Genomic DNA, 72,089 nt, shown 5'->3' on the forward strand with positions numbered 1-72,089 from the left:
TGTTAGAGAATCAGCACTATTTGAATTAAATTTCATTGTAAGCCAACATTTTGCTATATATTAAGCATTGTACCAATGCAAAATATTTTTTCATATCTATTACTATCTTTACAAATATTTCTCTAATGCGACAAGAATGTATTTCACAGGGGCACCTGGATGGCTCAGTGGGTTAAACCTCTGCCTTCGGCTCAGGTCATGATCTCAGGGTCCTGGGATCAAGCCCCGCATCGGGCTCTCTGCTCAGTGGGGAACCTGCTTCCTCCCCCCCTCTCTCTCTCTGCCTGCCTCTCCACCTACTTGAGATTGAAATAAATAATATCTTTAAAAAAAAAAAGAAAAGAATGTATTTCACAGATACAAGTTTCTGAAAGAATGCATTCAGAAGCAGTAAGTTTCTGTATGGCAATTTTCAAATTTCATTATTTCTCTCTACTATGTCTGGGGTCTTCCAACATAGTTTCCACCTTGTAGCATCCAAATTTCTGATTATGCTTGCAGGATAATAAGCAAATTGAATCTCACTTGGGAAAGTGCAGTTAGCCCAACTCACCTGGCAGCATTTTATCATATCAGCCTGTAATGATGCTTAAGATAACTGGGCTGTGGTTCCATGAGTTCAAGCAGTGTATCCTTACAGGATCAAAGTCTGGGAGTCTATTATTATTGCCATTATTTATGATAGGGAAAAGAATTACAATCAGTATTTATTTATTTATTTATTTATTTATTTGACAGCGAGAGATCACAAGTAGGCAGAGAGGCAGGCAGAGAGAGAGGAAGGGAAGCAGGCTCCCTGCTGAGCAGAGAGCCCAATGCGGGACTCGATCCCAGGACCCTGAGATCATGACCTGAGCCGAAGGCAGCGGCTTAACCCACTGAGCCACCCAGGCACCCTACAATCAGTATTTAAAAAGCACTCTATATTTTGCAAATATTTTCAAATGCAACATGTACCACAATGAACCATGGTATGAGGCATTATTATTATATATTTATAAAATTAAATGTTGGTGGAAACATTTGGATCTGAAATTCAGATGTAAATAATTTTGTATATCTATCCAATTTATTGAACTAGAGTTAATTAAAAAATTATTTTCTATTTTAGTAAGATGGAGTCACACCAAAATTCACTAAATTTGGCATTTTATAAACAGAAAGAAAATACATATTTGCAAGTCAAGGAGTAAATACCTATATATTGTTAAATTTCTTTTCTATAAGTGAACAAATATCCCTTGTTCCAACTCCTCAAATAAGAAAAACAATCTTTGCCAGAGTCTGGGATAGAATTTTAATTGCTTATTACTAAGCTGAGTTGATCCAAATAATCTCAATATTTTCTTGTTGACAACATATAGATTTTTTAAATTAAAGGATATTTCTTTTGGATAACGGTGGGTCAAAATGAAACCTGGAATAGTAAATCCTAACATAATATCTATAGCAAAGCTGAATGGAAAGCCAGTACAACAAAAGACAAATTAGAGAGGATTCCAGAAACTACAAAACCAATATATTAAAGTGAAATATAGAATAATATAGAATAAAACTTATCAAGGACTAGATTCGTCTATCTACTGCATACTTTAGACATCATCTTTTTAGGTGGTTTTTGAATCAGAAAGAATGAGTGGGACTTGCCCTTTGGACTTAGCATTAGGATTGTGATGGAACAAAATTTATTCTAGCTTCACTCCATGTTATTAATAGTACTGAGATACTTCCTTGCCATTACAAGATCATGTTTGCCAGAATAACTCTGCTTTCACTCTTCTTCAAAAACCTTAACAATTATCATTAGCTTCTATCAATACACTGATTTAATGATGTCATGGTGCAAACATTCAAAAATTGGCCATTATAAGCTTATACTCTTTCTATTTTCCTAGTAAAATTTTAAGAAAGAATTTGAGGAAACATGGTAATTTTGAAGAAATACATTGTTCCATGTAGTACTGTATAACCTTGTAAAATCATATAATCATATCACTGTATGTTTATTTGTTTTGATATATTTTAACATTAAAAGTGATATTTCTTCACCCTATCTGCACATTCGAGATATGCCCAAAACTGGGCCTGTGGTTCTTATTATACACTCTATATCACCAGTATTATTTTAAAATTATGTAATTGTAACATGCAAACCATGTTTCAAACTTTCTCTTGTTTTTTCTAAGATAGTGTTGTTTGACCAATGTAACAAAATGTCAGAAATAAAATAACAAATAATGAATTGTACCTCTTTTAATTAGTTTTCAGATAGTGTCTCAACATTCATCTGCATAACATGGTTATTTCTGATAGCTACTTTCTTTTTTTTTAACATTTCTTTTTTAAAAAAAAATTTTTAAGATTTTATTTATTTATTTGACAGAGAGAGATCACACGTAGTCAGAGAAGCAGGCAGAGAGAGAGGAAGGGAAGCAGGCTCCTCACTGAGAAGAGAGCCCCATGAGGGGCTCAATCCCAGGACCCTGGGATCACGACCTGAGCCTAAGGCAGAGGCTTTAACCCACTGAGCCACCCAGGCGCCCCGATAGCTACTTTCTATTATGACTTTTTTTTTTTTTGGTCATTAGTTTCTTGAGAAGAGAAACTGTCTTTGATATTATCCATAGTTAACACGCTAATATTTTAAAACATGATTAACTTGAGTTCTTTTAGAGCTTTTTTAAGATATAGATTATCCATGCATAATTTATATACAATAAAATCAGTCTATTTTAAATGCACAGTTAAAGGAGTTTTGGTAAGTATATGTAAGCATTTAATTATGGTAAGTATATATAAGCATTTAATTATGTCTAAAATCTAGTTTTGGAACAATTCCTTCACCTCCAAATGTTTTTTATGCCCCTTTTCAGTCTTTCTCTGACCCTGCCCCACTTCAGGCAATGACTGATCTACTTTTGACATAATAAACTTGTCTATCCCAGAATTTCATGTAAATGAAATCATATAGTAGGTAGGCTTCTGTGGTTGATTTCCCTTATGTAGCATGGAAGTTTTGAGATTCATTCATGTTGTTGCATGCGTAAGATGTTAGTTCATTTTATTGTTGAGTAGTAGCCTATTATATGGATAGGCCAAATTTTGTTTATCCATTTACAAATTATTGGCCATCTGGGTTACTGTCTGTTGGCTAAGACAAATAAGGCTTCTATGAAGATTTGAATACAAGCTTTTGTGTATGTCTTTGTTCTTTTGGAAAGATGTCTATTAGACCCTCTCTTTCCTGCCAGACTCTGAAACAACTGAGTAGTAGCCAGAATTAGCAATAAAAATCAAAATGTCTTCTTCGTTACTGAAAAAAAATGAATAATGTGGCCCCAGGTTGTTAAAAAATAAACACTTCAGTATTACACTCCAGAATTATGAAGACTTGTCCATTTTGCCACAGGTAGCACTGGATTACTGAGGTTGTCCTAATCTGCAGTCTGTTTATAGTACAGAGGAGCAGGGCACAAAGGAGTACTATGATAAAAGGTGTTTGTTCAAATGGAAACTGATATATAAAAGTCAGTTCCTCAATATTTATAGCTATTTGTTTTTTAACCCATTGTATTAAACCAGTAAACCTGAGGTGATGAGGATTAAGCACCAGGTATTGTGATGAGCCCCAGGATTGTATGTCAATGTTGAATCACTAAACTGCACACCTGAAACTAACGTTACACTATATGTTAACTAACTGCAATTGAAATAAAAACTTAGCAAAAAAAAAAAAAAATAACCTACAATCCAGTAATTGCACAGGATATCTACTTAAAGAATACAGGGATATTAATTAAAAGGGATACATGCACCCTGATGTTTATAGAAGCATTATACATAATAGCCAAATTATAGAAATACTGATGAATGGATAAAAAAAGAGGTGAGTATATATATATATATATATATATATATATATATATATATATATATATGGGATATTACTCAGCCATCAAAAGAATGAAATCTTGCTGTTTGCAATGATGCAGATGGAGCTAGAGTGTATTATGCTAAGTGAAATAAGTCAGAGAAAGACAAATACCTGTGATTTCACTCATTTGTGGAATTTAAGAAACAAAACAGATGAGCATGGGGGAAAAGGAAGGAAAAATAAAATAAGATAAAAACAGAGAGGGAGACAGAACATAAGAGACTCTTAAATATAGAGAACAAACAGGGCTTCTGGAAGGGAGGTTGGTGAGAATGTACTAAATGGGTGATAGGCATTAAAGAGGACCCTTGTATTGAGCACTGGGTGGTAAATGTAAGTGATGAATCACTGAATTCTACCCCTGAAACTAATACAACACTATATGTTAACTAACTCGATTTTAAATAAAATCTTAAGAAAAACATGGTTAAAAATAAAACTGTATATAATATAAAATATTTTAAAAATACTGTCACATGTAAACTCTGCTAAAAAAAATCTAGAATGCCACAACCTGCCCTTAGAATGAGAAAAGTCATTGTGAGTGAGTGATATTAAGATTATACATGATATATAAACTACAAGTCACTGGAAAATTTTAGCCAGATTCATATAATTCAGAGTGAAAAATTGGGGATTCATGGACAATTCAGACTTTTTAAAAATATTTTACTCCAGATATGATTTTAAATCAGTGGATTTGTAATTCTTTACATGGGGTACATTCTCTAGCTCATCACTAACATTTAACTCCCTATTTCCTCCTTTTAGCTTGCCTCACACATTAACAGATCACTTGCTTTTGAAAACGTGTTTTGCCACCATTCCCTTACTTAATCTTTTTTGTGATAATATCCCAGAAATATTGAAAAGTTTAAATGCATATTTAAATCTTTGGGAATCAACATCAAATTAAAAATAGAAGCAATTAAATTTTTTTTGAGTGACATAAGCAAAACTAATGGGGTAGGGAACTCTAAAATGCCATCCCTCCATAAAAGTAGTGAAGAGTATGGTGACAGATGGTGACCACACTTACCACAGTGAGTGCTGGGTAAGGTATAGAATTGTCAAATCACTATATTGCACACCTAAAACTAATATAACATTGTATTCCATTTTAGGCATATACAAAATAGTCTCCAAAGACCAAAAAAGCCCTAAGACTGAAGAGAAAGGCCAGCAAGTTTAGCTTGATAAGATTATTTATTAAGGGGACTTAGGGATGTAAGTGTGTCTTGGAAGCCACAAGACAAGTAGATCTCTGGAACCCCACTGCCTGTAGGACCTGCTTTTGTAGTCGAGAGGCTGAGAAGTACTTTTCGGGGGACTGTCTGGGAGGAAAATTTTGAGATTCTAGAGCAGATTCAGGATGTTATGCCTCAATGGTGTGGTTACACAAAGAGAAAGAATGTTGGAGGGGCAGCTATGCTCAAGAAGGCTAACTAATTTTTAAAAATGGAATATATAATCTGGCAAAATCTGTCAGAATCAATTTATCAGTCATAAAAATAATGTACTGATATATTCTACAACATGATGGCCCTTCAGAGATCTTCCAGACAGATCAAAAGAAAAATCACACTTCTCTGAGAGTATGATCCGTTCTGCTTCCTGTGTTACTAGAAACCTATATTGGGAATGTGAGTTGTTGTCTTCAAGATCAGTGCAGAGCCAGGACACAGGGTGTTGGACCAGGTCAAATTAACACATCACAGACCTCTTACTGACTTTCAGGTCTTTTTCTCTTGATTAGCACTTACCTTAGTAAACTTCTATTAGCTTTTGCAAAAAACCCTACATACGTGAAATTACATTTATGTTAAATGTCCAAAACAGGCAATTCCACAGAGACAGAAAGCAGATGAGAGGTTGCTAGGGGGAGGAGGATGAGGAATGACTTCTTGCTGGTTCAGGGTTTCTGTTAGGAGTTCTGGAATTAGATAGTGGTGATGGTTGCATAACAGTGTGAATGTACTAAAGGCCAGTGACTTGTACACTTTAAAGTGGTTAAAAGGACAATTTTATGTTATGTGAGTTTCATCTCAATAAAAGAATGTGCTTTTTCTAATCTTGCCAAATATAACTGCTACACTCTTTTCTCTAGCAATTATATATCATTTGTACTCCTACTTACCTAAAACTACATTTTAATATAGATTACCCTTTATTCATAAATTTCAGTAACTAAGCAAATACTTATAATATATCTATTATTTTGCAGGTACCGTTCTTTTCATTGGGTCTACAGCAGTGATATAACAGACCAAGTCCCCTCTTTGTGGAGCTTGAGTCCTAATAGGAGAAGAGAGTCAAAAAAAGTCATTACAATTAAATAAAGTTCTCAAGTGATATTTTATTTTCCCTCTTCACACAAATGAGTTTTTCTTATTCTATCTTTCTTTTGCACATACACAAATGCATACACACAAACACGCATATGAACATAGATACATACACATACAAGCATACATGTATGTACTCACAGAGTTTGATGTAAATATCACATTCTCATTGATGGACCTCAGAAAAATAATGATATCTAGGGATACAACCTCTGCTACTCTATACCATGGATAATTTCCTTCTAAATGGCTTATTTTTCCTGGAGATTCTTTGGAGTGCTTTGCTTCTTGGAAAAACAAACATTGTTTAATGGAGGAGAAAGAAAAGAGGGCCATATGAATTATGAAAATGACTGGGTAAACCATTTTCTATGATTTGTCCCAAATTTGAAAGTATAAATCACAATGTATACAGTCATAAGCAAGAATATTCTTTCTATAAAATATTAATATTATGATTCCATCAAATTACACATTGTTCTTGAAGGAATAAACTTTAAACTCTTCGTCACTTGTGGAAATATGAATCCAAACTTCCACACTAAGAACATCAATAAATATTTAATTCCGCAGGAATTCAAAGTATTATAATGCTAAGTTCAATAATTTATCTTGTTCTTTACTTTTTGGGTCTTTTGAAATGAATTAATAGTTTGGAGACCAGAGCAAGATTCCATCATGAGACATGTCAGAAATCTTGAGAAACAATTGGAGCAGACCTACAAGAAGAAGTTAGCCCAATTATGGTGATAACTGTGTCTTTTTGTAGCTGACTGGTGGGGTTTTAAACCCGAGCCAGGAGAAGGCTGTTGGCCCCAGTAAGGAAGATGGTGATGTAGGGAGCCAAGATACATTATTTCCTCTCCACCTTCCTCTCCAATAACACACAGTACTCACAAGCTGAGTACTGCCATTTCTAGTTTGGAGTGACCTAGCTGAGTTGAGCTAATTACCATGATGCCCATGCCCCACCCCACTTTTCTACCAGAAGAGAACAACTCTTAAGTGCCAAACTCACTTTTCTGAAGGATTAGGGCCAAGGGTCAATCATTTACCTCTTTTTAACCAAAGTTAAATTGACCCATAAACAAACCAGAGAAAGTTCATAAATATGAATTAACGAGCTCTCTTAATTCCAACTTTATTTCTGTCTTTTTCCCAAGTCTCTGTTTACTCTCCATTCCCATGCTCATCCTATTTATGTTTTTAAATTATTTTCAGAATAAAATGGTAATGTCGATAAATCCTACCATTTCTGGTAAAACAAAAGTTACAATATGTTACCTGTTTTCTTTTGACCCCTCCCACAAAAAAATGAGAACATGGTATCATATGAATAAATATAGAAATATTGCCAGCATATTTTTTAATGACAAAATTACTAATTTTACAAGTCAGGTAGAAGCATTACTAGAAAATAGGATGGATAGAGTGATACTTCATCTTCACGCAAGTGTCCATGGATTGTCCCTGTCCGCTAGCACGTTCTTCCTAATCAACAGCAATGATTGCTAGCTGCAGTTTGGAATCAAGGAAATCAATTTTTCTAAAAAGAAGGGCCCTGAATGATTTAAAAATACAGTCAACTCGTTTAACATTTTTCTCTTTCACTTAGCTGAGAAAGCAGCTGGAAAACCATTTGGCTGTTCCTCAAAGCACCAAATAAGTCAGTATGTTCTGTGGAGAACAGAAGTAAATTTCCTGATTCAAACATCTAAACATTTCCTTGTCCTGTAAAAGCAGATGAGGATTGATTGTTGTATTAGTTTCCTAGGGAAGTCTTTAAAAATTACCACAAACTGGGTGATATAAAACAACTGTTTATTCTAGAACAGGTCTGGAAGCTTGAGTTTGAAATCAAAGAACCATCAGGGTGATCTTCCCTTTGAAGGCTGTCAGGAAGAATCATCCCTTACCTCTTCCTAGCTTCTGGTCACATCTGGCAAATCTTAGCTTGTAGATGCACCAATTTACTCTGCCTCTGTCTTTCCAAGGTCTTCTTCCTGCGTGACTCCTTATTCATCTTTCCTTCTTGTAAGGACACCAGTCACTGGAGTTAGCATCCACACTAATTTAGTATTACCTGACTTTAACTTATATAATTACATTAACAAAGATTATTTTCAAGTCGGTTGCATTCTAAGGTTCAGGGTGGACATAAATTTTGGAGGGACTCTATTCAACCAACTACAATTCTCAAGGTAAATTCAAGAAAAGGTAAGTCTAGTTGCCAAGGAACTAAGAATAATAAAGCAAACTTCCTGTGTTCTATGTGAGAAAAAGTGCCCACCTTTTGAGAGTAATTTTAGTTTAAAGGGAAAACAAGCTTCTGCATAAAAGCCTTGTAAAGTGTTTGCTTGTGCCTGAAAACATAACAGAATAATTATTCTGTTAGCATTTCAAAAAGGTTTTATAGTACAATATATTGCATTAACTTATTAATGTAGTAAAAAGAGCTTCAATATCTACATATACCTTTTCACCTCTGGAAGCCATAATAATTTGGATGCACATTATCTGCATTCAGATTTCCTTTTAATCTTTCAGTTTGTTAAACTAATCTTTTTAGGCATAGCCCCCTTGCTAATAATTTTATGGTCATTTCAGTCTCTACAAAGGCATTCAAAGGAAAGCACACAGTAAATAGAAACATTTACTCTTTCTAGAATGTAAAAAAATATATATTCACTTGGAATCATCAAAAATGAGAAATCAAATCTTAGCTCCCCAAATCCTCTAGCTATTTTGTCAAAGTGATCTGATCTGGACTATTTACTCCAGATAATGTAAAGGAAATCTGATTCTTGAAATGATGTAAATCTAAAATTTCTTCCTGTAGTCTATCAGTGAGAAAAGATTTTGTGACATCTACTGGCAGGTGTGAATTTTACTGATGCTTCCAGAAGGTAATAGCAGTTTAAACTGTGATAACAAAATGCTAGCTTGGCTTTATTTTTCTCAAATTAATTAAAATCAGGTTCTTAGTTCTTGCCATTTGGCATATGTTGAAAAATCCAGTTTCTCTCCTTACATTTCTCCGCACCCAAAATGTGTGGACTGGACCTAGAATCTTCACAGAGTCCAGAAGGTACTTGGCCATTTCTTTTGCTGGTTGGCACCAGCAATACTTCCTAACATGCTCACGTTCATTGTCCGATCAAGCTCAGCTCTTGAGAAGCTTCTGGCTGTTCCTCTCTGCTTCTTCCTTAATCCCAGTACCTTAAACTGAGTTTCCCCATGGGGATTTGGACAGCATTCCTGTCTGAAGTCCTGTCTCCTCCATTGAGGGAAGGGTCATCAAGTCTGGAAACTTCTGTTATCTTTTAATAGTGCATCCCTTTCCTCATTTGCAATGATCCCTTCTTCTGCTCCTCAAGAACCACTCTTTCTGTACCCTCTCCTTCAATTCTTGTCGTCATCTTTCCTTCTTGAGCCACTCCATGTTATTTTCTACATAATGCGAATGACACTTGTTCAAGGGAGATGTTCTGGTAAGAAATATCCAGACCAGTAAGTCATCTCTTAATTTTTGATTAACCTTTTTATTTTCAGTTCATTGTAGATGTGCATAAGAAATGGTACAGAGTGATCCCATATCCTTTTCCCAGCTTCTCCCAATGGCAACATCTTGCAGAACCACAGTACTGTATCAGAACTATGATTGATGTAGAGGACGTACAGAACATTATTGTCACCACAAATATCTCTTATGTTGCCCCTTGTAGGCACATCTGTATCTTCCACCCCCATCTCTTTGTTATTCCCTGGCAATCAGTAGCCTGATCCTCATGTGTATAACTTTTTACTGCAAAGATGTTATAAAAAATGTGATAATATCTTATGTAATCTTTTGTGATTGACTTTTTTCCACCGAGCATGAATCCTTGGAAATTCATCCAGGTCCTTGCATGTATTAACATCCAAGGTTTGGTATTTTGTGTGTTTGGTGTTTTTTGTTTTTTAATTGCTGTTATTGTTGCTATTTACTATTCTGTGGTATCGAAGATCCACAAACTTTTTAACCATTTACCTACTGAAGAATATCCAGGTTGTTTCCATGTTTTCACTATTGTGACTAAAGCTTCTATAGACATTTATGTGCTGGCTTTTGCATGCATATAAGTGTTCATCCCTTTGTGATAAAATCCTAGGTGTGCAATTTCTGGGTCATATGTAATTGCATGTTTAGTTTTTAAGAAACTGCCAAACTGACTTCCAGAATGGTTGTACCATTTTACATTCCTACCAGTGATGTATGTGGATCCACTTGATCCACATCCTTGCCCATACTGGATATTGTAACTATATTTTATTTTAGCCAGTTTAGTAGATACACTGTGATTTCACTTTGTGCTTTTAATTTTCATCTCTATAATGACTAATGATTTTGAATGTCTTTTCCTATATATGTTTTTTATTTGTTTATCTTTTCTAAAGAAATAGCCATTAGTGTATTTTGCCTATTTTCTAATCAGATTGTTTGTTTATTTACGTCCTAGGAGATGTAAATAGGAGACGTCCTAGGAGAATTATTCTCAAGCTTAAAATCCAATGAAATTTGCCCTGATAGGTTTCAGACCCTGCCTGGGACCTGGGACCCCTTTCTTCCTTCTGATTTCTCCCTTTTAGAATGGGAATATCTATCCTATGCATATCCTATTATTGTGTTTTGGACGTGGGTAATTTGTCTGGTTTCACACGTTCACAGCTAAAGAAGAGCTTTGTCTCAGGAGGAATCACTCTTGAGTATTATTCATGTCTGATTTAGATGATAGTAGATGAGATTTTGGACTAAAGGTTGATGCTGGAATGTGTTAAGGTACTTGGGATCTTAGGATAGAATGAATATACTCTCAATTTTTAAGGACCAAAGGCTGGAATGTTATAGGTTGAATTGTGTCCCTTCTCAAATTCATATGTTGAAGTTCTAACTCTCAGTACCTCAGAACGAGACCTTATTTAGAGATAGGACCTTTCCACAGGTAATCAGTTATAATAAGGTCATTAGGGTGAGCTCTAATCTAATATGACGGTTGTCCTTTTGGGAAGAGGAAATTTGAACACAGAGACCTGCACAGAGGGAAGATGACATGATGTCACAGGAAGAAGATGGCCACCTACATGCCAAGGAGAGGGACGGGAACAGCTCCTTTCCCCATAGCCACTGGAAGAAAAGCTCTGCCAACACCTTGATTTCAGACTTCTGGCCTCCAGTGAGAGAATGAATTTTAGTTGTTTAGGCTGCCCCATTTGTGGGTCACCCACTAGCAAACTAATACAGTTAAGTCATCTGATGCTGCAGGGTTTTTAGGGAAATTTATTTTTTTTTAAATTTTCGTTTATTTATTTGACAGAGAGAGATCACAAGTAGGCAGAGAGGCAGGCAGAGAGAGAAAAGAAAGCAGGCTCCCCGCTGAGCAGAGAGCCTCATGAGGTGCTCCATCCCAGGACCCTGAGATCATGACCTGAGCCAAAGGCAGAGGCTTTAACCCACTGAACCACCCAGGCACCCTTTAGGGAAATATTTTTAACCTAATAACTCAATTTGACAAAATGAGATATGGAAGCATTGTAATTTTCTACTATTTTAGTGGGCTTTGATAGTTTGTACCTTTGAGGACTTTTTCATTTTTATCCAAGCTGTCAAATTTATTGCCATAATGCTTTTTTATATTACTGCTTTGCTATTATTTTAGTATCTCTAAAATATGTAGGATGCCTGATAATGGTAATTTGTTTCTTCTATCCTTTTTTCCAGATCAGTCTTGCCAGAAGTTTATCAATTTTATTATTCTTCTCAAAGAACCAGTTCTTGGTTTTATTAATTCCTTGGTTTTCTTTCTGCTTTCTATTTCATCAATTTTTCATCTGAGCCTCATTATTTCCTTTTTACTTGTGCCATCATTTGCTCTTTTTCTTCTTGAATTTCTTAAGGTAGATAATGAGTTAATTGATTTTTTTTTGCTTTTTTGTTTGTTCTAATGTAGGTATTTAGCGCTATATATTTTCTTGGAAGTAATGGTTTAGCATCCCACAATTTTTGATATGTGGTGTTTTCACTTTCGTTCAGTTCCCCATGTGTTCTGATTTTCATTTTGTGTCTTTCTAGAACCATGGGTTATTTAGAAATTTACTTTTGTTTTTGTTTTGGTGATTATTTGTTTTTTTTTTTTCCTTTTCCAAATAACTGAAGACATTCCAAATATCTATTTATTATTGATTTCTAATTTATTCTGTGGTGATCAGGGAACTCACTTTGTATGACAGAAATCTTTTTCTTTTGATGAGGCTTGTTCTGTGGGCCACAATATTGTCAGTCTTAGAGCGTGTTCTATGTGCACTTGAATAGAATATAATCTGGTGTTGTTGACTGTTATGTTTTATATACTTATGGAAATTAGTTAATAGTTTTGTTCAAGTAGTTTATATTTTACTGATTTTATATCTAATTACTACTATTAGATGGCATAGAAATGCAGGTTAATAGTATTTATGTTTGTTTTGTTTTTAAATTATAATACTTTAAGATTTTTTCTCCACTGGTAAGAATATCTTCTGGTGTGCACTGTTCCCATCCAAAAGTATGCTGTCATTATTGTATTTTTTTCTACGAACTATTTCTTTCTTTCTTTTTTTTTTTTTCTATCTATGAACGGTTTCATTTTCTCCTGGATGCTTTTAAGATGTTCTCTTTATCATTTGTTTTAAGCACTTTGATTATAATTTGCCTTGATGTGTTTTTCTTTATGTTTGTCTTTGGTCTGGAGTTTATTAAGTTGCTTGGATCTGTAGGTATACAGTATTCATCAAATTTGGGTAATTTTCAGCCATTATTTATTCAAATATATTTTCTATTATTTCTCCCCCTTGATAACTCCAGTTACATATTTTTGAGGCACTTTTCTTTGCCCCACACCTCACTGCTGCTGTGATCTTATTCCCTCCTCACACTTCATTTTAGACAGTTCTGTTACCCTCCCTTTTAGTCTGCTAATCTTTTCCTCTGCAGCACTATGTCTGCTTTTAATAATTTTTCTCTTATATCGTTGTGTATTTTATATTCTCCATATCTCTCCTGAATCTTTCTCCTGGCTCTTAAATATATGGAGTATAGTTATAACTTTAAAATATTGTTTATAATTCTGTCATCAGTGCCATTTCTGGGCCTTTTCCTATTGATAAATTTTCCTTGTAATGGATTTATTTGAATGTTTGGTTACCTCTGATTGATAATAGACTCTGTGGCTGGTTATATTTTGTGTTCTCATAAATATTCTTAGAGTTTTGTTTTGGAATGCAATTACATCATATAAAAGACACAATTCATGATTTTGAGAAACTTGTAAAAATAAGTCCCTTGGGTGTTTTTTTGTTTGTTTGTTTTGCAACCAAGTTCCTCTCATAAAGGAATATAAGGGTTGCTGTTTCAGGTGGAAAGGGACAGGGATTCTGACATCTGGAGATCATATTTTGTGTTCAACACTAAGCACATATTCTAGTACTTAAAAATAAATCTAGGTATTGTGCTTAGTGAAATAAGTCAATCAGAGAAAGACAACTATCTTATGATCTCCCTGATATGAGGAAGTGGGGATGCAATGTTGGGGGTATGGGGGGTAGGAAAAGAATTAATGAAACAAGATGGGATCAGGAGGGAGACAAACCATAAGAGACTCTTAATCTCACAAAACAAACTGAGGGTTGACGTTTGAGCGGGGAGAGGGTAGTTGGGTTATGGACATTGGGGAGGGTATGTGCTATGGTGAGTGCTGTGAAATGTGTAAACCTGGGGATTCACAGACCTGTACCCCTGGGACTAATAATACATTATATGTTAATTAAAAAATTGTAGAAAATATATATATAAACCTATGGACGGATGGTTCCCTTTACCTACTCTGCAAATTACCCTCTGAGGAATCCATGGCTCCTGAGTGAATTTTGCAGTGTGGACTTCAGGCTCCCTCCTGTGGTCTTTTGATAGTACTTCATTGCAAAAAGAGACTTTTTAGATTTCATCTAGAGATTCCTTCTACTTCCTGTCCAGTTGAACTGAGGCAACTTGCAGAGCTAAAGAGAACACATGCTTTCAGAAAAACAAGCCAAATATTGTCTAAATATTAAAACAACACATTTTAATTTAAATCCTAGGTTTTCTGGAAGTGATAGGTATCAGTATTACTTTTGTGGTGATGGTAACGTGGATGTATACATATATTCCAACTCACCAAATTTATAATTATGTGCAGTTTTGGTATACCAATTATGCCCCAATAAATCTGGAAAAATAATCCTAAATTTTCTGATGAGAAAAGTGATAAAAGTTAAAAACCCTGCACTTGTGTAATTTTCATTGCTGATGCTTAAAATATACAAATTCACTTTAAATGAAATATCAACAAAATTAATGACAACAGTCTACTTTCTTCTTAGCTGGAATAGACTGAATTATCATTCACATTAAAACTGAATCTTTGTTCTAAGTCTCAAATTCCTGATATCAATATTTAAAGCAAAGTGCTACTTTTCAGTTCATCTGGCATTAAGTGACATTTGCTTATTTCATTTCATTTTTCATGGGACATGAAAAGTACTTTGGGAACAAATGAGAAAACAAGCAAAAAATTTACTTAGATAACTTTAAAAAGTAACTTAAGGGACTCCTGTGTGGTTCAGTTGGTTAAGCGCTCACTCTTGATTTCAGCTCAGATCATGATCTCAGTGTAGTGAAATGGAGCCTCACATCGTGATCTATGTGGGGTATGGAGCTTGCTTAATATCCTTTCTTTCGGGGCGCCTGGGTGGCTCAGTGGGTTAAAGCCTCTGCCTTCAGCTCAGGTCATCATCTCAGGGTCCAGGGATCTAGCCCTGAGGTGGGCTCTCTGCTCAGCGGGGAGCCTGCTTCCTCCTCTCTCTGCCTGCCTCTCTGCCTACTTGTGATCTCTGTCTGTCAAATAAATAAATAAAATCTTAAAAAAAAAAAGATCCTTTCTTTCCCTCTCCCTCTGCCCTCACGTCCCACCACATTCTCATTCTTTCTCTCAAAAATAAAATACAGTAAAATAATTTAAAACCATACTTGAAGTTGATAGTTTATCTCTGTGTAGGAAAAGCCCCATCATATCTCCAGATTTGACATTTGACTTCATCAGCAGCTCATTGAAATTATTTTCTGGCTTTGAAGAAGCATTCTGGAGTCAGTAAGGCAGATATGAGGATCGGTGGTCCAGAAGGTAGACTTTCTGCCTCTTCCAAATTTCTTTTCCAGTTTAGAATCTGCAGAATCTTCTGTGATCATGTTCTGTAGAGACTTAAAAGTACCAGATCTTTCTGGGTGACTCATAGGCTAGTCTGGATCCCAAGCAGTGGAGTTGCTTGTAATCCAAACTCCCCAACCTATAGGGATGTGGTCTAATGAACTCCGCTAACTCTCTTGCGTAATCTTCACACTGCTCTGCAAGCTAGGAAACATAGCCAGACTGAGTTGTGTCCTCAGTGTGATTCTTGCAGGAAAGTTCAAGATCTCAGTCTAGTTGCAAACATGCTCTAGACTGCAGGATGCATCAGCAATGTGGTCACTGCTCATGTTCCAGTCTAAGAGTACTTACAGAGCTAGCCCTCCCTTTCTGTCACCAGAAACAAATGACTGTTTTGCATGGACTTTGAACCACTAGCTAAAGGCAGCATGTTTGTGTTCAGGCAACTCCTGCCCTCTAAATCAGCAGTTGTATACAGAAGATATTGATGTGTGGAATTGTCGTTTATTTTATCTTTAGTTAAGATGATCACTCGCACAAAAAGACAATCTATTATTTCCATGTGTCATTAATACTTTGTAAGGAGTAAAGTCTTATTAATTTTTATGCCCCCAGGTGCTAAAAGTATGTTACATATTTGATAAATTAATGAACTGATTTAGTGAGCATGACAGTATAAAGTAGGGCTTTACATTTAAGTATTAATAACCCTGGTAATATCTGCCTAGCACTTCAGAGATCATCAACGGCTCTGTAGATTTCTTTTTTTTTTCTTATCCTTTCCTTTCTTTTCTTTTCTTTTTTCTTTTATTTTTTCCTTTCTTTTCCTTCCCTTCCCTTTCTTTTCTGTTCTTTTCTTTACAGAGAGAGAGAATATGAACCTTAAGCAGACTGCACACCCAGGGCAGAACCTGATGGAGAGCTCTATCTCACAATCCTAAGATCATAACCTGAGCCGAAATCAAGAGTCTGATGTTTAACCAACTAAGCTCCCTAGGCAATCCTCTAATGTAGATTTCTTGAGTTGGTATTTACAGAAAACCTGAAAGGTAGTTATTATCAACTCTAGAGTCAGGAAAACTAGTTCTACCACTTACTTGCACAGTAATCTCGAATAAGCCACAGCCTAGATCCTCACATTTCTTGACTGTCTAAATAGTTAGAAATGTACTCTTGGGCCCAATTTCAGCTGTAAATTGGAAATAATTGTAGTCTCTGTACCATAGCATGAAATTCAGAATTACTTTACAATTATAGTGACAGCCACATGGAAAACAATTATAAATATTAGTTAATGAGAAATAGTCAAATGAAACACAAATGCAAATTATTAAAAATACATTATTATTAATAATCTCCAGAAATGAATTCTAACATGACAATGCATGTTAAGAAGGATCAGATATTACATTATTTTCATATTAACCCTTATTGTTAAATTTTTACATGAAAATACCAATTTCATAGCAGTAAGTGTAAACTTTAGAAAAAAAAAAGTTTCAGGAGGAAGAAATGGACAATAGCAGGTTCAAGGTCTGATCTATAGGACCATCACAGGAAGTCCCCAAAGAAAGAGACATGGTTGCATAAACTCTGGTGTCCCGTTCCTATATATACAAGGAAACCTCAAAGTGTAGGGCTCACAGTAATAACCTGAGGCATTATTTGTTGATTGAAATTAACTGAATATCAAAGGCAAGGACTGACTTTCTCTTTTAGAGAAACCAGCTAAATTCAAGAATAGGAATAAGGCTACCTAAACAAACATGCTTTATAATCTCACAGGGTTTTGAAAAGGAACACATCTTTGGATCACTGAATGTTATGGGCATCAAACAAAACTTTGAAAGACAAAGAAAAAAATAAGTAAGATCAGAGATGAAGCTCAGGCTATTTACTGAGTAGGTGATTGCGTGTGTACTCTGGATAAAACCCTTGTTTTCTGCCTGCAAGGTAGTATATGGTTACTTTTCTTTGATTTCTAGACAAACCCTGCCCTCTAGTGGCAACACCACTCTTTAGCTTTGCAAATAATTATGAAATTGGTTATAACTGATTCCACCTCCTACCTTTAACCCCAACCCCCTACCATAACCTCACAAAATGTATTTTAATTCTTCCTGAAGTGGAAAAATCCATGTATATTTTGCAGATACCTGTGAGTATGTATGTATAATTGTCTATTGGGCATAAGATATTTTATTCCACTTCTGTAATATTGGGAAAATTTTAAGAGTGAAGACTGACACTTATCAGAAAGTATAACAAAGGATTTCTACTAATTTTCAAGTACTTTGATACCAAATATATTTTTTATTTAAAAAATTTTAATTTAGTTCATCTTAGGAGATTTATGTAGTTTAGTTATTCTTCCTCCCAATACAGACTTGATCAGAGACAGATTTATATTTATTACTTTTCTTATTTTAAGATTTTATTTTTTTATTTATTAGAGAGAGAGATTGAGAATGCAAACAGGGGGAGAGCAGAGGGAGAGGGGGAAGTAGGCTCCCTGCTGAGCACAGAGTCAGAGTCATTATTACATCATGACCTGAGCCAAAATCAAGAATGAGACACTTAACTGACTGAGCCACCCAGACTAGCCCTCGACCCCAGTATTCTTATTTTAATCAACATTTTAACATCTCTTTAGCATGAGGAGGAAAAAGAATTGAAATTTTTTTTTTTTCTTCATAAGGATGTGAAACTTTATGTAGCTCCAGAAGAAAGCTTGAGTTGATCAAGTTTCCCCAAGTTTCAACCAGCTCTTGAGAAAAGCTTGCAACAAGCAGATAGTTTTGGGGAAAAGGTTTTTCTAGCTCTGTCACTCAACAACCTCCAGACTCAAACAAGAGTGTCCTTGTTATAAGCATACTGTCTCGTCTCGTCAGTCTTACTTCAAATTAATATTTCTTGTTGTTAGAAAAAGGGGAAGTACCCCAAATGTCTGAAAGTTAAATTACAATGAAAGAATGAAAGGAGAGGGAAAAGAGAAGGAGAAAATGCTGACAAACAGGGAAAGATAAAACACTTCAGAGAAAAATAACTTCCATTCCAAAAACTCAAAGAAATTTGGTATTATCGTGTTTAAAAATATATACTTATAAGTAAAGAGGTCCATTAAGGTAAAATATGTTAAAACCAAACCAAACCAAACAAAACACAAAGAAACCATGATTGGTTAGATAGGAAGTTCGTGGTGATGGTGGTGTTATTTTCTCAAAAATTTTCCTAGTATTTTCCAGGAGTTAGAATACATTGAAATGAGGGGCACCTGGGTGGCTCGGTCAGTTGGCGAGAGAAAATAATTAAAATTTTAAAAAAATTTGTATGACTTCTTCAGTGAATGAGGATTTAAAAAATCCAAAGACAGACTCCTGATTTCTTTTCTGATTGGATTCATTGGGAAGATTTAAAAATTCAGAACTCTAGAATTGTAATCAAGTGTGGATGGAGACACAAAAAAGAGTGATGATTTAGAAAAGAGATACAAAGCAAATCTAATAGGAAGGAGGTGAGCAATAAATCCTGTATGTGCCTGTTTGCAAGTCCCGGGCTGAGAGAAATGAGCTTGCTATGATGCCACAGGGAGAGATCCCTAACTCAAGAGAGTGTTACAAAAACAAAATAGGGTAGATTATTAACCAGAGTATAGACAAACAAGAGGAAGAATATTTGAAGGGGGTAGGAGATGTTTTGAGGTTGAGTTGCCTAGGATATATTTAAGTATCCAATTTGCAGCTTCCTTTATAGGCAGTATTTGTGGAGAACGTATACAATGTAGATAAAGACTTGAAAGTAAGTTGGTGAGTTGTGCAGCTGGCCCTGTGGATTGGGGACAGCCATGGACCTCCTGAGTTTTATTTTCAGTTTGTTTATAGCTTCCTCACCAAACCCTTCTGTATCTCTACTTCACATCATCTAATTTAGTCTTTCTGATCTACCCTCTAAACATCTATCAAATTAACCCCTTTATGACTGGCTCTACTAAGACGGTTCTAGTTTAGATTTTTTTTTTTTAAGATTTTTTTTTTTTTTTTTTTTAGTGCTGGCTCTGTCGCTTAGCTGGTTAAAGCGCCTGTCTAATAAAGATTTTATTTATTTATTTGAGTGAGAGACAGTCAGTGCATGAGGGGGGAGGAGCAGAAAGAGAAGAACAAGCAGACTCCCCACTGAGCGGGGAGCAGGCTTGATCCCAGGACTCTGAGGCCATGACCCCGAGCTGAAGTCTGATGTTTAACCAACTAAGCCACCCAGGTTCCCTGCCCTTGTTTAGATACTTAAAATATCTATCTACCATTTATAAGCACCTGATTAGGGTGGTTCATCCTCCTTAAGGTTTCATGCCCCAGTTTATTGCCCATAGTATCTACTGATCACATGATCTGTTTAAAGTGCAAATAAAATAACATTCGCACCTTTAAAATCTTCTGTGTCATACACACCGCTCAAAAGTCGAGTCTCCTGAAAGACTGGCCTCTCTACACTTCACACTTTCTATCAGAATGCTTGGACTCCTACACCTTACTGTTTCGTGCTTTCATGCCTTCACACCTGCTGTGTGTTCTGGCTCAAAACACTTCCACACTCTCCATGTCACTCTGCTTCTACTACCCACAGACAAAGTACTATTACTTTTAAAAACAGCCTCCACATACTTCTATCATAATGCTCAGTTGCCTACTTCCCTTAACAGACCTTAGCTCCTATTCCATGCAGCCATATCTTATAATTTACTAGAATGCTACTACCAATAAATGTTTACTGAACTGATTTCCTATAGACAGGAATATTTATGAGATAGGCTGAGCAGCAAAGAAGTGGAGAATTTTATAAAGGAGACAGGATAAGTCAGAAATGTGTGAAACTGTCTCCCAAAACAGCAAAAAGTGAGAGTAATAATAACTGTTCTACATGTATCATGAAGGTTAGAATTAGAAAATGCACGCATTTTATGAGGGCACAAAATACATTCTATGAAAAAGTCATTATTGTCACACTTGCAAACTGAATAGCATGAACTATTAACTCTCCTGGGCATGGAAGTTAGTCTGACTTTCCACCTTGATTCAGAAGCCCTCTCCAATGAGGATTTCACATCACCAGAGGGCTAATGGCGCAGACCTGTCATCTAGAGCACTGGCGTTCTGTCCTGGAGGAATCTAAGCCAGTCCCTAGCCCCTAGGGCACTGTCCAGAGCACTAACTTCCTTGACTTCAGTCATAGTGGATCAAAGTGACTTTAACTGGGTTAAGATTTAGCATATCAAAAAATGCACATAAATTGCATTTTGTATGTTTACATATACACACGGACATACTTATTTAATCATACCCACATTAGCAATTTTAGTATTCTATAAGGCACTACTGTTGCCATAATCCTGTAGCTAATCACTATACTGTCTATGAAACAAGGGGAAAAAAGCATTTTCAAAGTCAAAAGGAAAATTAAGTCCATTATATTTTGTTAGGTTAAAACTCTTGTTTATAGTAGAAATGACGATATTTTAATCCAGATTTTCAATGATTTTCTCAAAACAGCTTTATATTTTTGTTAGTTTAGCTAAAGAAAGCAAAGATGATTTCATTCTAAAAGTTTTAATGAAATTCAAAATTTTAATGTTAATAACATGATATTCTCCAAAAGTTAATAATTATCCTGCAAAGCAATATTGTATCTTAAGAAGATAATCAACCCTGTCTTTGAAAATTCACTACTTTGAAATATAAATAAAAATATAGACAAAGTATGTACATGAATGTGAATATACATGATGTTAATCCATATCTCTACTCTGAGGAAAAAGATCCCAATGTTTAAAAATATTTCTTGTGCATTATATTTATTTATATCATAGTAAGATATAGAAACAATTGAAATGTTCATCATTGGGAATGGTCAAGGTGATTATTTCGTGGAATGGAATACTAATAGTCATTCAAAGTGATGAATCAAATCTATTCTTACTGTGATGAAAAATGTTTGTAACTCTTACTATTGTGTGTGTTATTTATTTATTTAAAGATTTTATTCATTTATTTGACAGGCAGAGAGGCAGGCAGAGAGAGAGGAGGAAGCAGGCTCCCTGCTGAGCAGAGAGCTTGCCTCCGGGCTAGATCCCAGGACCCTGGGATCATAACCTGAGCTGAAGGCAGAGGCTTTACCCACTGAGCCACCCAGGTGCCCGGTGTGTGTGTGTGTGTGTGTGTGTGTGTGTGTGTGTGTTTTAAAGATTTTATTTATTTATTTATTTGACAGAGAGAGACATAGCGAGAAAGTGAACACAAGCAGCGGGAGTGGGAGAGGGAAAAGCAGGCTTCCTACTGAGCAGGGAGCCTGATACGGGGCTTGATCCCAGGACTCTGGGGTCATGACCCGAGCCAAAGGCAGACCCTTAACCGACTGCACCACCCGTTAACTGACTGCCCCTTATTATGTGTTTTATCCCACCCAGATCCCCCTACCTGTGGTACAACCATTCTCACAATGGTCACTTGAAAACATGAGGAAAATTGTAATTGCAAGACAATCTAGAATACCCTGATGTAGCAGATAAGAGAAGCTGTACTTCTATTTATTCTTGTATATTTGTCTTCAGATAAACATGTATCTCTGATTATCTGAGTAGGATAAGGATGGCTTATCCATCCAGCCCTTCTTATTTAGTTATTTGCTGGTAGTCATTCTAGCTTGGACTCCTTAGAGATTCAGGCGTTTATAGTGTCTAATGAGGATGGGGAGGCCCAAGCCATCTGGTCATCTATTCTCATGAGTGCATTCACTGGAGAGCTAGGGCTTGCTGAAGACACACCTGCATTGTGTACCTGTAATCTATAAAAATCTATAGAACAAACCCATAAATTCATGGCCTTTATCCTCTACCCAGTTCCAGTGACTAGCCTTGAGCCCTGCAGAGAAAAGCGCTATGCCAGTTTCACGGTTGGAGATGAAAGTGGCAAGGAGGGAAGCCCAGACTTCAAGTGACAAGTTTTGTTTCAGTATGTAGGTGACAGTAGGGGACCAAGTCAAGGAAGAGAGAATTCTCCTCACTTCCATGCAATGACGAATGCCATTTCATTTGGCACCTCACACACCTGCAGTTTTGGGGACCACTTGGAAAGAACACCTGGGCAAATAATTTATACTCTTACTCGGGATGTTGGTACCAGGTGGCCGAACAGAACATGGGATGAGTGGTGGAAAAAATCATGTGATGCACTGAATTTCCTGAAAGAATCCAAGAGAAACTTAGAGGTCTGACAGAACACAAAAGAAGAATGAATGAGAGGGACTGATATATTGTAGTCAATGATATACCGTCACCATGGATAGAAGGCTTAGGGAATGTCAGTTGATGTTTCTCTGTCTTCCTTTATTTTACTGAGAAGTATCTCGGGTCTTTTTTTAAAGCCTCAAGACCTAGCACCCTTTCAATCATGTGACATATGTGCTACAATTGTTCATTGAATTAGATTGTGAGTTTTGGCACATTGAAGGTCAAGATTACCTTGGAACTCCGGAAACAAAAGGGTCTCTTTTTCCTCCATGGTTATTCGTTGTCATTTTTTTTTTTTTAATCCTTTCTGTTATCTTTTATTCTCTTCTTCTTTCTTCTCTTCCTTTTCTCTGGCTGTAAACTGTTTACCTTCTCTAGACTTCCTACCTATTGCCTACATTATCTTCTCTTTATTACTGACTGAAGACTTGTCCCTGACTAGATTAGGAGGTCTCTGGTAAAATGAAAGACCCAGAGAATCAGAGGAGAAGCTGACGTAATGACTTCATTTGAAACAACAAATTTTTGGTTTGTATAATCTTTGCCAATTCTAGGTTCGCTGTACCCGTCAGGTGGGCCAGTAGGTGAAGAACCATTGAAGACTTCCTTTCAGGACAGCAGCATTGTTTCGTAGGTGTCTCCCAAACAGAAAGTTGTTCCAAAGTTTGATCAAATGAGGTTTCAGTGTTGTTGTGAAATAGCAGAATGTAGACTCCAAATTTTGTCAACTATTGTTGACTAAAATATTCAGGAGAGAAGGATCTTATCAATAGTCACAATCTTGAATCCCTCATGCCCAATTCCTTAATGGTTAAAGTTTTTTAGGTTTTCTTTTTACACAGATGTAAGCAAAGGATCTTGTTGAGAATTATCTTGGTATCAGCAAGGAAAGAGGAGCCTGTGGTGTACAGGTAGGTGAGAGGAAACTTCGTGATACTTTGTGAAGGGGTTGGGGCAGGGGCCCTCTTGGATATGTGAGCTGACAAACTTCAGAAAGCTGTTTGCAAAGGGTAACAGTAATAGATATTTGAAAAAGATCAAAGATCAAAACTATTAATGTGCTACACCTTTCAGTTCTTCAGTTTATGAAACATGGCTTTCTCTTATTATAGAAAGATGGATTCATTCATCACTACTCAAATTTTACTTAAATAATGTACTTATTTTTTTTAAAGATTTATTTATTTATTTGACAGACAGAGATCACGAGTAGGCAGAGAGGCAAGCAGAGAGGGAAGAAGGGAAGCAGGCTCCACACTGAGCAGTAAGCCTGATGCAGAGCTCAATGTGGAGCTTGATCCCAGGACCTTGGGATCATGACCTGAGCCAAAAGCAGAGGCTCTAACCCACCGAGCCACCCAGATGCCCCAATAATGTTGTACTTAAATAAAGCTTTTAAACTCAGAGTCTCCTATGGTCCTTAATATGTTTGCTCACTTAGAAAGGTCTAGAACATAGAGGGTTTCTCAATTTTATGATAACATTGGATGCTCTTATGAAGAATATCAACAAACATATTCTAGAATTAACTGGTTTTGCAGAACATGGTTAAGGAAATGTACATCGAAGCAGATTTTAATTATGAAAGTTATTTTCCTTGAATGTATGCTAATGGAAATAATTTTCCAGGTTCATAAATCATTGATATGTGAAATTTGTATTGAGGGTAGATATCAATGAGGGTTGGCAAAGAAAGTATTATTATAGAAGTCTGTTATAGATTGAACACGTAATACTGTGGTAACAAACACCCCCCAAATCTGACTCAATTAGCATAGTAAGCTTTTATTTGTTTCTCCCCATAGCATGTGTATCTCAGGTCAAGAGGGCTCTGGTCATCATAGCTACTTAGGGGCCCAGGCTGAGGGAGCTGCTCTCAACTGAAATGTAGTTGCTAACTATGTCAGAGGGAAATGAGTAGTTCTTGAAGGTCTCAACGTGCTAATAAACATTCAGACCAGAAGTACCAGCATCCCTTCCACTTCCAGTTTGTAGATTAGACTTAGATTTAGAACTTCACTCAATTGCTAGGAGCCAGGAAGTGCAATCATTTTATTGTGTCTGGGGAATAAATAAGAATATTTGTTCTGTTGGAACTAATGGTCACTGCAGTCAGTGATAGTTAATTCTAATGAAATGGAAATGTAAAGGCCCTAAAGGAGGGAAAGGAATCTTGAAATAGAACAAATTTGGAGAATTCACACTATCAGAATTCAATGTTGGCCATAATAATACAATAATCAAACCAGTATAGTCTTGGCCTAAGGATAGACATATAGGGGTCAGAAATAGACCCAACTCTAAATGGACCATTGATTTTTAACAAAGATATGCTGGAGATTCAATGGGGTTTTGAAAGTCTTTCCAAAATTAACTGTACAAATGAAGAGAAGAAATACTAACCTCATAATCTATTTCATACTATACATGAAATCAAATCAAGATATGCCCTATGCTTACACATAAGAGTAGAAACTATAATGCTTAATAGGATAATATCTTGGGACCATGGGGATAAGCGAAGAAATTTACAATCAATCCATAAAAGACATAACCATAAAAAAGGACAAAGTAGAATTTAGAACTAAGTTCAGAACAAAAACTAAAAACTGCTCATCAAAGACACCACTAAAAAACTTGAAAAGGAGAAATATTTATAATAGCTACCTCTGACAAAGGCCTTGTATTCAGAATGTGCATAAGACTTCTGTGAATCAATTTTGCAAAGATAAACAATTCCATTAAGAAGGGGCAAAAGCTTGAGCAGACACTTTAGTGAAAATGATGAATGGCTAAAAAAATGTGAAAAGATGATGAGCATTATTAATCATCAGAGAAATGCAAATTAATACCATAATGACATATATGTCCATACCGATAAAAATGACTAAAATGAAAAAGAATGACAAAACCAAATACTGGTATCCCTCGCCTTTTGAAAGTTTGCATTATGCCACTTTGCTTTTAGGAAAGGCTATATTAGTACCTTGTTTTCCCTATGCAAAAGAAATCCAAAGAGGATTGTTGCTCCCATAAGAAAGGTGAAAAGCAAAAACAGGGTTCAGAGTTTGTTTTGCAGCGAGCCATTTAGGAGGCCGAGTGCGTCTGATTAAGGACTGGCCCTGCCAAGCTTTTTCTCCAGGAACCACACTCAGCATCTCAGTTATCAAGTCACCATCACTTTGAACGGGTCTGTGAGTATCTAGGCTTTATCCTGGTTATTTTTGTGCATCTTTTAGTGAAATGGATCCTAATGTATCACCAAAGCCAAAAAGAGGTCATTTTCTGGATTAGGGAATGCTAAAAAAAATTTTTCCATATGAGTTGATGGTAATTATTTCTTTGTTCCATTATACCATTTTGACTTATGAAAGCAAGGAAAAATCTATGTTGGCAAGGATTTGGAGCACCTGGAACTCTTACATGTTGATGACAGGAGTGTGAAGTGGCATCAGCTATTTGGAAAACTGTTCTGCGGTTTCTTACAAAGTTAGACCTGTATCTAATGCAGCAGTTCTACTCCCAGGTATTTATTCAAGAAATTGTGAAAGTATCTATTCACAAAATCACCCATAAAAAGGCATTTACAGCAGTTTTCTCATAATCCCCAATCTAGGAATAACCCAAATGACTATAAATAGTGAATGGATAATGTACACAGCATATTCATGAATAGAACCCTGTTGAGCAATAAAAATGGACTACCAGCATACACAACATTATAGATGACTTTCAAATTATTATGATGAACAAAAAGATACCTGGATATAAAAGAGCATAGACTTTATGTTTCCATTTATATGACATTCTGGAATTAGAAAACTTAATCTATGATGAAACAATGATTTTTGGAGTTCTGCTTCAGAGGGCACAGATTGTTTGGAAAGAGGTAGGGAGAAACTTTCTGTGGTAATGGAAATATTTTATATTTTGATTAGGGTGTTTATTACTCAGGCGTGTGTGTGTATATGTGTGTGTGTATGTGTGTGTGTATACTCATAGAATTATATATTAAGAACATTGTATTTCCTTAAATATTAATTTTACATCAGTGAACGTATACAGGCGTGCACACACACACACACACACACACACACACTGTGATGCCATTATATTCACCTGAAGAGCTAACATGGAAATAATTTAGGGGGCGCCTGGGTGACTCAGTGGGTTAAAGCTTCTGCCTTCTGCTCAGGTCATGATCCTGGGGTCATGGGATCAAGTCTCACATTGGGCTCTCTGCTTACCAGGGAGCCTGCTTCCTCCTCTCTCTCTTCCTGCCTCTCTCCCTACTTGTGATTTCTGCCTGTCAAATAAATAAATAAAATCTTATAAAAAATTTAGGCTGCATGAAATGTTGGTGAGAATGTGGCATAATTGGAACTCACTGATTTCTGAGGTGCTGTTTACTGCAACAACTTTGGATAACTTTCTCACGCTGCTTGTTGAACCTGAATATTTGTATACTTAACGATCAAAGTTATATTTCTAGGTATAATGAAACTTTAAAAAATCCATATTAATGCAAAGGTATGTATAAGAACATTCCTGCTGGCATTATTCATGGTAGCGAAAAACTGGGAAAATCTAAATTTCTATTAAAAATGGAATGGATTAAAAAAATGGAATGGATAAATACATTGCAGTTATATGTGTATCCTGTAATGTGAGTGAATAAGCCATAACTCTGTGTAAATAAGTGGATGCACCCTACAACATAATGTGGAATGAATGAAGCCAAATGTTAAAAATGCATACTATTCCCTTATATTTTTATTAAATTTGAAAACAGGCAAATCAACTCATGATGATAAAAGTCTAAACAGGGGCTATTTGGGGTGATGTAATATTAGCCTAAGATATGAAAAAGTTATATTTGTAAGATATTAGTCTGTATCTTGATTTGTGTGCTAGTTTTGCATTAATTTTCTGAAAATCCATTGAGTTATATTTTTACTAGTTATGCAATTTTATGAATGTACATTATTCTCAAAAATTTTACATTAAAACCCCTCATAAATTATAGCATTTTCAAAGTTAAGTGTCTTTTTCTACCCATCCCTTGCTGTTTATAGAACCTTGTCCCAAAGTTCCTGGAGTTGGCTCCAGAAATATGCAACGTTATTAGCACACAGGTAAGAAGAAAATAAAACCATTGCTTATATGGATTGAAATAGCACACTTGTTTGAAACTTTGGTAGCCATTTCTTCCACAAGGTTATTGAAATACTGGATATATTATGTTTTGAAAGTATGAAACAAAACATTACAGCAAGCCTCAAATATAAAATAAAAACATCTCTATGAACCAGAAACTATACAGAAACAGAAGTATGTGTGAGATCTAATGCTACAGGCCAGCAAATGTCTGTGTTCAGAAGCAAATAATGAGCTGCCACTGTTTGGCTATTGTGAGTTAAAATGAATCAATTTTTTTTCATGTGAATTTGGGAAATAGGGCCTTGTTTAATGTTTTAATCAAAAGGCCAGGGGGCAGTTCTCTCAATACATGCAAAGAATCTGTGAGAATAGATTTGACCATCAGTGAGAGTTCTAGCTTTATCAAAAACTGTGATCTTAGAGAGACACCAGGATACCAGGAAATGAGTCAATCACTGACTGGTTCTATAATTGGATCTGCCATATGCCCGTGGGATGGAAACACCCAGGTGTGATTAATAGAGCTGATTCCGACTTGGGAAACTAGGACCTGGAGGGAGGTAATTGCAAAAACATTTGGGCAGTTAAAAGTTGAACACAAAGGGAGGAAAAAATATTTTGCTCAAAATATGCAATAGAAGGGCACCTGGGTGGCTCGGTCAGTTAGGCGTCTGCCTTCAGCTTAGGTCATGGTCCCAGGGTCCTGGGATGGAGCCCCATGTCGGGCTTCCTGCTCTGTGGGAAGCCTGCTTCTCCCTTTCCCACTCCCCCTGCTTGTGTTCCCTCTTTTGCTGTGTCTCTCTCTGTCAAATAAATAAAAAAAATAAAAAACAAAAAACAAAAATGAGCAATAGAAATTTCCATGAAAATGCAATCCCACTTCTTAAAACAGCCAATCAAATCAATAGTCTGACTAATTATTTATTATGTATGGTTCATTTTATGTATCGTGAACAAAGTAACTTGAACATATTAAGAGTTTTGAGAATGCTTCAAAAGATAAATGAAAGTAAAATTTCCTTTAAGAAGGATTATGAAACAAAATCAGGCACGAATGAGGAAAGATTAGATGTCTATCAAGTTAATCAATTAGAAATCTTGGATACAAAAACAAATCTTGGATATATAAACTGGGAAACGTGGTTTAAGTGAAAACACTTTATCATAAATGCAGTCAGAGGGCAGATTAATAAACCAAGAATATACAATGAAGCAATTCCCACAGAATACAGAATAGAGAAAGAGAAAATAAAGAATAATTAAGAGACATGGATAGATTGAGAGATTGCAAAATCCATTCAAAACATTGCCAAAAAAAGAGGATATACAAACAATACTTGAGATAATTTTCTAGGTTTGAAGATAGTCGTGACTTTTTAGGTTGAAAATGTGTTCTGTGAAGTTGATTTAATTAATAAAGTACAAATGAAAGTTCACTCAGAATGGTGTAGTGAAATGGTAAATCATCAAAGATAAGGAAACTATTATATAGTCTATAAAAAATTAGAATGCCTTTCAATAAAATACATATGACAGATGGAAAGCAACTTCTCATTAATAATAACAGACACCAGCAAACAATGGTACAATATTTTAAAATTCAAAGGTGAGGTAGGACTGAAACTCAAATAATTTTGTGTTCAGCTTCTGTGTTTTTAGGAATGAAAGCAAAATGAAGACTTTTTTTAAAAATTTCTTTTTAGCGTAACAGAATTCATTGTTTTTGCACCACATCCAGTGCTCCATGCAATACATGCCTTCCTTAATACCCACCACCTGGCTCCCCCAACCTCTCACCCTCTGCCCTTTCAAAACCCTGAGATTGTTTTTCAGGGTTCATAGTCTCTCATTGTTCACCTCCCCTTCCAATTTCCCTCAACTCCCTTCTCCTCTCCATCTCCGTATGTCCTCCATGTTATTTGTTATGCTCCACAAATAAGTGAAACCATATGATAATTGACTCTCTCTGCTTGACTTATTCCACTCAGCATAATCTCTTCCAGTCCCGTCCATGTTGCTACAAAAGCCATGATGAAGGCATAATACTCCATAGTGTATATGGACCACATATATGGACCACATCTTCCTTATCCATTCGTCCGTTGAAGGGCCTCTTGGTTCTTTCCACAGTTTGGCGACCATGGCCATTGCTGCTATTAACATTGGGGTACAGATGGCCCTTCTTTTCACTACATCTGTATCTTTGGGGTAAAAAAAAAAGACATTTTTTTAAAACGATTTTATTTATTTATTTGACAGAGATCACAAGTAGGCAGAGAGGCAGGCAGAGGAGGGGGGAAGCAGGCTCCCTGATGAGCTGAGAGCTCCATGCAGGGCTCAATGCAGGGCTCGATGCAGGGCTCGATCCCAACGCCCTGGGTTCATGGTCCCAAGCCAAAGGCAGAGGCTTTAACCTACTGAACCACCCAGGTGCCCCACAAAATGAAGACATTTTCAAATGTGTAAAGACCATATATTTATAACACAGAGACCTTCAGTAAATATTAAAGGAAAAATAATGACTATACAGATAATTAATTGAATACAAAAATGGTATACACAGAACTGATAAAATTTTTTGGTAAATGGGATTTGATTTGATTAAAACAATATTAATATTTTTATGTATTCTTTCTTACAAGTTAAAATGGGGAAGTGATACTTTTATTTATCATTGTAGTTAAAATTATAAACAAAGCAGTAGTACAAGAAGAATAGATTCATATGCAGAAATTGGAAAAAGAATGAGACAAAATTCTTTTTTATTAACAGAAAAGATTATTGTCTATATCAAAAATATAAAAGAAACAGAAACTTCAAATCACTAAAATTATCTATTGACATATTTCAAAATCAAGAGCATTCTAGATCACCAGTAAAACAATCTAGTGGATATAATAAAAAAAAAAAAAATTGAAGTCACAGTAGAAGTTAACACTGGGATGTACTAAGATAATAACAAAGAAATAAAGAAACTAATTCATAAACAAATGTAACAGAAAATATTAGGTCTATTGGCATATATTAATGACTTCACTGTTTTGCAACTCTCTGATTCAAATTCTTTGCCAGGTGACTTTTTATTTCCTTCCCTTAAAGTGTTTCATGCTTGCTTGGTCCTCAACTTGGCCATGTGACTTGCTTTGTTCAATGAGATAAGACAGAAATCATAGCATGTTTTGTTGGCCAGCATATAGTACAAGAACTTGTGATGTAGTATATGCTGGCTAATGGAACATTAAAAAAAAAAATTTCCTATAAAGAAGAAAATTTTAAAAATAACATTAAAAAAAAAGAAAAAAAACAAAGAAAAGAAGTAACAGTATGTTGGTTTCAAACCTAGGCTTCAAAAAGATTTGCATATTTCTGTTTCTTTCTGGAATATCTGCTTTTGTCATTAGAAAAATATGTCTAGCTTATCTTGCAGATGTTCCAACTTAGTCCCCTGCTGTGTAGTATGCATTATATAAATAGACATCAATTTGTTTATCCCTTATTCCTTGGTAGGTCTTTGGCTATGTTAACTCCTGCTCCCATTCTGGGCCCTGTTTTTGGCTATTAGAAGTTAGCCTTCTATGAGCTTCTGTGTCCAAGTTTTTGTGTAGATATATCTTTCCAAAGTATCTCACTTGGATTTTAATTATCATTTCTCTGATGGCTTAGGTAGTTGAATACATTTTTGTGTAGCTTTTTTGTGAAGTGTGTACATAACCATTTTCTCATTTTTACTGGGTTGTTTGGCTTCTTATTAGATAGTTGTAAGCTTTCTTTTAACCTGTGTGAGATAAATGAAAGCCTGTAAGAATATATTCAGCATTCATTTAGCATTCATTCAGCATTCATTTGCATTTAACTTTTTAATTTTTTTCCAAAGTGTAAAAGAATGCTAATTTTCATGAAATATAATATACAAATTATTTTGTTTTATGGTTTTTGCTTTTTGTGTTCTCCTAAGAAAATTTTGTTTCTTCAAAAGTCATGGTTTTTTAATATATGTTCTTCCAGAAATTTTATAATTTTCTTGCTACATTTAGGTCTATGATACGTATCAACTGAATTTTTATGCATGATCTTAAGTAAAGGGTTGAGGTTTATTCTCTTCCTAAAGAACACCCAGTTGTTCTACTAAACTTTATTGGGATGTCTTTGTCAAAAATCCAACCATTTGTTATGAAGGTCTATTTCTGGATAATTAGTTCTACTTTGCTTATCTACATATCTATCTTTAGGACAACATCACACTCTGTTACTGTAGCTTTATATTAAATACCTAAATCTGTAAGTTTAAGTCCTTCAATTTTATTTTCTTTCAAAATTGTCAAATTTAAATATAATATTTAAAATTAGTTAAACAACATTTATGGAAAATCTTGCTTTACTTGATTTTTTTCGTATGCACTTGTAAAGTATTTGTATTCTGTTATTGTTGAATGGAATTTTCTGAATAAATAAAGTCATAATGGGTGACAGTGTTAACCCAGTCCTTCACATAAGTCCTGATTTTCTATATATTTTTTACTATCCATATTAGAGAAGGAATGTTGAAATAATAACTGTAATTCTGAGTTTTTCTATTTCCCTTTCAATGTGTTGGTTTTCTTCATGCATTTGAAACTCTGTTATTGTTTGCATACACATTTAGGCTAGTTGTATATACTTGATAAATTGACCTTTTGTCATTGCCAGTTGTCCCTTTTCATCACTGGTAATATTCCTTTTACTGAAGGATACTTTGTCTGATGTTAATATGCAGCCATTCCAGTTTTCTTGTCGTGGTACTTGCACAGTACATATTTTCCATCCTCTTACTTTTTCCTGATCAATATCTTTATCTTTAAAGTGGAAATCTTATAGAAAGAAGGAAATTAGGCCTTGTTTTTCATTCAGTAGGGCAGTCTCTGCATTTTAACTGGTTTAGAGCACTTGCATTTCCCATTTTTATCAGTATGGTTGTATTTAAATCTCCCAACTCGGTATCACCACCTGTTTTTCATTTTCTTCCTTTCTTATTTTCTTTTCTTGTTTTAGACTATTTTTTTTCTACTCCATTTTGTATTCGCTAGTTATTTATCAACGATACTCTTTCTTATGTACATTTAAAAATTTTATTCAATTTTTAATTTTAATTCCAGTATAGTTAACATACAGTGTTATATTACTTTCAGATGGACAATATGGTGATTGAGCACTCCCATACATGACTCAGTGCTTATCACCACGATAAGGTAAGTGTGCTCTTAATCGCCTTCACCAATCTCACCCATCCCCCCACCTACCTCCCCTCTGGTAACCAACAGTTTGTTCTCTGTAGTTGAGTCTGTGTTCTGATTTGCCTTCCCCCGTCCCATTTCATCTGTCTTGTTTCTTAAATTCCATCAATGAGTGAAACCATATGGTATTTGTCTTTTTCTGATTGGCTTATTTCACTTAGCACTATACCCTCTAGTTTCTTCCATGTTGCAAATGGTAAGATTTCATTCTTTTTTAAAGGCTGAATAAAATCCACTGTGTATGTGTGTGTATACACACACACACACACAATGTGGTATGTGTATATACTACATCTCTAGTCATTTATCTGTGGATGGACACTTAGGTGGCTTCCATAATTTTCCTATTGTAAATAATGCTGTAATAAACATAGGAGTGTATATATCCTTTCAAATTAGTGTTTTTTTAAATTTTATTTTTTTATTCTTTGGGTAAATACTTAATAGTACAATTACTGGATCGCAGGGTAGTTCTATTTTTAACTTTTTCAGGAGCCTCCATACTGTTTTCCAGGGTGGCTGCACCAGTTTGCATTCCCACCAACAGTGCAAGAGGGTTCCCCTTTCTCTGCATCCTTGTCAGTAACTGTTGTTTCCTTGTTGTTGATTTTAGCCATTCTGACAGGTCTGAGGTGTTATATCTCTGTAGTTTTAATTTGCATTTCTCTGATCATGAGTGATGTTGAGCATCTCTTCATGGATCTGTTGGCCATATGTATGTTCTCTTTGGGGAAGTTTTGTTCATATCTTCTGAGTACTCTTATATTTTAAGTGGTTGTTCTAGTATTTACAATATGCATTTTTTTACTTATCATAGTGTGCTTTCAGGTAGTAGCATACTGTTTCACTTATGGTAAGAATTTAAAAACAGTATACTTCCACTTTTCCTTCCCATGTTTTTTTCTATTTTTTTGTCATCTTTTTTTTTTTTAAGATTTTATTTATTTATTTGACAGACAGAGATCACAAGCAGGCAGAGAGAGAGGAGAAAGCAGGCTCCCCACAGAGCAGAGAGCCCGATGGGGGGCTCCATCCCAGGACCCTGGCATCATGACCTGAGCTGAAGGCAGAGGCTTGTAACCCACTGAGCCACCCAGGCACCCCTATCATCTATTTTTATCTCTATATACATTATAAATCTTGTAATACAGTATTATTAATTTACCTAAAGCATTTAATTTTCTCTTAAACACATTAAAAATGAGAAAGGTTTTCTACTTTTACTTTTCCCCACACAATGACCATTCCTGGCACCCATCATTCCTTTATGTAGAGCCAGCCTTCTATCTTTTATCATTTATCTTCTGCCTGAGGAAATTTGTTTATCATTTTCTTTAATGCAGGTCTGCTAGTGTGCCTGCCTGCTAGTTCAGTCATCTGTAACCCAAATATTGCCTAAGTTTTTTTCTGTTTATTGATTGCATTTTTTCCTGCTTGCTATGAACTGAATATTTATGAACCTCTAAAATTCATGTGTTGAAATCTAATCCCCCTGTGGTGGTATTTGCAGATTGGGGCGTTTGGGAGGTATTTAGGTAATGAGGGTAAAATCTTCATGAGTGGGATTAATGCTCTTATAAGACGCCAGAGAGCAGGCCAGCTCTCTTTCTGCCATGTGAACCTGGAGGAGGGCTCTTGTTGTGGGTTCAGCCTACAATACTGTGAGAAATCAATTTATAATTCATAAGGCACTCATTGTTTGGTAGTTTGTTATAGCCATCTGAACTAACACTGCTTCTTGGCATAGCAAGCAATTTTTTTCTCTAAATGTTGCATATTGTAAATGTTATTTCATTAAGTATCTTGATTTTGCTATTATCTTTAATGGTAACTGGGCTTTTCTCAGCAAGCATATATTTGACCTAGAGAATATTTGATTTCCCTACCCTATGTGAGCTCTTTGAATTGTTCAATATACAATATTCTGGTCCCTATTTTCCTGACCTCTTGGAATTCCTGTGTATGTGTAGCCTAGTACTCCGTGAAAATTCAAAGGAACCGTGATGCATATTTCTGGACAATTTTTGAAATTTCCAGAATAATGTTCTGGAAATTCCAAACCACTCTGCATCCCTAACTCTTATCTCATTCTCCTCAACTCAGCAGATCCAAGCAAGTTCTGTTTGGATTTTCTCTCCCTGTGCTTACGCTCAGGAGTTTTATCCAGACAAATAACTGAGACAATTGTGGGGCTCATGTTATTTCATTTTTCTCAAAAGTCACAGACCTGTGCTGGTTACTGTATAATGTCTATAAACACATTTGTCAAGTATTCTCATCTTTTTGAGACTGATTAAGTCTGTATCTCATTATCCATCATGGTTGGAAATGGGAGTCTATATATGTTTCTAAGTGTATCTTTCTCAATTCTCTCTGCTTAAAAATTATCTAGGTCTTTTTAAAATTAAATTTCCTGAAAAGGTTTCATATGTCAGTTAAATGGACCCATAAGCAACTTTTCTGTAACTCAACTTGATCTAAATCTTTAAAACCTCATCCAGAAACTTGTTAACTCACTTTTTGGGTGTCCACTTTTCTTTATCCCATGAATACAGCCTCATTATTAAAAAAGTGAGGTACTTTGAATAAATGTGTTGGATGAGTGACTTTATTAACAAATGAATATATGAATGGAAAAATATAGGGTACTGATCCAAACACCTTTACCTTGGTGTATTCTATTTGGGACAGGGGCGGGGAAGAAATGTTAAAAAGATAATAATACTTAGTGATCATCTAGCATAGTTTCAGAATCTATGATTTTTATCTATGCTCAATTCTCTCTGTTTAATCATGATCCAGTTCTTGGGGTGCCTGGGTGACTCAGTCAGTTAAGCGTCTGCTTTGGCTCAGGTCATGGTCTCAGGGTCCTGGGATGGAGTCCCAGTGTTGGGCTCTCTGGTCAGCAGGGAGTCTTATTCTCCTTGTCACTCACCCTTCGTGGTCTCTCTCTCTCTCTCTCTCAAACAAAAAAGTAAAATCTTTAAAATATTAATAATAATTACCCATTTCTTTTAATACTCCCTTTCCCCATTGTGAAATACCATAAGAATTATTTATTCTTAGATAACAAGATAGTCCACTCAATTGTGTTCTCATTAGTCTTTTACGGCATTAAATGATACATCGAATAAAAATAATAAAATCAATGTTTCTTGGGTCAAATTTATGAATGAGTAAGAGTACATATTGATAGCCCATGGAGCAAAGTAGATCTGAAGTCCTTATATAACTTAGTTGCATTAACCTCTCCAATTTTTTGTCAACCCATTGTAAGTAACCAGTTGCCACGGGGATGGGTTCTCATTAGTTCCATTCCCGTAATAATATTAGCTCAAATGATTTCTGTCTTTGGCTTTAAACTGGATGAAATCATAACACTATACTACATTTTTATTCAACTGTAAGTCATCCTTATTTATTCCAGGTTACATAGCATTTTAGTTGTTCTTACATATGATGCTTAAATTAAACCACACCAAAAAATTCTGTACGGTGCATAATAATGACTCAATTCTACAAATGAAGACACAGCTTTTAGAGGTTAAGTAACTTGCTCAATTTTATACAGTTAGTTAATAATCAAGGTAGGATTTACAAATGATTCAAATTCCAAGTCTGACCCTTAATGATAATTTTAAAAGGGCTTTCATGTTAGACAGATTTAATTTAAAAGCTTCTTCTCTCACTCATTAGATATATGACCCTGAACCAAATAGATAATGTATTTGTCGCAGTTTTCACTTCTGCAAAAAAGCTGATAACATTATTAGCCTCCAGAGGTTGTTTTAAGAGTTAAGTAACATAACATGAATGAAAGTATCCAGTAATGTTTCTGGCATACTCAAGGCACTTGATAAACAACATTGTGCTGGATATCGTCCATTTGTTTCTTGAGGTCTACTTTTTGCTCTTCTGCTCTCAACTCTGGAGACTGATGTATATTTTAAAAAAAAAGGACAAACACCAGAGCTTGAGTGAAGTTTGTGTTGATACTTTAAGAAGATCAGAGGGAGACAAGAAAGAATCAGAATATTCATTCCATTCCCTTATTGCTTTAACTGGAGCCTCATTATGTTCCCTTAAAGTAGCTTCTTGTAAAGATTCTGGCTCTTCTCTGGTAACCTTTTAGATATTCCTGATGCCCAGATTTCCTGCACTATCCCTCGGGGTTTCCATTTGTATTATCCACTCATTTGTAATTAGATCCTTCGTAAATAAACCTCTTTGAATTGTTCTGATTTGATGGTTCCATCTGTTTCCTTGGGTACGTAGCTGGCATATTCTTCTTATTTCCATAATAGTACATTTCTTTCATTTTTCAGAGTTTTGACTACCTTATGTCATGACAATTAATGCTCAGATTACTTGCAAAATTAGGGGCGGATTAAAATCCTAGTTGCAAGAATTATGAAAACCAAGAGATCATGTATGAGAAATCCTTTTTCTTCGTGGAAAAAACTGAATAATTTTATCTTCTTATTGAACCTAACACATTATGTCTTAGTAATGTTTTATAATTTTACATATTTCTGGATGTATATAACTGTATGCATATAAATCCTATACACATGTGTATATATATATATATACACGCACATGCATTTACTTATATGTATGCACCTATCTACTCATATGTATTTATCTACCTCTCTACCTAGAGGGAGTGAGTAAGAGAATAGAGGAAAGAGAGAGAGAGAAAGGAGAGAGGGAGTAAAAGACAGAGAGAATTCGTTGAGGGATGTCCTAAAAATTATTTTTAGTCAAACTGTTTACTGTGATAGTTAATTCTTGAAATTAGTCACACTTTTTCTTTTGTTTTTAATCAGATGAGAAAAACAAATACAGGGAAACTTTATCATTCCTATATCCTTATTTCAATATGAAGTCATAGAAAAGGATGGTAGTATTTAAAAAATATTTAGCTTAATGTCTTGAGCTAGCACTAAAGTAATACAAGTGCAATTGTACATTTTTGGGTTTTATTTAACATTATAAAATATTAAGTGCATAATTTATCATTAAAATATGTCTCATAACTCTTTTATGATAATACATTAGACACGAGTCTCTTGTTTTCATTTATTTGAAGAAACATCCAATGAATTGTCATTTCGGGCTGAAGTGTGCTATCATTTGTAGGAGATGAGTGCCCTCTTCTGGTTCTGTGATGCAACTGCTGATCAGATAATGCGACCTCTAGCTGATTCATTTTCCCTTTATATTCTAGTTTTTCTTTGCAAAGGTATTTGATAAAATCATCTGCATTTTTCCCTGTTTCATCCTCTGCTACAGAAACATAACAGATAGCCATTACTTCTAATCAATTGCCACTTCTTGCTCTTAATCTTGTTAATATTTCCTAAGGCATAATATAAAAGATTTCTGATGTTTGATGTTTTTATTCCTTGGGTTAGGGAAACAGGTCTTAAGTATCAGTTTTTGAGCAAGAATGTAATATTTTCTTTTAACTAGTTTGAAGGAAACAAAAAAAGAAAGAGGGACAATGGAGGGAAGGGTCTCCACTTAGCAACTCAAGGCAGTTTAAATTACTTGGATGATGAAATGGGAGAGTACTAAGAATGTCTTCTCTCTGACACATACACATGCAAACCCACATATGAGATACCTAAAAAGTATTTAATGATCATTTTAAAAATTATTTTTTACTATTAATTTGTTCACTTATTTTACTCTATATGCTCTTTCTCTGAGGTAACCCTAAAGTGCCTTTTCCTCAGCTGGCACTTAAAGAAAGAAGAAGAAAAAAAACCACAGACAAAAGCAAACAAGCAAAAAAAAAAAAAAAAATGTGGGCGAACAATATTTTTAAAATTAATGTGTTTTGCATCTCTTGTCATCTTTCGAATAGCCATGGATTCCTCTGTCTTCTGCAGCTGATCAACAGTCAGGATCTCAGACAGTTTGAACATGATCAGAATATGCTGTCAAAACGTTTAGTCAGAGTCAAGAATTACATCTTCAGCAAGCTATCTTTTGATCAAATGTATTCTACATGGGAGTCTCACCTTGTTTGGATATTTAATTAGTAGGTCAAGCCAGAAAGTAAATGGAATTTCCACATTTTGCTCTTAGAACCTAGAATTTAGATTTTTACATCAATGATCTGTGTCTATGCAAGGAAAATTCTTACAATTTAGAATAGAAAATATTCTCACACTAAGGTAGGGTGGAGTTTCTTGCCCAACAGAATAACCTCCTACAACAACCAAAAGCATCAGATGGTTGTTCACTTCTACTTTTCTCTTTGTTTATATAAGCTAAATACTGGTCCTAGCAGAACTGGAATAGTTAAGAAGGGAGAGAAGAATTTATTGGCAACAAAGTTTTAGGTAATATTGGATAAAAATTCAGTTTTTAATGGAAAAATAAGAAAGTACAATTTCCATGTTTTATCGTATGAATATTCATAGATACTTGAGAAGAGCCAATATTGATGAAATCATTTTCAATTTTATGGGTTGATTCAGATTAGAAAATTGAGATAATTATTTTGATAACTCCGATCTAAAGGGAGGGCTTTTCAGAAACAAAACAGAACTGGGATTAGCTTGTCTTAGTTCCACTATAGACCGAGGCTGTGAAAGAATATTGTTCTCCTCATTTTATTTAGCGGAAGAGTATTGCTGAAAATCACTCCGTATGAAATGAGAATTCACCTGGCTCTGTGCTCTTTAATATTTTCATTAATCATTTAAGACAAAAAATCCTAAATTGCTCAGGCTTTTAAAAAATGGCTGTGAATGTCAGAAATCAGAGCAGCGATAGATGGCACCAGAAGATCAAAAGTCTCAGAGGCAAATCCGACTTTTCATTTCCCCATCAGTCCCCTTCTGGCGGTGACGGAGGAGTTGGGGGAGGGGCGAGGCGGGAAAGAGAATCACAGCTGCAGCGTAGGGTTCCTGATTCCCTCGCCTGCTTTTCCTGGATGGAATCCTGGAATGTGTTGAGGAAAAGCAAATGGCCAATTTACTACTAAGATTCTGCTTAAGGCACAACACGAACTGTCCCATGTAATTTGAATAAAAAATAAAGGCATTTCCACACTGACTTTTACCAGGGGCTTCTGCTGTTTCACTTATTACTACTGATAATGGAAGACTTGCTGTTGAGAGAAAGCTTGATGAATGCATTTGTCATTAAGGAAAGTATTAGTTTTTTTTCATAGACAACCTGCAATCACTTAAAAATGAACATTTTTCCATTTTTTTCTCAACAAAGCAGACACAAAGCCCTTAAAGCATTTTCTTCTTTAAACCTGAAATTGAGTCCATTTTGTAGCAACGGATTTATTTAATTTGTTTTATATTTTTGTAAACCCTTCAAGGCTGAACCCTGTTTGCACAAAACTCGCCTTGCCTCAGCTTGATTAACCCACAGCCATGACTCATCTTTAACAGAGGCAGCTTTTGAAGCACATTCCAGCCCTGCTTTTTCCCACAGATCTCCTAATCCTCTTTCACATGACCATGAAGACAGTCTTTAAATCCAACAGAAGATGCTTCTGACATTTTTTCAAGGCTATAAAAACTATTTCCAGGTCCAGGAGTGGGGAATGATATGTGGATGTTTGGAGAAAGTCAGTGATTATCGTTTCTCCCTCCAGCTAGTTACTAAGAAGGGTCTTAAAAATTTCAGCGTTCTATAAAAATATATCCAAAAAAGAACTGCATTTCTCATACAGTATTTTCAATGATTAAAAAAAAGAAAATATTAGTTTCTGAAGATAAATTTTTATGGAATCTGGATTTAGAGAATATATTTTTAAAATGTTGAACGGCTCAGAGTAGAATATTTCAGCTTTATTTTTTCACTAATAAGGATTTTTTTCCTCTTGTTTTGTTCTTCTTCATTTATTGGTGACCAAGAGCAGAACTGACCTATCTAAATGTAAAATTTCATCACACATGTGATGTTTTTTCCATTTTATTTTATTTCTTTTCAGTGTTCCAAAATTCATTATTTATGCACCACACCCAATACTCCATGCAATACGTGCCCTCCAGGTGCCCTTCACCACCAGGCTCACCCAAACCCCCACCCCTGCCCTCCAAAACCCTCAGTTTGTTTCTCAGAGTCCACAGTCTCTCATGGTTTGTCTCCCACTCTGGTTTCCCCCAACTCATGTCTCCTCTCCATATACATGTGAAGTTAAAGAACTTCTGTTGTTGGGTCCATAATCAAAGGAGTGAGACTGATACAAAGTGAAGGTCAAGCAAAGCTTTATTTCACGCCAAGCATCGAGAATCAAACTGACCAGCCAGGGCCATCTCTTGCAAAGCGGCAAACTCTCTCTGCCTTACAGACTAGCTTTTAAGGGCAAAGGCCATGTGGTTGGGCCTGGCCACGCACAGGTGGCCAATGAGATTGTAACACACAGAGAAAGCTACACAGTCATGCTAGGTCACACATACGTGACCAATTGAATTACAACTTACCCTATAGTAGATATTTGAACTAGCCTATCACCTTGGTCAGAATTGGCACCCAAAAGGCTCCCAAAGGGCGGGGCCCATACTTCTTGGGAGCAAGGGAGACAGTATGCGCCCCCACTGATTGGATGTCTCCACCTGGCCTGACCCACCCTTGTATTTGGGCTTTGTTACCTGGGACTGGTTTCCACGACTTGTTTTTAAGTAAGTTCCCTTGGGGGGGGGCAGGGTCAGTTTAAGTTTTACTGCATAAACATCAAAATCACTTTAACTGGATGGAGCTGCTCTGGCTAAATAGGCCCTTACACTATTATCAGGGATCATCGTGGATCATTATCACATAAACCATAGATGTAAAGGGGAAACATCTCTCTTCCTTCTTCTCTTCCTCCTCCCTCTCCCTCCCAATCCCTCTTTTCTTTTTCTTTTTCTTTTTTTTCTCTCTTCTTTTCTCCTTCCCTCTTCCTTAAGAAGTCTTTTTCATATTCAGTCCATAAGCATCTTTGAATTCTTATTCTGTTATTGAAGAATAACCACACATTGTTCTTCTAAATTTCCTAATTGTTTCTATCCATTGATTTTAACAATAAATAATTATCTTGGTATAGAGAAAGTATTCTGTGTTTGCGACAAGCAGGGAAATTAGTATGTTTTCTACCCATTTTCCAAGTTGGCGTATTCAAAGAAAAATGTATAAGGACAGTATTATATAAAACACCAGACCTGAGATGTATTCTCCTTTGCATATAGAATGAAATTAATTATTCATCAATCTTAAGGAATTGAGTGAAACTAAAGAATTGACTTGAGTCATTATTCTTATATTAATTATAAGTAGTCTGTCTTTGGAATTTCATTGTGCACAGCCACATTACCTGAGATATTTTTCCACAGAAAGATATAGGGACCAGATCTCCTGTTGGGGATTTTTCTAGTCTCCTGACTATGGCATTAAAGGTATTAAACCTCAATATTTCATGCAATAAAATTATGTGGAAAGAAGAGTAGGTAAGATTTGAACTGGTATCTGTAGGAAAACTGAGCTGTTTAAAAAAGATGTAGAGACAGTAGGTGACTCCTCAAGGAATGGAGAAAGAAAAAAATAATAATCCATCTCCTTGTCTATAATAAAATTCTGACATTTTCTCTTCCAGGTTACTCCAGGAAAATCATAGTTTTTTATAGCAGTTGCTAGAGGCTTCTTATTATAACTTAGAAAATTCTGAAAACAACTTTTTCTTATATTTAATGCTATCACAGATTTCTCTTAAAATTATCTTATATATTAGAAGAGGTTTTTTTTTATTTAAATCTTGGCCCATCTATTAAAAGAATTAAGATTCCCAACAAGATTTATAGGCTCAGATCCAGAAAATTTTAAGGACACTATAATAAAAACGTATCCCAGGAGAGATTTCGTGGTGTACATCATTGATAGTCAAGTTTTTTCCTCCTCACAATGCTTTTTTTTAAGGGAGTCCAGTGTGCCATAACTTACTCATCCTAGTAAACATATGAGAGGCTAGTGTAATTGTTGGCATCTTCCTGTCACTAAGAATAATTATCATATCATGAAGACAAAATTTCAAACCTTAATTCTAATTCTGCCCTTCTCTATCTATGAAACTTATCCTTATCATATCTTGCTTTAAAAAAATAAAAAAAAATCATCTAGTTCTTGTATTGTAAAGGAATGAGCACGGATATTGGAAGTGGACAGGAGGAGCAATAATTAGATGCCGTGTTTTACAACTACACACATGAAACAGGGTGTTGCCTTGTAGCCAGTAGGGAGAATGTGTGCAAAGATACGATGGGAGGGAAGAGTGATCTGAGATGTGGATGGATTGGAAGGCAAGAGATGGACTATGCAGGTCCTCATGGAGCATGCTTAGTACTTTTGTGGAAACTGATGAGCCTCTACTTGTTAGATGATTTGAAGCATGAATTGGAATGAATAGACTGAGTTTTAAATAATTTTTTATTGGAATATGGAATGGCAGTCAGAAAGGGAAAGGTAATTTCATGGAGGGCAATTAAGAGGACATCTCAGAAATCCAGGCGAAAAGTATTGGAATTGGACTAGGTAGATGCAAAGATTGAAACAGTGAAGTCGTGTAAAAGATAAAATCAATGAGACGTGGGAATTGAAGAGGATTATCTGGAATATGTTATGATAATGGTATATGTTGAGTGCTGAGCTGAGTTTAAGGAATCTAGGTAAAGAAATTGAGTGAGTTACTGGATATCTGCTCCTATACATTAAGCACAGAAGATAGGTCTGGAGACTTAAATTTAGAAGACAGTATGATCCTGGGATTAATTTATGCCTTCAGCATTTATGAGGGTATGACTGGGATGATTAGGATCAAGGCCATGTGGTAAGAAAAGGGAGTGATAATTTTGATGTTCAGTTTGTAAGAGTTGAATGAGGCCAGAGTAGCGGAGTGGAGGTTCAAATGAGAATCCAACAGGAAGCAGGTGACATGAGAATTTGCTCTTACAGAGACACCCTTGCAGCAGCTTTACATGAAAAGAGTTCTATGTTGGTGAGATGAAACACATGCTTTTCTCAATAACTGTAACTTTAGATGCCCAGGCCAGTGTTGGCATTTATTTCATGTGGATGTGCATTACCCTGAAGGAGAAGGATCCTCTCTGTGTTCTATGGAACCTGGGGTATCATCACGTTAGGCTCAGAAGCAGTACAAGCTGCTCTTCCAATGTTGGAACTGTATTTTGGGTACGTCAGCAACTGTGGCAAATGGGACTTTCTGAGTACTTCTTGGATTGTTCTACCTAGACATCAAGGCAAGAGTAAAGAAAATCTTTTGGGCTGGGTAAATATTCATGGGTGTATTAACCAAGACTTTTTCAGCTGCAAGTTACTGACTGAACCCAAGTTAATCAGGGGTGCCTGGGTGGCTCAGTTGGTTAAGGACTCTGGATTTCAGAGTCATGAGTTTAAGCCCCATGTTGGGGGAAAAAAAAAATCAACTTAATACACAGCTGCTTGTGGCTATCTGATATACAGCAAAGTTGGTCTGTAAGTATTGAATATTATCAGAGCCCATCTTCTCTTTTTATGTCATAGACTTATATGTCTCTGATTATTTTCTTCCTCAGACAGAGTAAAATAAGTATTATTTAAGCATTTAAGTATTTAAGTATTTCCTCGTAATAACTCTTTAGAGAAGTCTCGAGATGGGGACTCAGACCTGGTTTAGAGAATGTTTTATCTTAAACAAATGACTATAGCTAGGAGATGATAGAGTGTTGTGCAGGTCTGGGTTGTGTGTATATCCTTTTCACCAGGGAGACAGGCAGTTCCATAGGAAAGAAGGGTTCTGTTAGTAGGAGAAAGGAAAAAGGTTTTTTGGACATTTGGAAAATAATTCCAGTCCCTGAAACTGGGATCCTTACCATAGCCGATCACCACCTGCTTTGCCATGATTTTTTACCATCCTTATCTTCTGCTCCTCTCTAGCGGCCTTGCCGCTACTTGCAGATACCCTTGAGGTTATCACAGGTCAGGGCCTTTAGAGTGCTGTTACTTTTGCCAGAAAGCTCTTTTGCAGATCTTTTTACAGTGAAATCTGCTTCAGATTTCAAGTCTTCCCACCCAGGATCATTATAATAAAATGCCAATGTTTTTTAAAATACATTTTATACTGAACAGATAACAAACCAGTGTGCACTTTATTTAAAACTAACCGACTGCTGCTAAGAATATAGATCATGCAACTGTGATTCCACATCAAACCTTAACACTGGGGGGCGCCTGGGTGGCTCAGTGGGTTAAGCCGCTGCCTTCAGCTCAGGTCATGATCTCAGGGTCCTGGGGTCGAGTCCCGCATCAGGCTCTCTGCTCAGCAGGGAGCCTGCTTCCTCCTCTCTCTCTCTGCCTGCCTCTCTGCCTACTTGTGATCTCTGTCTGTCAAATAAATAAATAAAATCTTTAAAACAAAAAACAACAAACAAACAAAACTTAACACTGGGAACCGGGCATTTATTCTGCCCATCATGTGTCAGACCTGGCAGACAACAATACCCATCTCCACCAGAGTCTCAAAGGAAGCACTGGCCCCTACAGCCCAAAGCCAGAGTCCTGGTGGAAAGCAGCCAGCCAGCCATGGCTCTCCCTGCTCCTTAACCCCACAAAGCCCATGAGCAGGAAGGAGCCCAGCTGCGCATCTCCAGTGCGTCTGCTCTGTGCTCCATCGCGACCCCTTGCGGTGGCATAGGAGCAGAACCGTACCCAGCACCAAAACTGCTGCCCTACTATCCTCTGTTATCTTCCTTGATTCACACCATAGCAAATTCAGTTAATTTGAGAACCGTCTCCTTTCTCTAAAACAATTCATCAACACAAGTGCTAGCTAACTCACTTTATTCTGTATCTAGCACCTATATTAGTATCTGGACAGGTTGGTAAGTATGTGTGGAATTAATGAATATGAATGATTCACCAATACATTTTTTTCATCACCTCTGTTGTTTGCTCCTAAAACTTTGAGATGGTTGGCTCACTGCTGCGCTGCAGTTTGCTGGGCTCTCCAATATTACCGCGAGTTCACTTCTCATGTCTAATCCCAGAAACCAATCTATATGGACACCGGAAGCAATGCTGTTCTTTCTTCTTACTGTGTTCCTGCAACATAGTACTTTATGAAGAAGGCAAAACTAGGATTTTGGAAATGGTCTTGTCTATGTTTCACAATGAAAATGTCACTCAGATTATTGATACATTTATATACAATGAAATACAAGAGACAACTTTATCAGGCATTTGTATCTGTTTCTATGAATACACTTATTGTTGGGAGATATTCTCACCATGGATCTCTTACATTTATGTACATCTGTGACTGTATGTTCAAGGATATTTCTATAGTAAATAGCCGTAGAAGAGAGCAGAGGGCAAGGTTTGTCGTTGCTCAGTGTAATAAAAATAATGTTTCCCTTGGACAAAAATTGGGCAGATTTCCTGGCAGCCCAATATAAACGATTGAGGTTTCATAAATTCAGGATTTCTCAGCCGTGACACAAATCCACTGAGTGCATAAGACCCACCTGGGCTGCTCTGCTTCATCCCTGTGGGAACTGAGGGGCCAGAGACCATAGGAAAAACAGGAAATTCATGCTGCTTGCTGTTGCATGAGTAATAAGTCCTTTGTCTTTGACCTTGTAGTCTCATGTCTTCTGCTAGCATCTGTGAAAATGTGGCAGGCTAGCTTGTTTGCTTACAAGTAAAGTCTCAAATCCATTATAGTTCTTGACACTTATTTCTAATATCAGCCTCTAGTCCCTGCTTGCTAATGAAGTGCTGAGATAGCTTTAACCAAGGTTAGAGTCATTGATTCATTCTGCATCCTTCTTGGCATGTCTCATGCCGTTCTTGTCCCATTCAAATCTATGCGTGGCTATCCAGCTTCAGAGATCTAATTCTTTAATCACTGCTTTTAATTCATAAAATAGCTTCACCATGCTTTATCCCTATCTACCTAAGCATATCTAACCTACGACAATATTTTTTTATAAGGATGGTGATGGTGATGTTGGTGGTGAACTTTGTGGTTCAGTGACACATTCAATGAACTCTGGAAACGGCAGATGTTTTAAAAACTATTTTGTGAGAAAATATCTTTTCTGCCTTATCGAGTAGTTGAACTAGATTACCACTTCACACTTAACAACATTAAACTCTACTATCCCCTCACCAAACCAGCATTTTAAATTCTTACAGTTTAATCACTTAATGCCCCACTTAAAGTTGCATTTCTTATTCCCTTTCAATCATTTGATCAAAAGACATTCAGAAGTTCCATTCATCGTATTTGGTATTATTTTTCTGGTTGCTATTGTTGATATTCCTGTTTTCTCTTCTCTAATGTCCTTATCATACTAAGATAACTATTTATAAATTAGAGTTCTGTTCTTCTCTCTGCAGACCTCTCATAATCAGTTTCTTAATAGATAAACGGAGTCTAATTAATTAGGAAGCATGGTTGGGTGTATGTTGGGGGAAGTGAGAGGCTGCTTTTATTTAAATTCATTTATCCTCAAACTGTCACCACACATTGCTTACCTGTTCTGCAAATATAAAAAAAAATTACCATTGTTTAGGATTATTTAGTCATTGCCTATATTGAATATAAATGAACATTTTATGGTCAGCTCTTTTCTGTTTCCTTCTTCTTTTGAAAAAATAAAGGATTCACCGCTCCCTCCTTAACTCTTGTTATGCCTGTGAATTAGAGTTTTTCAATTAACGATCATTAAACCTGCCACCCTAACCTGATGTTGAAAGTGTGTATGTTCAAATCAGCTTAAGTGTGTGGTAGCTACTTCCTTCTGTTGGAATGACAGCCAGTCTGCAAATGATCAATGGTACCACTGCATTGTTAATATGATTTTACTATTAAGACAACAGAAATAGCTGACCATGGATATCTCTGTGAATAAATCAGACTGAAAGTACAGCCATTGAGTTAACATTTGTCAGTCAGCAACAGCAGGGACAAAATGAGCACCTCTTTTGAAAAACAGTTAAGCAAACAAAGGAGATGTTGCTTACAATGTAAATTCCAGTTTCTAAGGAAATCAGGTAAAAGTGACTTCCCCAGACTTAGTCCAATCAACCATACTCTACTTGGGAGTAGAGTTTACTCCACAACAAGAAAATGTGTTGTCATTTGAAAAAAGTACTCCAAATTAATTTTTCAGTCATATATATTGAAGTACAATTTATATAAAGTAAAAATTCCCCTTACTTGTATATAGCTCTCTATTTTTCACAAATTATTTATTATTTAAAAATTACTGCAATCTGTATATAGAACATTTCCATTACCTCAAATACCTCATATACCTTTTATTGCTGATAATACCTTCTGTTATGTCCAGACGTTGCAACAAATGACGTGTTTTCTGTCTTTATAATTAAGTCTTTTTGAGATTTTCTTATAAATGCTTTCTTCCATTTAGGATATTATACTTGAAATCTATCCAGTTGTTGCACATTGCGGTAGTTTGTTTTTTTTTTCTTTTTTATTAGTAAGTGATATTTCATTTTATGTATATATGCACCATGCAATATGTTTATTTATTTTGGTTTTCTTAGATATTTTTCTGTTAGGGAAATCCCAGTTTTTTCTGCTTCATTTAGTGAAAAGAATTTCCTTCCTCCATTTTTATTGCCTTGTCACCATTGCTGCAAATCAGTTGTGCTTATAAGGGAGGATCTATTTTTGGTCTCTCTATTCTGTTATATTCATCTAAATATCTTCTGTTGCCAATTCACAGTTCCTGATTATTGAAGGTTTATAGTGAGTCTTGAAATCAGGCAGTTTACATTCTCTTTTGTTGTTCTTTTTTCAAGATTTTTATAGGTATTCCAGACATTTCTCTAATTGAGAATCAGCTCATCAATGTCTACACAAAAAAACCTGTTGGGATTTTGATTGAAAGTTCTTTGAATTAATAGATCAATTTTAGAAAATGGACATCTTTACAATATTGTCCTCCAATCCATAATCATGGTGTATCTTTCTTTATTTAGGGCCTAACTTTAGTTTCCCTTAAAAATATCTCTACTTCTCTGTGTAGAAGTTTGTACTTACTTCGCTAAAATGGTTCCAAATATTCTAAGTTTTTGTTTATCTGAAAATGTATATATTCTGTCTACCTATGTGAAGGACTATATATTCTGTCTACCTATGTGAAGTATATATTCTGTCTACCTATGTGAAGGATATTTTCACTGAATATAAAAATTTTTATTGACATTTTTGTTTTAACAGCTTATACTTATCTTTTTATTTTTATTTCATCTCAATTGTCTGATCAGAAGTCAGTATTTATCTTATCATTGTTCTCCTATACATGTGTGTTGTTTTTCTTCATGTTTTTAAAAAAGTTTTTATAAACATATAATATATTTTTATCTCCAGGGGTACAGGTCTGTGAATCGCCAGGTTTACACACTTCACAGCACTCACCATAGCACATACCCTCCTCAAAGTCCATAACCCACTCCCCTCTTCATGTTTTTTAAATATTGTTTCCTCCAGCTTTGACTTTCAGTGATTTGTCTATTTGTTCCATTTTGTGTTTTGCTCTCTGTCCAGTTGACATCCAGCTAATTGACATTTTCTAATTTGATATTTTCAAGATATTTGGAAAATTCTTAGCTCTTTAAAAATATTAGTTATTTAATAATAAAATAAATACCATTTATTTTACTCCACCCACTTCTGATCATACACCCACCCCCACATACACACATACACACAAAATAGCAACTGCATTTAGAGAAGTGTGGCTCTATGACTTACCAGCTATGCAGCATTGATGGAGCTAATTGACTATATTTACCTCTTTCTTCATCTATAAAATGGATAAAATAACAGAACTTATTGAACTTACTCAAAATTATAATTCCATGTAAGTACTCACATAGACTTACTACAATCTAACAGGTATTCAAAGTTTCTTAAGGGATTAACTCATTTAATCTTCATAACAACAACAATATACTGTAATTACTACTATTATTATTATTTTAAAAATATTTTATTTATTTATTTGATAGAGAGAGATCACAAGCAGGCAGAGAGGTTGGCAGAGAGAGAGGGAGAAGCAGGTTCCCTGCCAAGCAGAGAGCCCAATGTGGGGTTCCATCCCAGGACCCTGAGATCACGACCCGAGCCAAAGGCAGAGGCTTAAACAGCTGAGCCACCCAGTCGCCCCTATTATTAAACCTGTTTAGTAAATGAGGTAATTTATCCAAGGCTATACTGGTAGCAAGTAGTAGACACATGATTTGAATCAGGCATTTTGGCTTCAGAAGCCAGACTCTTGATTACTGTACAATATTGCGTGCAAATGAGTCAAACATGTTACACACTTACAACAATACCTGTCACACTCACAGTATGAAATACACTGCAGCTTTTAACATGTGTATATTTTAAATTTACTGTCGGATCCACTCTATTTATATAAAGGCTTTCGAAAACTTGGGAGATGAGAATGTATTGGATTTGAATAATTTTAGTGAAGGAATTTGTAGTCTAGCAAAATACTTCCTCAGTGCCCTGTGGGTCATCAGGCCGTAAGGAGGGCAAGGATAAAGTGCCTTCATGAATTTGTGCCTCGTCAAAGGCCAACTGGTGTGCGGCACCAGCCGGATTGCTAGCTACAGACAGTCAGTGTACTATAATATTTAGCTGAAAATTAGTCAAAAAGAAAGCAGTCTAGCATAGGGATTCAGTGGGATCTGTAGAATCTCAGGACCTCATCATTAGGATATTTAAGAGTGAAAAACCAATTCTTCCAAAACCAAGTGCTATAACAAGACAATGAGTGAAACCAAGCAGGGGAAGTTTATATTTACAAATTATGTTGTCATTTTTTTTAAAGTAGTATCTTTTACCTTTTTAAAAATATCCATCAAATAGAAATACATTTGGGTTAAATGGAAACAATCAATTTTAGTACAAAGTGTTTGTAGAAAAGAGAAAAGAAAATTCTGTTAAGAGGACTTATTCTGGAGCACAGGGGTGTCTCAGTCGGTTGAACATCTGCTTTCGGCTCAGGTCATGATCCGGAGTCTGGGGATCAGCTCCCACGTTGGGCTCCCTGTTCAGCAGGGAGTCTGCTTCCCCTCTGCCCTTCACCTTGCTTATATTCTCTTGTTCTCTCTCTCAAAAATAATAAATAAATAAATAAATAAAGTAGAAAAAGAGGACTTATTCTGGTGAGATTTGATTATTAAAAATGATCACAATGTCCCCAACTCTAATGATTCCTCTCCCTTTTTTCTGTTCTCCTTTTTCTTATCTAAAGTAGTAGGGATTTGGCATTTGGGGGTCTTAAATATGGAGCATGTGAATCTTTTGCAACTTATTTTTTTTCATGATGATCTTTCAATTATGTTGACTTTCTTCACCACTTAAGCTAGATGCATTTTATTTGCTCTTCGCTTATCCTTGTACTTCAATAATATTATATTTTTTATAAGGAAAGCTTTGTCTTTTTGTCTGTTAGCAAAACAAAGCGCAAAATCTACCTGCATCCATGTTGGCATGGTGTAGTAAGTGGTCCTAGCATTTATTTGGGAGTTTGAAATTTTAATTTCTAATCTTTCGTTACTTCTGGCTTCTTATATGACCCTGGGACAATTACCCTCACATCACTCCATTTGGTTTCTTATATGCCATGAGTCCTCATTTACAGAAATTTGCAGTTCTTTCATTTGTAAAATGAGAGAACTGTGATTAAAATAGCATCTTCAGGTTCTTTTTAGTGACGTGATTTTACTTCAGGTTTAAATTCTTTGCCATCTGGATTACCATCACATGGAGATTAGATAGATAGTGTATCCTCTGTATCTTTAAAGAAAATCCTTTATATCATGAACCATGACAGATGATTGTTTGAATAATCAATAATTAGTTATCTCAGCATATGACTTGTTTGGAAAACCTTATAGAGTAATGAGATGAGACTTTTAGATTCATTTCCTATTTGCTATTCAAGCATACATATTAAGTATCATAGCTACTTGAGGTTAAAGACTTATCAGAGATGTTATAAGCTTAACACACGATGGTTGTAGGGAGTGATATTCAGAAGCATTTTGCAAGTGAAATTTTTATGCTGGTCATTTTTTTCCCCCCCTGTGCTATTATTTAAAGAAATGAGGATCTTCAAATAATAATCCACAAAATAATGTGCAAAAAGAAATAAAAGGGCAATTTTCACACATTCAAATCAGATTTTAATTTTTGTCTTTTTGCCAAATTTCTAAATATACAAATCTAAAAAGTTAGATTGTTTTTGTTTTTAATGTCTGTGTCATAATAAAACTCTTCAAAAGACTTTTTATTCAAACACTTAAATTGGAAAAATTCGAGTTTCTAAACTTCCATTCAGCATCACTCTGTATTAATGCTCTTTTACTCGACTCTAACTCTCATTTTATTTTATTCGTTAGTTCATTCATTTTTCAAGATATGCTTACACACTTACTGTAAAACAATTATTTATTTATTTGAGAGAGAGAGAGAGAGAGAGAGAGGTGGGGGAGGGGCAGAGGGAGAGGGATCCCAAGCAGACCCCAGGCTGAGCCCTGAGCCCTAGGAAAGGCTTGATCTCAGGAACCTGAGATCATGACCAGAGTCAAGGTCAAAGGTCAGATGCTTAACTGACTGAGCCACCCAGGTGACCCTGGTTTGCTTAAATTAAATCAATTAAGGAAGTTCTGACTAATTAAAACTGCTACATACATGGTTATGTTACAAGAAAAATAGAAGTACATCTTGTCTTCTCCAGTAAAATTATATGCATATATAGGAATGCATAAAGAGTTTTTTTTCTCACCATACTTATTTTCTTTTAAATTCTCCTCATATAAACAACACATACTTATATACTTATAGCACAGAGAGTTTCAGTAAATATTATTAAAGGAAAAATAATGTATTGTTCCTAATACTTCAAATAGGGCATAAAGGTAGAGTTCAGTGTCAGTAATTCATATTGCATTGTAATTTGGTATTTCTGTAAATTTTTTAAAAATTTAGGAAATATATCTTGAATTTCCTGCTTTCTTTTACTACATGTTTTCTGGTTGTTATGCACCCCTTCATTCATTAATATCTCCACCAGAGGGTGATTATGACAAAAGAGATACAATCCTATTGTTCCCTTTGTTAGTTACTACAGGAAAAGATTTGGAGCCTGAGGCTATTGGAGCCAATGAATGTTTGCGAATACTATGTATTTCAATTTTTCATGCACTTGATACAATTGGAAATTGAGGGTAGGCAGAAATTTAGGATTGTAGATTGTAATTACAGATATTTCTACTCTTAAAATATTCCCAAGTCATAGTAGCATGTATTACTTTGCTATGGCTGTGGTAAGAAAATACTGCAGACAAGGTGGCTTAAACAATAGAAATGTATGAGATCAAGGTGGCAGCAGGGTTGTTTCTTCTGAGTCCTCTCTCTGACTTCTAGATGGTCATTTTCTCACTGGGTCTCCTCAGTTTTTCCTGTGTGTCTGTATCTTAGTCCCCTCCTATATAAGGACTGCAATCATATTGGATTAGGTCCTACTCTAATAGCCTCATTTTAACTCAATTACCTCTGTAAAGACTCTATTTCCAAATACAGTCACATTCTGAGGTAAGAGGGTTAAGAAATCAATATATGAATTTTGGGAGATATAATTCAGTCCATAACTTACATAACACAAGTTCATTTCTCAGATCAAATGTCTGCTCCTCAGAAGGCACATTCACTTGATTTTCAATCAGAGAACCCTTCTTAATTTCCTCATAGCACTGAAATTATCTTGTGTGTTTTAGATTGCTTGTATATTCTGTCTCCTTCACAAGAGGACAGAGACCCTGTGGGAGTGGTCTACTGCTGTATACCCAGCACCTAGATCAGTGATGGCATGTAGTAGGCTTTCAGTAAGAATTATCAAAATAAATAGCATTACTTATAAGACAAAAATTCAAAATACTTTGACTTCAGGAATTATATTTTGAAAAAAAAAAGTTATTTCTTTCCAAGCCTCACGAAATTTTGTCATGTATAAGATAAATTTAAAATAAGTCTCTTTTTCAAATGTTTATTTAAGAATTTATAGAAGTTTTTCAAATATTTTAGCAAATTCTGAAATAAAGATTGAAAGGAAAACATATTTTAAAAGTAGTAGAACACATAATAGTTCTGCTAATTTTAGCGTAGGTGGATTAGTAAATGACTGCAGTAGGAAGTTTGCATCTGACTTCACAGCAGGCCATAGGGCTTAATTAAAATTTATAACAAGACTCATTTTTCTTAGTAATCACACAAAGAGAATTTAATCATTACTCTTAATCTCTATTTAAAAATTATCTTTGTAAGCAGAGCATAAATTTTATTCACATGAATTTTGAACCATATGAAAGAAAACTTTTCTGAAAATGGACATTCATGAAAGAATTGTTGAAGAACAGTCAGAAGGTATGACTTCCTGGCATGAGTGTGCCTTTTGTTGGTCCTTCTGTTTCCAATATTACGGATTTAAAAAGCTCAAGAGTGAAAATTCAAGAGGTTGGGCCACAGGAACCCAAACACCAGTGGTAGCATTAGAAATGTCATATAGATTGAAGCTGTAATTATTCAACCATGTTACAATCCAAGTATTACTTGCTCATGAATATTGAATGTGGTTACTTGGACAGCACTCTGAGCCAACAGACTGGCTAAATACTCTCATGAAGATCATCAAGTATTTTGGCCAAAATACGGTTCCCAGATTCAAATTCTGTGTTGGTAAGGGGCCAGGGATAGAGTGAGTAGCTTCACTTCACTTTTCTCTTTTGCTTTTTCTCTACCTTAAAAGACATTTCTTTCTGTCTGGCTCAATTTGCTCTTACCCTTGTCTTCACCAGGGCTCTGTTGGTTGTAAATGGCAGGAACCTGACTCAAAATGGCTAAAACAAAAGGGAGTAATTACATGACTTAACTGGAGGAGACAAGGATGACTAAAATCAGCAGCTCAGATGATGTAATTAGGACCTACCTTCTCTCTATCTCTCAGCTCTGTTTTTTTCCTTATGGTAAAGTTTCCAAGGATCTAAGTGGTGATTTCCAGGGGTTCCAGTTTTATGTCATCATCTTGTTTGTACTTTTAGTGAGAATGTTTTCCCTTCCCAATATTTCACATAAAATATGTGGAATTGGATCTCATGGATTCTGGTTTGTTACATGACTCCTTGCACCAATCATTCTGTAATACATGACTCAGCCCTATGAGAGGCACATGGAGTAAGAATGAGATAAATTAGACTCCAAATGGAAAATCATAGTGCTGTCACTATAAATAGTAGAAATGGATGCCAAGCAGTTAAAGCCTTGAATGTCCATTAAAAGATTCTTTACTATTGAGTGTATGAAGAATCTGATATGAAACTTTTAAATGAATTGAACTTTAACACTGATGTTTCTGGAACAATGTGGCCTATTAATTTCCATATTTGGCCTCTTTGTATTGTCTACTGCCTTATATTAGAGTTTTTTATGAACTTAACTCTATATTATGAGCATCTTGAAGACAGTAACTATCATCTTTACTGCCGTAATCTCTCCAATATCCAGCATCAGAATTCAATACATTTTCAATAACTGCTAACCTAGGGACTTTTTAAATAAATCTTTATGTTATTATGAAGATAGGGAAAACATGATGGGCCTAAAAAGTTTAAATTGGTCAATTTTCACCTTGTTAATAAGCAATGTTGTATTATTTGGATCAGCTCCTCCTTTTTAAAGGATTTCTTTAAAATAAATTGTGGGAATACCTATGGACATGCTCTCTCTCCTTGGATATTCTACAGCAACACTGTGGGCAGTAAAATGCACATTTAAGGGAAACCAGCAGATGATAGATTAAAAAACCTGGAGATGCTGACTCCGCAAATGAAGAAAATGCCCTTTCTGTAAAGATTGCTATATTCTTTCATTTCCAACTCTGAATAAATTAATTATGCCCATAACTTTCTCCTCTGTTTTCTTTTTTTGACTCCTGTTGCCTGAACAACTCTGCCTTAACATAACAAGAAAATATGATCATTGGAAGCTATGTGGATGAATTTCTCCTACAATTTATCCCATTATTAAGATCAGAGCTCTTTCATCAATATGTTGTATGACTGAAACTAATATAACATTACATGTAGATTATTCTTCAATTAAACTAATTAATTACTAAAAAAGAATCATAAGAAAAAAGATTGGAGCTTTTTGAATTTTGTAAAATAATAATGTTACATTTAAGTTTATCATAAGTTCTTACCTTCTGTGCAGCATAGGACTGTTTTTTGATAAGTTTTATGTTGTCACTTGACATTTTTTGACAAAGGAAGAATACTGAAGAAAACTCTAATAATACCCACCACTGAGCTCTAATAATATCCATTCATTTGTTAAAAATGTTTATTATTTGCCTACTGTCTATAGGTCCTGGGGCTATAAGCAGAAATATGATAGAGACACTGTGCTCTAGGATCATGAACCTGCATTAAAACAAAAGACATGTACAAATATAGTGCCTCATTATAGATCCTTTAAAAAAATGATTTCATTTATTCATTTGACAGAGAGAGAGGGAACACAAGCAGGAGGAGTGGGAGAGAGAGAAACAGACTTCCTGCTGAGCAGCGAGACCAGTTTAGGGCTTGATCGCAGGACACTGGGATCATGACCTGAGCCAAAGGCGTAGACACTTAATGACGGAACCACCCAGGCATCCCTGTATGTCCTTTTTATAGGACCATTTCAAATCCAACACACTAAATGGTAAAACATTCTACTAGGCATCAGGAGATGGTAAAACTATCTAGGGGAAGAAATTTCTTTTAAGGCAGTAAGAGGGAAGAGAGAAATGAAGAACCTGGCAAAATCGTTAGTTTGATCAACACACATTTCCCTGGCACACTGATGGAAAATTAATCCCAACAAGAAAATTAAAGAGCGTAGCCATTGTTCAGCAGGTATCTATATACATAATCTGAATCATGTCTTTCCTTCCCACCAGTCATGCATCAAGGAACCAAAGGAAGAGAAGATCCATTTAGATCTCAATATTCACAGGGCGCTTCTGTAGCTCTCACCCTTCCTGATTCTCCCATTGCAGAAGTTAACACATTTTCTACTAGTATATTTTGGGGTGGGGAATTAGAGACAATAAAGATGAAAAACTCACCTTACTTATCTCAGCATACTTTGACATTCCTATGTGACAAGGGAAGGGTATAGGACAAGAGAACGTTTACACTTCTTGCGTTCTCCTTATAGGGGACTGGATACTTTTGTCTTTTGTGTTCATGATTTTTTTAAAGGTTTTACTTATTTTTTTTTTAAAGATTTTATTTATTTATTTGTCATAGAGAGAGAAGCGAGAGCAAGCACAGGCAGACAGAGTGGCAGCAGAGGCAGAGGGAGAAGGAGAAGCAGGCTCCCTGCCAAGCAAGGAGCCCCATGTGGGACTCGATCCCAGGATGCTGGGATCATGACCTGAGCCGAAGGCAGCTGCTTAACCAACTGAGCCACCCAGGCATCCCAAAGATTTTATTTATTTATTTGACAGAGAGACCAGAGAGAAAGAGGGAATACAAGCAGGGGGAGTTGGAGAGGGAGAAGCAGGCTTCCCGCGGAGCAGAGAGCCCAATGCGGGGCTCCATCCCAGGACCCTGGAATCATGACCTGAACAAAAAGCAGACGCTTCATGCTTCAGCCACCCAGGCACTCTGTTCATGATATCTTATAAATACAACACCTCCAGTTTTCTTCAGGAATCTTTCCATTTGGTATTGGATGTAGTCTCAACAGTATTTTTCATCAGAAACTCATATCTTTCCTCTGGCAAAAAGGTAGGCACCTTACCCAACCTAGGTCAATCCTGCACAACTTGTAGACTTTTAAACTGTGTAAAAGGTGGTTCAAGGTCTGAAGGAAGTTGAAGCTAATTAATTTTGATGACAGCACCTTGAGAAAAGACAACTGGTATTTATATGTCAGGAAATATTTTGGTTCCAGTACATTCAGAAGCTTGATGCTTCAGCTTCTTTGGGCCACCCATATCAGTCATATATAAAAGTATCCAAGGATAGAGCCTGAGGACAGCACCTGTTCATTCATTCTACCTATTGTACCTTTTCTTCTTTACCTCATATTTCAAGGCTTAGTGCAAATGATGACCTCTATGAAAACTTCTATGCTTATTTTCCTCAGAATACATTATCCCCCAAACCTGTTGCTCTTGGGTCTTTTTAAATTTAATATTCCTTTCTTATGCTTTCACACTATATAATTGTGATTAGTCAAATATGTGGATGGTGAATTCTTTTCAGTGTAGTTAAAGCATTCTTATAATTTTTGAAACTTCTATGTATCTCATAGAGCTGTTCATATAGTGAATACACATAAAGGTTGTACATACATGTTTTGTAAGCTTATACATTTATAAGATTATATGTATTTTTATAAGTATGTGCATATATATGTATATACATATACATATATAAGTATATTTGTGTGTGTGCAGAACAAGTAGGTGAATAGTGTGTCTCCAAGTGACAGGGGACTATTTTCCCATACTGTTCTTTAAACTGAAATCAGAAACTAATCTGAAGTAAACATATCTTGCCCTTCTCAATATTATAACTAAGATTTCATTTTGCATTTACAAAGCTGTGTGGGTTATCTGAACAAACACAACTATGAAGTCTGGAAAATAAGTAAGCATTGGCTCAAGAAAGAGTAGATGTTTAGAATATTTAGTTTCCAGTGAGGGTAACTAGTATTTTTCTGAGCCCTACCGATTTCAAAGAAAAAAGAATATGAGGCTTCAGCTGGCCTCATTCTAGCTCCTGATAACTTATTTAAAATTTATACCCTGCCCTGCCTCCTTCCAGAATATGAATTTTGAGGTTCCTTAGAATAAAAATGTACCTAATAGAACTGAATAAATCTTAAAAAATCACAAAATCATTAAACTTGGGAAAATAGTTTCTCTGATAATTTCTGTTTAAACTTCTTGCACCAAAAATAATGGAAATATGATGGTCTGTAAAGTTCTATCTGCTCACCCCAAACTAATGTAACAATGTGTATCAACTATACTCAAATAAATCTTTTTAAAAGAAAGTACATAGTCATTGACTAATTTATGAATAAAAGTTTGACTTTAAATTCTTAACATTTATCACAAGACTCTTTAGTAAGAAGAGCTGAAGTAACACAAAACATTTCCTAGTCTTCTAGTTGTATAATTCAATAATTCAAGTTGTAAAATTCAATGACAAAAAAATCAAAAATTAAAAAAAAAATAAGATAAAATTTGGTGACAATAACAGTGGGCAGAACAGCACCAGAAGTGTTAACTTTTTGATGTTTTTTTATATTTAATTTTAACAAATAAATTGTTGGTATTTATTTTAAAATGAACCGTATTCTAAGGTTCATAGCATATCTTGTTTGTTTTCTTTTGGGCACAGTCGTCTTCACATTATAGAATAAAAGAAAAGTGTAAATGTAGTCAACAGAAACCAACAATCCCAACAATCCTATATTAGTAATTTTACTAAGCCTAGAACCAGGTCATAAAATTATAGCAACATAATTAAACAATAAAATATTACCACTTATATCCACAGTAACTGTTCCTATCTTTCTGTTAACCTATCTATCCATATCTCACATATATATTCTTTTTTTTTAAGATTTTATTTATTTGTTTGAGAGAGAGTGAAAGAGAGAGAGCACAATCAGGGGAGAGGCAGAGGGAGAGGGAGAAGCAAACTCCCCACTGAAGTGGGGGCCTGATGTGGGTCTTGATTCCAAGACCCTGGGATCATGACCTGAGCCAAGGGCTGGTGCTTGACCCACTGAGCCACCCAGGAAACCCACACTTATATATTCTTTGAATGGATAAATTAAAACCAAAATACAATAAGGGTCATTACATGAGAGTCAATGTTAACATATTTGAGTGGAAATGATTCTTTAAACTTGATATCCATATATCGGTTTTGGTAGAAGATGCTTTGGATTGCTCAGCCCAGATTCTTTCCACTGGGCCACTGCACTCATGTTTTCATCTCTAGAGAAATGCCTTTGGCCTGGATATGCTTGGGAGTTTACAATATTCTTCTCCTCACAAGAGCAACGACTGGCATATGCAGGGCACAAAGGGGTAGAAGATCCCAGCACTTGTTTTCAAGGCAGGACAACTCTGCTGGGCAAACTGCAGTATATATACATACCCTCTGGGACTCCTGTTCTCAGTGCATTAGGCCAGGTCTATACTGGATGAGAGACCACATTCTTGCTCAGCCTCTTCCCTTTGCTTGGTCCTTGTAATCCCTTAGAAAGTTTTTCCTCCTGAATGCATCCTCAGTAAATCACCTGCACCTAAGTCCCTGCCTTGGGTTCTGCCTCTAGAGAAGCTGCTCCAGGACCATTTGGAGTAATGTGCTATATTACATGTTTTAAAGTTGAAAATCTCACTTAAAGCATAAACTTTCAATACCAGTGCTGCAGTCATCATGCTTTTGCAGCCCCGGTAGACTGAAAGGTAGGCAAATTCCATTAGGCTTGACCCCAGGTATGTCATACGTGCTATGTAAAGGTCTCTTCTTGGAAAGAAGGTAGTATGAGTAGTGTAATTTTTCACTCCACTCTTGTATCAAGTGTTTCTTTCCTTAAAAAATGCATATTTGATTCTTCAACTTGAAATCCATTTTTTTAAAATAAAATCTATACACCTATGAGTAAATGACACATAATTTTGCTAAACTCTTAACTACACTCACTACAACTCACATGCATGGCAAGATAGGAACTATTTAATTACAAATATCTTTTTATCCAGATTTGGTGAAATATGCTAGCCATAGATATTTAAAGACTTAGTCCTAGCCTAGGAGTCATCATTTTTCTTTCTGTAACACTGATGTCTTTAGAGGAAACCTGTATATGAAATTTTAAAAATTATTATTGCTTTATTTAAGTAATCTCTACACCCAATGTGGGGCTCAAATTCATGACCTGTAGAGTCACAGTCCCGTCTAGCCAGCCAAGTGCTCCTACAACAATTTTTTGAAGTCCAGATTCAAACGTGCTAAAATACTGATTTCTTTTTGTTCTAGTAAGTCTGTTCACTTTTGCATCTTTAAACATGGCTTTGTCACACTCCTCACCCTGCTTGTACAACTTGGTGTCTGTACATTCTGTTGTTATTGCACTGCAAGAACTTGTCTACCTCTATGTGGAAAAGGAACCTCTGTCATAGTCTTCTGTGCTCCCTCGTAGGCTGTGTGCAGTGTTCACCTCTCAAAACTGTACCTTGCTGGCCACCTGCTTGAAGTATCCTTGTGTCTTAATGGACTCCACCTTAGAAGCAGTAACTACATCAAAAATTTCATTGATCCTCTCTCTCTAGTCTTAGTTGACCATTCCATTTATACTGACAGTCTCAAGACCAATATTAACCATCCTCACCATTGCAACTTTTCTGTTTCTCTGTCCTTTAAGCCTTGGTAATCCCTTTCTGCCTCCTGGGAAAGTCAGCCTATTCTGTCCTCACAAGAGTACTTTTGGAAAACTGTGTATCTGGCAGAGATAAGCATTATCTTCCCCATCGTCTTTGGTCTTTTTGCCCCCACAGTTGTACAAAAAGGAGAGAAAAAGTAAAATTGATGCTCATATTGAAATTTTTGATAAGTTATTGGATAATTCCTTTTTAATAATGTGTTTAGTTAGCAATTACCACAGTAGTAATAGTAATTAAGGTTAGACAATAAGGTAGGGATACAGAGACAGCCATAAAAAATATTCTTACCCTTTAAGAGTTTAAATGAGAACATTCTTATTTAATATTTATAAAAGTGAATTAAACAGTTAATATTTAATGGGGGTAGGAAAGACTACATAGAAAATGATGTTCCACTATTAACAGAAAATTTGGAGCCAGGTACACAGACAAAGTGACATGAACTGAATCTTGAAGCACAAGAAAATGTTTTGTGAAACAGATAAAATAATGGGGATAGGAAATTCAAAGTAGAGACTGACATGTTCAAAGGCACAGAAGAATAACAGAACATAAATTAAAAATTGTGAGATTGTACCAGATGGAGATGTAGTAAGACATAGGGAAAGGACTTTAGCAAGATGAAACTTGAAAGGTAGGCTAACTTGTAATGATCTTGAATCTTCCACTATTGGCTTTGGACCTTTTGTAATAGATGAGTGGGAGGCAACTTCTGTGCAAGTGGGAAAAATCAGAAAACATTAAAATCCTTATGGGCCATATATATATATATTTTTTTTTTCAATTCAAGTTGAAAATAACTTTGAGGAGCACCTGGGTGGTGCAGTGGGTTAAGCCTCTGCATTCGGCTCAGGTCATGATCTCAGGATCATGGGATCGAGCCCCGCATTGGGCTCTCTGCTTGGTGGAGAGCCTGCCTTCTCCTCTCTCTCTGCCTGCTGCTCTGCCTACTTGTGATCTCTCTCTCTATGTTTAATAAGTTATGTTACTTATTTTGATGGTTATATCAATAAGATAATTAGTATTTAATTTTAGTCACTGAAACACTAATATGTGGATGCATTTATGAATTAGTAGTACAAAACAGCTTTCCAGTGTTTGATACTTTACATTTTTACATACTTTACATTTTTATAATACTGTAAAAACATAAAACTCATCTGCATTACTTCACCTTATTCAGAAAACCACTCTAAATAGACCTTGTCATTATCTCTATCCAACAGAAAAAGTGAGGCTCAGAAAGTTTCACTGAAAGTCATATAGTGATTTAGCAACAGAACTATGTCAAGAACCATATAAAGCATTGGAAAATACCCAAGATGCAGAGCATTGTTTCAACCAACATGGCTCTGCCATGTTTGGATTGACCAGTAGCCACCAAACCAATAAAGATCACACCTTAATCATGACAGCTCTTCACCAGCAACCCAGAACAGCATCACTGGCTCTCATTCTTAGAACATGAGGGCTTCTGATCCTCTGTGTTATACTGCACTAAACCGAACAGATTCTGGCATGACTGTCTTGGGACTCTGCCCTAATTGTTTTTAAGTATGGTACACTCTTTTCCTGAGGCAATTCCACCATCATTCCCCACCCTCTGCCACGGCAGCCATGATCACCAGGCATGTTGTTCTTGCCTTGGCATATGATTTTTTTAAGGGTTCTTTTTGAGTCCAAGGGGTTTGCCATGAAGAATTTCTTTACCTATTCCCATGCCTTGGCCCAGCTATGTGGACAGGCAGGACCCATGTCCACTGCAACAGAAAGTTGCCTGCATTTTTATAGGCAATGTAGGGACATTGTAAGCCTTACATTTCTGTTTTAGGAAGATAACTCTGGTGGCTCTTATCTTTCCTACTTCAGTGCCTTGCTCGCTAAAAAGAAAAACCCCATAGGTTTAATGTCTTGATTTTAAGCCCAGTCCAGGACATATTTGAAATTGGCGCCTTTAGAAAATAGTTCTTTAAATAAGTAAATGCGACTATAAGGACACATCCTGTTTTGGGGGGGAGGTTTCTACCTCTGCCTTCTTCTTTTCCTCTCAGTGGGCATGTTGTGGTGGTTTTTGAAGCCCAAAGAGAGTCACGCACATTGCAATCAAACATTAAAATTTGCAATGAGTTTAATGCCATTTAAATGAATGAATAAAAGAGATTTATTAACCTATATGGCTAAAACATGAATTGCTTGTGAATGAAATCTATGGAGAAAAATGGGAATAGGGACTAGAGTGTAAAGAATCCTGTGAAGAAAGATGTTGACAGCAACAAAATGAAATTGTTTCGGAATTGGTATTAACCGGGTGATTTGAGTATCAATTAGGCAATTTGGGTATTAATTAGATAATTTGTTTCTGCTGCAGAATCTTATGAACTAGAAATGAGCCTGTAAGTGTGGTTTGGTCGTGTGTGCGTGTGACTATAATACTGGGAATGGTGCCAAACTGAAGTCCCCAGAAAACTGAAGTCCTCAGTTTACCTGGAGAACAGGTTCAGTGGTGTTTGCGGAAGCTTTACCAGTAACGTCAGTGAGTTAAACTCAGGATGACCTAATGCAGATATCCTCAAGGCTGGATCTTGTTCCCTCCCTCACATTGAAAGGAGAATCAGTAGTTATTGCTTTAAGAAAAGTCTGCTTAAAAAACCCCAAGTTACAGGGATTTGTCCTTTCCATGGAGTACTACAATTTGGGAAGATCGCCGAAAATAGAGTCAGCAAATTTACAAGGGCCAAGAATCCTCAGAAATAAATTTTAACACCATTTATTCAATTTGGTTGACATGGCTGACAGAAAGATAAGTTAGTAATTTTCAGAACAAAGATTCAAGAATTCTTGTCTTTCTCTCCAGAAACCAAATTAAAATACGGTAGCATCTACTATAAACCATAAAACACTGTAGCTTAATTTACTCTTTCTTTAGGGGAAAATGACTTTTTATTAAGATTTTACTGGTCAACTCAACACCTGGTCATCTAGAATATTTGTTCTGGAAGAGTAAGGAAGTTGTCTTATATATTGCTATGTTTAAAACACTGTCTTGTATATAGCAGGCCATCTGTACATATATAAATGATGCAATCAGTAGAGTTAAACCACTATTGTAGCCCCTACCTCAACTGGAAGAGTTTAAAGTTATGAAGTTCAATTACTGCGAATGAAAATATTTGAAGTGAACGAGTACCAGCTAATGCCAGCAAAGAGAAAAAAATGCTCCTTTCTCTTACAGACTCCTTAAGGCCCTGAAGTGGATTCAGTACTGAGGTGGATTTAGTAGGGTTTGGGTATATAAAGGCTGCCTATTTGCCACTTGCCAGCAGATGGCCTAATTATTCCATCATTTGCCAGGCATCAAGACTGCTCTAAATAAAGAAAAGCACTGGATGAGTACTAACTTTCCCCTTGATTTTTTTTTTTTTTTTAACAGAGATGATTTTTAGTGTCTTTCCCATTATTTTTCTCTGGATTAAACAATTGATTAGAGATGCTGATTTTAATATAGCCTAGTCTAATCCATAAGAAAGTGTATACTGTTTTTTAAAAAAATATATGTATGCTAAATCACCTAGGAAGATCTATAGAGGTGACATACTAATATCAGTGCCTCAGGGATGAATTGATTTATCATCATCCATGAGTAAATGGGAATTTTTATTTTACTCTTGACAGTCTTTACAAGGCATATAAAATATCCCATTTAGATGGCTTTTCCAACTTTCCTAAAAATCAGTGTAATAGGACTGTTAATGTTCAGACTCAGTTTACCTGGAACAAATTTCCTCAGAGTTCTGAGGTTATTTACCAGTTATATACTTTGTCTATCAGGGAAAAGTCCTCTTTCATCTAAAAAGTATATTTAATTTGTTCTTACTGAGTAAATATTGAGAAAATGACATGACCGAAGAAAAAGACAAGAGTGAGAGGAGGAAGGTGGAAATATTAATTAAATATAGTGTAGTAGTGTTTGATATTTTTCTTATTAACTCTACCAAAATAAAAAACATGTCATTCCATTAATTCTTTTTTGAAATATTGTTTCTCTCTTCAGGACTTTAAGTATTCAGTTGCTTTCCCTTACCTGAATGTTAACACTTTTGAGGATAAGTGCTTTGTCTGTCTTGTTGATTATTGCTTATATACTGATTACTGATAGCAGTGCCTGGTACATGAAAATAATTGATTTAATAGTTATGGACTGTAAAAAAAAGATTCTGATTATATTTTCTGGGATAAACCAATAGGAAAGAACAATGAAATACGGCATCATGAATAAGAGTCTCAATTTTGGGCCATTCAGCAATTTAAAATAATCCGGCAAATTATTTTTCAGACATTTATCCCAGTATACTTGCTTATACCTTGAAACATGCAGCTCACTCCCTTTGATATGTTATCCAAGATAAAAGATTGTGGTTGTGGAAAACCAATGATCTATCTCCAATCCTAAGATGTTATCATAAAAAATAGAAAAGAAAGGAATAACACAAATAGCATGAAAAGGTGCACCTGAGGTCAGGAACCATACTCATAATATTTGTTTTATTAGTCTATATAAGTATCTTAAGTCTTCTGGATATACTATATTTTACGTAATAAAAATATTTTAAAAATAAATGGAAAAGAGATAAAGTGATTGAATCATTTTATCCTTGTTACTTAATTTCCTTCCATTTGTGGTTTTACCAGGATTTTCAAATAAGAAAAAACAAGCCCTTTTACCCCCATCAAGATATCTTTCTGATTAGCATTCTAAATGTACTTGATATTGTATGGATATTGCCTTAGTAATTAGAAAAGAAAGTCATTTTTGTTTCCCAGTGGAAATGCTATTGCTTTCTTTTTTGACAGTTTACAATATTGTGTTATTTTTTTGCTAAGCAAATCATTGGAAAATTATTTCTTGTTAAACATAAATGTGGTATTTGAGATTTATGATTGTGTCATTTTTAATTTGTATTTTTGAAGTAAAAACTCTCTCATGAAAAGAACGTGCCATTATTAAATATATACCAAAACTAGTTTCACTGATATTGATGTATATTCTCAATGAATAATAAGGATGCTTAAAAATAATTTTGAAAACTTAAACCTGTTAATAGGAAGCTCACAAATCTCAGAAGATTCTGGAAAGATGTTTGGTATTGTCAAGCTAATTTTTTATCTTTATTTTATTTATCTATTCATTTTTTATTTAACTTCAGAATTTTATCTTTTTTAGTCAGTCCTTTGTGTATGTAATCGCAAAAACATGTCTGCACAGTTTGTTATTTTTAAAAAAGATTCATAGGAAGTTTCTTGAATCTGCTCTAGAGGCTTTGGGCATTAGTACCAGTAAACAAAAAATGTTAGCCCTTTTATGTTCCTAGTATTTGGATTCTTGTTGCTTTCAAGATTTTATTTATATTTTGGAGTCCAGAACATCTATGCTCTGTTCACTTACTATCAACAATGAAAAACTGATTTAGATACTTTGCAATGGATGATGTTATATCATCTAAATTTTCTAATTCTTAAAAGATTTTAAAAACTATACTGTAAACAACACTTGGAATTGAGATTGCTAAGAAATAATAAAATGTGGTTTGGATAATTTCTTCTTTATATAAAACAGATATTTTATACAGACACACAGAAATACCCTCTTTAGAGATACAGATAGAGATACACAGAGAGAAAAGAGACTGAGCACATGAGAGACCAGAGAGGCTACGTACTGTTCTAGACACAACAGTGAACAAAACAGGTTCAGATCTCTGCCCCCATGTATTTACAGTCTCATGGAGGGGACGGCAAACGATAGCAACAAAATGTATTTCACAAAATGGTAAGCAGGAAAGGGAAACATTTATCTGCTTTTATTGTTTACTAGCTAGATGACATTGGTCAAGGAATTCGTTCTCTCTAAGGCTCACTTTCTGTATTAAAAATGAGCCTAAAGCTTACTACAAATGGATGTCATAAAAAGCAAATGAGATAATAAATATAAAGTGCTTATTTAAGTGCTTGGTATAGAATCACATCTAGATTAAAGGTGCAATAATAATTTTAATTATCAATATCTAAAAAATTCTATTTAATTGGGGAGGTAGCGTATAAGCAAAACATTGATTGATAGCTAGATAAGGTGTTCAAAGAGAGGAAAAGGTAAAGATTAGATGGATTTATGGATATTGTGGCTTTTAAACTGAACTTTACAAAGATTTTTTTTGAAGTGAACATTAAAAAAAATCACAGGTGAAGGAGAATTACGTATGTGAAAAGATAGTGTGAACAAGGGATTTCTTAGAAGACCTGTTAGGACACAGATGCCAGAGGAAAGGACAGGTAGGCACCATCCAGCCCCAGGCCCTAGACCAACTCTAGATATTTTCGTTGATTTAAAAAAAAAAAGGAACATTCACGAAGCAAATGTGTCATTCAAGGAGATGTTAAAACAAAAATTGGTAACAGTTTGCTAACTGGGGAGAAAGAAAAAATTAAGGGCTGCAGGTTCTGAAAGAGAGTAGTGAACATGTATCTGTATCTCCATGTGAAGAGAAAAGAATGCTAAGGTGTCCGGACAAGGCTTGCTCGCAAATCCCAGTAGGATTGTAATCGACGGCAGGTGCGCTATCAGCGAGCATCTCTACTCCAGTTACCAAGCTGTCCTCTGACTCCTGAAAACAGATCAAATCAACAAGGGCAATGTTAGTGTCTAGTGGTAGAAAGTGACTATCTTATTGAGAAAGTCACCAAAACATGGTCTCAGATTTTTTAAAAACATAAACGTAGTATAATAAGCCTCAATTTAAAGAAACAGTGCGCAGAGAATGCAAGTTAGAGAGCTGCGAAACAGAATGAGGCAAAACAAGGATTCAGAAAAGAGACAAGGGTTTGTTTCTCACAATTGAGTTCTTGGTTTACTTGGGAGTTTGTGAGGATTATTTAGGGGGGGATTTGATCTCTTTTCCTAGAGTTATTCCTGGGAGTCTAATAGTTGAAAGCCAATGGCTTTTTACTGTGAGAAGGAAGAAGGAAGCGGCAGAGTACAGTATCGGAACAACAGAAAAAGCTTCAGTGGAAGGAAGAGCAAGCAATGTGTGGAGTTTGATCCGGTTAACTGTTATGTGAAGACATCTATTTCAAACAATATGGTGCGAAAGGAAGTCCTATGTGAATAAATCGATCGAATAATTATTAAGTCCCTACCCCATTCTCTACAAATATAAAAGAAGACCACAGCCAAACCACAGACTCTCTTTGTTAAAACTCTCCCGTATCCACAAATGCCTGCCTTTCATCTTCAGAAAGCCTCCATTGGGCGGCGTGAGAGATCATGGAAGAAAATGTGAATTTGGCCTTAAGACCAACATGTATTTTCTATCACATTTTAAAATGTCAAGTTTCTGTAAGTCTAGGGGGGAGAACATAAAAAGTAGATGTTTTAGACAATATTTTCCTAACAGTCTTCGTATTTGAAGGGCATCAGTGATCTATATTCTATGATAAATGAACACGAGTAAATTCTTTAAACCAGATACTTTTGGCCAGAGCCACTCTCTTAGTCCTTCTGTGTGATGTATGTACTAGTAGTTTTAATGAATTAAAGCATAAAGCAGTTTAAATATTCATGTAATTATCAAATTTGTCTTGATGTAGAAATTTTAAAAATACACAGTATTTGTTGGAAATTACTTGGCCTAGCACTAGGGAGAAGCACTGGAAACGTAAAATAAGATAAGATTTGGTCTTTATCCTTGGATATCTTATAGCCTCTGGAGGAAAAAGAAGAATCACAGACAAATGCATGTACATGTCCACGCATGTAAATGGAAGACAGCTTATAATTTAATGCCAAAGGAGTTCAAAGGGATGAATGATTGACTCTATACAGAAAAGAAGTGGTCTTTAAACACAAAAAATCATATACACATGTACATAAAAAATGTGTATATTTTAATTTCTACTTTCTTGCCCTTTGTTGTTGGCAGATAACCCCTAGCATTCTAAACTAACATCCACAGACCAGGACGGAGTGACAGGCATCAGAGGATCCAGGAAGAGATCAGACTTCCCTGAACTACACAAACAAAAATATAAAATAGAGAATACCTCCTGTTTAGATATTTTGATGGATGTCTGAATAGTTAACTATGTGTGCAACTAAACACACCCATCCGCTGCTCGATTGCACTATGTAAACACACATGCACATGCTGCGATGATAGGTGTAAGACACACTCACACGCACAGGCAACATGTGGTGTGAATATTCCGCACACTCAAGTTAAACTAGAATCAATTTCATTTGAAGCTTATGTTCATTACATTTGCAAATGCTTTATGTAATCTCTAAATCATATGTAAAAAGTTATGTAGAATTTATTTTATTAAATTATGAATATATAAAATGACACACAATTTCATGTAAATTACGTATATGTTTATATTGCTACCTGCGGCAACATGCGGGCATTCTGTGTCTCAAAAGTCAAATTCCCTTCTTGCGCAGATGCTTAGCATTCTGTAAGACACCAAATACACACACACACACACACACACACACACACAGAAAAACCAATTTTTAAGTTTTTTCTTGCTTATTAAACCTCAGCCACTTGCCCTAGTCTCTCACGTTCACTAGGCCTCAACAAAGGCACTAAGTGCTTTCCGGAACATAGATTTAAATGAGGCCCCTGCCCAGTGGGCTTACAACCTAATTAGACAGAGACAGTTGACCAACATATGCCCACAGACTACAGTTGGCCACTTATTTATTCTCTAATTAACATAAAGCAGCAGGGCAACAACTCCGCCTGTGCTCAGTGAGCAGCAGCGCGGCTGTGTGTGCTGGAGAGCTCTGCGGGAAACGAGACTGCTGCTTTCTGCGGGGGTTTACAGCAGGCCTTCCCTTGCTTCTGGCTTGTCTCCATAATTAATATTCCTGTGCATATCTTGCTGTGACTACGTATGTCCTAGCAAACAGACCCTCGTGGCCCAGCAGAACCACTTAGTTCAGCCGCCCCGATGACCAATACGGGTCACTGGAGGGGTTGACTTGCGGTGGAACAGGCAATTCTGTTGAAAACATAGGCCAGTGCTGGCCAGAGCGGTTAGTCCGTGCTTTAATTTCGTCTTTTCAGCCAAACAAGGAAGATTTTCATGATTGTGGTTGATTGTCAAGGGCCAGTAGCTTCTTTCTGCTTCTCTCACTGCCCTTCCCACACCCTCCTGCAAACCTCTTCAGTTTTTGAAATTTCTCCCTCCCTAAGTGTGTTCCACATGATTCTCAAAAAGCATTTGAAGTAACTTAAACATGTCCAGTGCCACACTATTAAAAAAAATAGGTATTTGAGAATATTAGAATGAGAGAAAGCTAAGCACTAGGACCCATCAGATAAGGTGTGTGAAAATGTTGGTCCCTGAAATGCATGTCAAGAGTTCATAAGTATTTGCTAGATAAAATCCTTCATGAAGACAGTAGATGATTTGAGTATTCATTGTTTATCCAGAGAGAAGAATGCAAGCAAGAAAATTATATTTTTTCCCTAACTCTAGGGATGTATTTAATGGTGGAAAAAGATAAAACTCATTTGTTTTAGGTTATACAGAGTATTGTCAGTTACTACCCCTCTAATACTCTCTTTAAAATTCTATTTAATGCTTTTGACCTAATATGAATCATAATTAAATCTTCTGAGAATTTTAAGCCTTCACAGATTTACAGTCAGTGTGTTTTTTTAATCCACTATAGGAGAGCCTGATGTTCTTCTTTTTTAGGGGGTAGGGATGGGTATTGGTTTTTATCCTCCACTCTATACTATGTCTTAAAAAATAGTGTAGACATTGGAGAACATGATTTCCTATGATATCATTCTTTCTTTGTTTAATTCTAATATTTTTTAAGCATACATAATTGTCATTGGGTAGTTAGTCAATATCATGAATTGTTTTAATGTGTTCCTCAGGTGAACTTGAACATGGTACAGTAGATATTTGGACTACTGGGAATTTAACACTTATATAGACACTTCTGATATTTCCCTATAAATTGTGATTCTGTGGACTTATTGTTATGTTGCTGAAGTAAAGAACTATAAACAATCCCATTCAAAGTATAGTTAAAAAATTGGGGGCCTAATGATACTAAAAAAGAGCCTTATTTTCACAAATCAAGTAAAAGACAAAAGGTCTGAGTCGAAATATAAGAATCTACAAACTCATATATAACTGTTCTAAAGGGTCCCAGAATCATCAGTATTATTGATTTTGCATGATAAATGGACTAAGCACA

Source organism: Mustela putorius, unplaced genomic scaffold (genome assembly GCF_011764305.1).
Source record: "Mustela putorius furo isolate JIRA1106 unplaced genomic scaffold, ASM1176430v1.1 tig00003871_pilon_pilon_pilon, whole genome shotgun sequence".
NCBI lineage: Eukaryota > Metazoa > Chordata > Mammalia > Carnivora > Mustelidae > Mustela > Mustela putorius.